The following is a 72,089-nucleotide window of genomic DNA, read 5'->3' as shown; positions in this document are numbered from 1 at the left end:
TTAAATTGGTATGAGAATGTACATGATGTATTGTTTTGCGAGTTTATTATAAATGTCCAATTATTTTGTACGTTTTTTTAATTATTTGATTATAATCTATATACCTATTTCTATGTTTATAATTGACATATGAGATATGAAAAAGCAAGAATGGACTTATTTCGTGGAAGTATAAACTGGCGACTTGTTCTTCCATCGCGTACCTCGGCTTCTATGATTATTTGTACGTTTACTTTCAGATACACGGACTTCATAAAGGAGTGTTGCGAGTGTTTGAAGCCATAGACGTTTTCGGAAAATCTATACACGGTCTGATAAGAGAGATGGGCGATACGTTATACGAAACAACAAAGAACATTGGTAATATGCGCTGAATTTATTTGAACGAATGTGTTATGTGTAACTGTAAACGGTAGGACAGTTGGTTCAGAAAAATAACATAAATACAACAAAGATCGTTAACTCACCAACTCATATAGTTATTTAGACACAACACAATACAATACAACACAACATTACACAACAAAATGGTACATATAATGAGGCATTGAAAAAACACACTTTCAATGGCATTCATGAAAATCATTGAATTTTGCTACACCTGAAAAGTATTTATCCTTACGATTGCATCTACCCTGTTGATATCAAAATTAAAAAAATGTTTATTATATTGACATAACCTTAAATTTTGTTTTCCTGGCAACCGATTATTGCTCTCTCCAATCGAGTCAGGGCACACAATATTATTTCAATATATCCAATTATGATATGTTTTGTTCAAGACATGACTACTGAGTTTATTGGTATATCTATGAATAATGACGTCATTGACAGCTCTTCTGTGGCTCTACCTCATTATATTACAAATGGGAATGAAACAGGTAAATATAGGTCACTTATTTTGAAGGTACCATGCATTAATGTAAATAAATGTTTACTTCTGGTAGTTTCTATCATAGAAAGAGAAATGACACCGGTTATACGGCTAGGTAAATAATATTTAAAATCAAAATAAATATGGGCTCGGTTAAATAATTTCCTGCCTAATAGATGATTTCAGTTTTCAGTGACAAGTATAACATTATCGTTACATTCTCTGCTTCAAATTTGCTGGGCAATTGTAAGAGTACACGCTAATCAATTTGTGTTAAGAGCAAGATAAACAATTAGTGAAAAACCTGCAATTGTATTTAATAGCATGCAATGATAGATTATTTAACAATTTAACATTGATCAGTTGCCAACCTCACCAATGTAATATTTTTGCTTCATTCAGATCGACTGATGTGTATTCAATTCATTTATCAAAATCCGGGAGATATTCTGCTACCACCGATACAGATTGGCAAAAAGTGAGTATATATATTTTTTTACATCTAGAATCGAAAACGTTTCCTTGTTTCACCACGCGTTTAGATTTTTCTTTAGTTTGAGTGAACTACGTAACATTGACGAGATCATGATTATTGACGTCACATCCGAAGGTTTTCTTTTATTGTATTGTTATTTCGCATCATATAATAATTACACACAGGAAGAGATTTATAATAAGTATCACTAATACCGCAATATATTGTAATACTGTAGATCCAAAAGAAGACAGTGGGTGACGTCTGTTACGAATACACGTAAAGTGGAGAACGTAAATTCCGAGGTCATATCAGTGAGATTGTTCAGACAAGATTGGATTGAAATAACAGAATTAGAAGAACCTGTGATTATAACATTTGTCCATCAAAAGGTACTGTAACAGTATACTCCTCTGATGGTATTCGCGATTGTTGTTCTCTGTAATTGTTGCAACATTCCAAATTTGCAGACATGTTATTCACGCGACTAACAGGGTTTGCACATTTGCGACAATCTGTCTAAAGTGAAAATGAGAATACGTGTTTGCGTACGTCCAATATTGAACTACAAGAGACATTTTCTTCAAACCTAGCCCCACCTGTACATTTTGAGAACAACAGGTCAAAGTTTAATCAAGGTCACAGTAAGGGTTTATGTATGTTTATATAGTTATATAACTGGAAAAAGAAAACAGAAATTTACACCCTAATTTCACATGGAAATTAAAAGATCTTGTTAGATTTCAAGATCAAAGAGCATCTAATACATTATACAAAATAGTGACTTTGATTGTTGTTATGGATATTGACCACCACTTTCCAAGGTTGGCTTCTCCGATGAGTGCGTGAATGTTTTTGCCAGTGGAGGAATTTCGTGCTGCAGATTGATAATTTGAGAAGCTTTTGCCCTTTGTCAACATTGTTCGCCCTTCTTCTCTCTTCACTTATGAACACCTTTTAAAATCGTTTCCTACCTACATGTTAATATTATGTAACTAGGTCGGGTATGATCCGAAGTGTGTATATATGGTATACGGCGACAGCACAGGGTGAGTTGAACACATTGAACTATCTATCAGCTGATTATGATACGTGAGATGCGACGATGACTTCGTCGTCATCTATTTCTAATGGTGTGAAGTGGAAATTTTGCGTACACAAATCGGTAATATTTGTCTATTATCTGCATTGTCTATAAGGGTTTGGAATACGAATGGGTGCTGGGTTGATCGTATCTTGAACGAGCATACCACTGTTTGTAAATGCCACCATCTTGGAACCTTTGCTGTAATAACAACGATGGGGAAACCACCAGTCGTAAGTATTTACGACGATAACAACTGTACAACTATATAACTAGCTGTCATTTATTTACGTGTTTTATTATAATGAAATATAATATGTTTAGATTCAATTACTAATTCGGTATGAAATATGACTAATGCCTGTTCTGTCGTTATATACAAAGTGACGTATGCTTTTGTTTATAGTCATTTCCAGAAGCTGCCCAAGACGTGGTCTTGCAAATGATGAGCTCTCTCGCTTTTATACTTATGGGTCTCTCGTTTTTGCTCATTTGTGTCTCACTGTAAGTATTCCACTTCACGTACGTAAATAATAATAGCAGTGATATTACACTACAATGTTATTTGACGTCATTTGTACCCAAACTGTCGCAAGATCACTCACCACCGTACCACCCACATTATATAACTCCAAGCTAAATAATTAGCGCACAACCCTAATCAAATGTGCGTATATCTCCATCAACTAATATTTACTAACTGTAATGTTGCCGCAAAACTATATCGCTCACTCAAATTTATACGTCTATCTTTAGTTTATCCAACGACCGATACATTGTTCTTGGAAATGTAATCGTGTCACTGATGATCTTACCAATGACTGTGATAGTGAATATGTGCCTGCAGCCGAGCAAGGTTTGTTTTCATGATACCGTATTATTCTACCATAAGTTGCGTATGAAAATTACTGATTATAACACTCCTCAACGATTGTGATACACTTACTAAAATGCTAACCATTTATAGTTCATTCATTTCACAGCATGGTTGCAAGGTATTGTCTGTTTTCTGGCATATGGCACTATTAACAAACGCATTATGGATATTAAATCATGCCGTACAAGAGTTGCTACGTGTGCGTTATTATATACTGAATAGCCGACTAGCAAGGTATGTATTCAATATACGCTATATGTGTATATATGTCAGTTTGCATAATCACGCCATCCTCGTTGTTTGGCATCGCAAATAGGAAACAATAATATACTTGAAACGCCACATATTGAGTTGATATTTTGAACATGTATAATTCTGATTAACCATATTATGTGCATATTTTTTCATTCAGTGTAAATCTTTCAAAGCTGAACTTGATTTATTACTCCTTGTTGTCACAATAGTTTATTACTGTTTATATTTTAATATTTTATCAATTAGGGCAATATATATGATTACTGGATGGGTTGTTCCTGTAATTATAATCGCTTTCTGGATCGGATTCACTGAGATTAACTGGCCAAACGAAAGTGCCGAATCAAGGTAAGTGCATTGACGACACTATAACGGTTCATTGACAGTGTAAAATCATAACTTTCATCATCATAATAATAATCATAAAAAAACATCTATATATATATATTTTAAATTTATCTGAACAATTCCAGCTGTGTTGATTCTCTTGCCGACACAGTTACTTACGCCACTTCGGCCGTTGCATTGGTCGTATACTTGGTAAGTGAATTCACTTTTTCACTTTAATCTAGATATGTGGATGCGTGTATTTCATATGATTATATAAGTGAATGTTCTATATGTGATTATGATCTTAACAATTCTATTAAATGAAAATTAATTATTTAATAATCACTATGATTATATAGTTTTCAAAGAATAATCTCTATCACGACTCCACTCATCACAGGTGTCTGTTATAATTATATGTAAACTATTCTCTGGATATGAACAATTGCTGATGAAATATGAACACGTGGAATTTCTGCAAATTTGGTAAGGCCAACATAACATGAAATATGACATTTTTTTTTAGAATAACATTATTATACTTTGAGTTGCTACATAAAGTATATAAGCCAATTAATGAGTAAAAGCCATACTTTCTCACACGACTATATTCTTGGTTTGCAGTGAGGAAGTGCAATCGTTGTTTCTACTGTTGCTGGCAGTTACAACCAGTTGGGTGTTACATATAGTAGCGATCACAATCAATTCACTAGTGGTTGGATATATGTTTGCGTTTGCAATATTTTGTGAAGTAAGTACAATGAAAAGTCGTTTGTTTACATGGTTTCCAAGAATAACAATTCATATAGCATTGTTGTGAATCTGGCTTGGCTGGACTGTCGGTTAAGTCAGTATTCACGCATTTTAAGTACAAATTATACTTCATTGTAATTAAAACCGTAATTTTATTACAGGGGTCTGTTGTATTTCTGGCATTATGTGCGACAAATGTGGAGGTAAGAAACGTCTGTTTTTGTCACGTGTTAGACAAGATCAACTTGTAAGTGTAAGCATGAATTTGATGGTTGTGTTGTTGCCGAAAGCCATATACATCTAATGTCGAATGTGAAGTCACTGCAATATAAATATTTTCTGCAAAGTGTCAAATAGGGGTCAGCAGCCATGCTAATTCCATCAACTTAATACATATATGAATCATATAGCAATAACTATGGTGTTGTCAATGCTCGCTAATACAAAATGTTCAATTATTTGAAGTTGTTGGTCGCTGTTAGAATACGTCTGTGTGGCGGAGAGCTGTACAATAATGCCTTGGAAGAAGTAAAACACGTGGATCAGATACGAGCCGATATGAGAAGACGTATACGTCAGGAAACTTCAGTCAAAATGTCAGAAGTAAGAAAACGAAAACAACTAAAAGCGCAGCAAAGAAATAGACGAGCAGAGGCCATATCACAAATATTTACCATGGTAAGGAAGTTATATCTGTTCAAGAAACATTATACTGCAGCGAACCGGTTTAGTGCAATCAAACGTTATGTATCACAATGTATTGTAAATTGGTGTAGTGCAGTTATACTTAAGTTAAAAAATAACCTGCATTTCTTACATTTGAATGTTTTGCAGGCCACAGAGAGGAAGTAATGGAGTGATATCGTCAACGCAATGTCTAGGAAAATTATTGTATAAATTATGGCGCTAAATGCCAATATACGTTTTAAAAAATTCATTTGTCACTAAGATTCATTCGCCACTGTGTGTCACAGTTAAAGTGAATATTTTAATAATTTTCATTACTCTAATATTGTAGTCACATTTGATTTATATTTATATAAATGCACGGTGATATATAATCTTTAGTTAAAACTCGATAACCCACATTTTGATGGGGGTCGAGTAAAGACTGACAAAAATACCCCAAAAAAGAAATAAATTGAATTGTATAGAATAAGTTCAGAAATAAACTGAGTGAAAAGAAAATTGGAAATAGAGCATGAAGGAATATTCCTGATATCATTGGGTACAAGTACAAAATGCACCATTGACATATTTATCGTATATATAGGTGTGTTTGGGACCCAGAATTATGTTATTGTTGGTCGGGTGAACGTAGATTTTTGGATGTATCACTTATTCAGAATAATCGATTACAATTTGCAACAGCTATTTGAAATCTCTCTAATTTAAATTTTAATGCTATGATTTCTTGTCCATGCAGATGATTCATCATCAAACGTCTATTTCATAAAGTGCCTCGTTTCTTTATTATCATTAAAGCTAGTATCACTCAACACTACATTCGAATGCTGTTTCTTTGAACAGTAATATGTTTTTTAATGTATTAAATTATTAATTAATTTTAAATTGTGAAATATATTTATTATAGTACGATATCTAGACATTTCATAATGATCTTGTGTGTTAGGTTACACCTCTCATATAAATAAAATACATCTTAAAGATAAAAGGCATATAAAAAATAGATAGAAGAATGTGACGTCGGGCACAGCGTTATAATTGTTTTTATCGATGCAATTTTCTAGAGACTTATTGTTTAGGTTACCATATTGAAATCTACGATAGATCGATTGACAAAGACATTGTTTTCACCCATCTACGTCATTCCGACATCATCGTAGTGTTCTGTTATTGTGTTTAATATTTGCGGAGTTTTCTAATTTTTAAATTCAAACTACTTGCACTGTGTTTTGCGAGTTTCTACAGTACCATTTAAAAAATGGCATTATTTGAGTGTGATACGAGTTGTGAGTTTTAATATGCAAATACTAAGAAGTTCTTTGTTTTATACATTACATTAGTAAATTATGTAGCATTTGTGTTGCTTAAAATATTGCGTATATTGAGGAGAAAGATAATTCTTTTGTATTGGGGTCCTTGGCATCTGATGTAATACATTAAGTATAGCTGTTTGGTGTTCCAAGGTATCATGTTATTACCTTTTTGTCATGGCCGACAAGGAACGAACATTTCCGAAGATAGATGTGCATCTTCTTTCATAGAGTTCTGTCGCCGCCATTTTCTGACCGATGGTTAGGATATGACCATATTATATACCAAATGCAAAGCATTTCGAATTCACATTGGTCTGTGGTGTACCCCATAGTTGTTATCTTTCTTTTAATTACACAACTCAATATAATTGATAGGTAATTGTGATGACATTAATAAAGCCGTTTGAAAACCGGCAGTAGGTGTGATCTGAACTGTGTGGCCATTTTTGTATATGCTACATGCCAAATATCCAGTTGAGAAACTGGTTACTGGTAGCATAGCGTTTTTGCTTCAGACTCGTAATCGGTAAACCCATATTCAAATCTTACCTTAGGGTGAACAGCAAGAAGGGTCGACCACTACTCTGGGTTAGTGTGCCACAGACTCAAAAGGAGAAATTCGCTCACTAACGAATGCGACTTTGGGGAACTATGGTTAAGGTCTGCAGGTGCTTGTGTTCGACTGGGCCTGGCATATGCCATGATACCGTATTCAATTGCCATTTCATATGGAGTTGGTCGCACAGCCCTGTCATGTAGTCCCAAACATGGAAATTGCGTCTGTGGTAAAATGTCAGCACTGTCACTTGCAATTTTCACATGAAAAGAAAAAAAACGGGAAAGACAACAGTGACATTCAATGTCCGGAAATGTCGCCTGGCACAAGAATACATTTTGAAAACAAATACACTTTTTGCGAAAAATCAAGGATGGCAGCAAAATCACATGAATGGCATTAAAGATGTAGCATGACACATTTTAAAATTAACGGATAAATCTGTAAACAAAATACTACCTGCCTAGAAGTAATCAAAAAATGCAGCAAAATCAGGATCAAGAGAAGATTAAAAATGTTCACATCCGCAGAACACATTTACACAATTGTTGTTTTTCAGCATTTAACTGTAATGCACATTAATTTCGAGAATTTTAAAATGTGTTTACATACGGTTTGGCAGCCATATTGGTTTTGTTTAAGCAGAAAGTATTTTTAAGTGGCGCCTCAGTTATACTATATAATTTGATAAAAATCAACAAAAACCCCAGCATTCCTTTCCGATGAATGTTTCAACTTGAACATTTGAAAAATGACAAATAATTATACATGGATCATGAGTGATATTTGTATAAAACATATAGTTTCAGAACGCCATCGTGGAATTATGACAGGAAAGACCACAAATCGGGGCAAAGTGTTATTTTGTGTGTAGCATGTACGACTTGAGCACTTAACATATTGTTTTTTGTATTTGCAATTGATTTCCCGGCTCTTCAAATGCACTTGCAAATGCAATTTCCTACAGTTGGAGTTTGATTTTACAAATCATCTTAACATTGCTAAATGTCACATTGTTTAATGTTTTGAAGTCACAATTCAGGAATAACATGTATATTCAGTAGTATAACATATAACGAGCTTTTGTAATATTTGAACACGATCAGTGAATGTATGTTTACAGGACGAACTCATGAAGATGAATTAACAGCACACTTTGCATGAATGGCCATTGTCACAAGGCTGAGTCAAGTGTGGCTACCAAACAAGACTGCCCTTGTGTTGTGGGTTCTTTCCCCACTGCTACTTTTTAGCATTAATTGTGACTTGTATATTTGAAAACAACCAACAAACGATAACTAGTGACCCTGGTGTAGTCAATGTGAACATATAACAGACGCAATCGTATATTAGAAGTTAACGGTTTATTATGTATAACTGGAACAGATTAAAGGTCAATATTAATTAAGTCACACCGCACAAGGTTCAAATCCCAGTAGGAATACAAGTCGGACTAGAACCCTGTGCGTGTTAACCAATTCTCAACGAGTTACAGCCCGTACAGTAACATGGAGCTTACATCCAAGTGTAAACAATGTACGAATGAATCGTTTAACTGATGCCGTTCCAATCATTAAATATTGCCAAATTTCCAGCGTCTGACCAGTCTACTTGGGCAAAACACGTCAATAGAATGACTGCAAAGCAGTACAAAATTACAGCAGTTATATAATAATGTGATGAATTAAATAAATGAAGTGCACTTCAAAATATACACAACAATAACCTCAAAATATGCATGAAATATGTAACCCTAACGTAGTGTTACTGACCAGTATCATACGACGAATGTCAATTTCTCGTGTTGACGTTATCTACGCGCAGACGACCCGCTGACTTCCTCGGAGATACACAGACAGTAAGTTCCGTCGATGTGTTGTCTCAATATTCGACGCTTTGCAGCCAGCAATGGTTAAAGTCAGTCCGCCGTAATGTCAGTTCTACGAGAAGTCCGTTGAGACTTGTAACTTCTCTGCATTAGTTGTGTTAAGACAATGATGCCCAACGTGGTTACGCTAGATGGAATAGCCTGAGTATGCGATGAAGGGGTAGTTTTATAGGTATCAATATCCAGGTGCACATACTCGATATTCAAATTCCCCGACAAGATGATCTGTTCTCTAAACCATACTATTCCATCAAAGGGTGTCTGGCCCATCATTTAAATAGACACTTAAATTAAACAAACATGAAATGTATCTAGGCGTCCGTACAGCATTTCTAGTCACCTGTGACAGTCATAAAAGATAGTTGAAATTTACAAGAAGATAAATAACGCAAGACTAAATTCAGTTACTTTTTCAGACAATTTTATCCCCTCCCGACATATTTATATCACCTGTATTTCTGACACTGAATACAAATACAACACATTAAATTGTGAACAAAGAAAGCGTCAACAGTAGGACGTAAAAACATATATACTGGTGTATACGTTGTCCACGTTGAGTACAAAACGATGCTGTCACGTGGTAGTCACAGTTACACAGAACATCATCGAGAAGTATATTGCGTATAGGTCCTTCGATCGCGTGTGATCATGCTTTTTTCACGTTTTGTATCAGGTTAATATTATTTTAGAAACTTAATAAAGGAATTTACGCAAACGTTCAAAACGTGATGTCATGTAATTTTCTCTAATTGAACTTTAATGAGCGATATAAGAGAGTATCATGAAAGCCTCGAAGTGCGTCCCGATGATTATTGAATACCACCTGTTATTTAATGATGAAAATTAGAATTTCGTAAAATGACCCGATCAAACTACTACTAATTCTGTTATCTTTTACAACCGAAAATTGCAATTACTTATAATTATACACGTGATACACAGATGTGTCCATGACCTAGATAAATAACCTATACAATTTCTGGAATGGGACAAGCTGGTTTATTTATATTGTAATTTAATTATTTATTTATTCGTAATGGTTTTGACAAACAAAGAACTCAATTAAGGCCTTTTTTTATTTATTTTTTTATTTTGTTTGAGGCCTTCAATATGTTGTTATGTTGCGCAACATCGTCGGTTGTTAAATTAAATAAAGATTATTTTTCTAATGGTAAGATCTGTTATTTCAAGAACTCAATTTCCTCTACTGTTCGTCTAAAAAAATTCACGCCACACAAAATGTAAACTTAGACAGCAGTCACTACTGAAATGTAACATCGAATATTTGTCCAAGAATAAAACTTAAAATGTATTACAATGTTCTGCGTTGGTTCATTCAAAAGAAATGTTCACGAAGGCTTGTATTAGTTACCATCAACGACGACGGATTATGTATACTCTAACGTACATACCAAATTGAACATGCAGTTCCCTACATTATATGCTCCGGCATGGAACTCAATAATCCTTGGCTAGACAGAATACTTGAAAACAAAGCTCACAAAATATTCATTAAACATTACTTGGACATCAAGTATTACAATTCACTAAATAGTATATTCTTTCTATCTAAACTTCAATCAATATAGAGCGACGCCTCTGCAAAACATAGTTTAGACAATCAACTATATTCTCACTTACATTCCGGATCTTAATATCATATATACTAGCGAGTTGCCATGGATATCGAACTGCATCTCTGTACAGCTAATTTAAACTCGCAGCCTACGTGATGGAACATGTTTTGTGGATCTAAATAGCATCTATAATCTCTGAAAAAAAGTTAAGATTTGCAACTATGTCATTCATTGAGGATTTAAGTAGTATATATACTCTAGACTTGCTATCGATATCCCTATGATAGGAATACACTTCATAAACCCATATCTACATATTGGATGTAATACGTTGCCTATATTCTACATTTAGTACATAGCATTATTGACAAACGCCATATTGGTATATAAACAATGCTGCACAAGCTATTATAAGCACGGATACGTCGTTTTTTTTCTCTCCGCTAAAGAAACATTGAATAACCTGAATCGGAAACACACAAATTGTACGCAGTGTTTGAAAATGTATGATGAGTTGGCAACCTATCCGGAGACGGAGAGCGGGTGAATTGGGTTACCTACTTACACCATTGCGGTTGGTAGGATATGAAATAAATGCTTGACTATCCCTGAGAAATTAACGTGTATTCATTTGGGTCTCTTCAGTGTGAGTGTTATCTTCCAAACAAAGCTTGCCTAGAGAGTTCAAGAATAAAAAAAAACTAGTACTAACTATATGTATTATTATATTAAATTATATTTCTGATTTTGAAGTAAAACATTGATACATGGGGTTACTGTAACTTAATAATATTTTACACATGCATTATCCTAGCTCAACAGGTGTTATCAGATAGAACCAAATAATGTCATTCGTCTGTGTTATAACAACTAACTTTAATACATGAAAACCAACACAGGATCAAAGTTTATTTAGGCGACTTCATGTTGTATTTTCCGTATCATTCGAGAGTACGTTTATAAGCATTCTTATGTCTTATCGCCATGCTCTTTAATTATGCGCTTAAATTCTTATAAAAAAACATAACATGCAATATTAATCGTGATGAGTCTGTCGATGCAATTAATATAATTACTCTCCTAGACGACTGCAGTTACTATGGTAACGATTAAACAATATAATATTGCGAAACGCGAGTGAACATTGGTGAAAATAATTATTTCGTTTTGTTACCGGATAAATTGTTTTTATATATGCCACACTCACGGGCGCACTGTTCTGTTCAACCGGCCACAAATAATTAAAATTCATCCACAAACATCCCAGTTGCAAAATAATTACAGATGTTACGTTTTGAATTTAATCAAGTAGAATTAGCAATTTCCTTCCACATTTTGTTTTATATGTTCATGAATATGCATTCTTGTCGCGGGCGAAATCAGCTTAACTAATGTAATATCTTTATTTTACGAGAGTACAATTCAAGCATAGTGTGTTTCCTCATACATTATCATCTTTTAAAATTTAGGCAGAGAAAAAAATAACTTCATTCGGCAAGGTTCGTTAATTCCCGTGTGAGCAAATGCGGTACTGTTTATTCTACACTCTCAGCAGGGTACAAAACCAGGCCTGTAAAATTAGTTATGCACTTTTGGACTTGCACAGATACAAAATTGCAACCATGAAATTGCAGAAAAACAGTATCTCTAAAACAATGTGTATTGCAAACATTGTACATATTTGTGAATTCACAAATCATTGCATAGTAGCAGGTTGTTACATATTTGAATTTGAATATACCATCGGTACTTAATTAGCATAATCATGACAACATATTGCGTAACTGATGGAAATAATGCTTTGAACGTAGTAGCAATGAAACCAGTTTTCTTTAAGCAACTTGATGTTTTTGGTAATTGAGTCTCAACGTTATAGAGACCTGATGTTTACGAGGCGATGTCGGAAATGAACTAGCTCAGTGGAATGGTATACAGTGAATACAAGGGCTGTGGCGATTGTATGTGGACTACCTTGCGAACAGAATCATTCATTCCAACAACTGCAACTCAGTTCATATATCAATTGTTGGATAAAACTAACAAGGAGAAACCGAACCAATATTCGTCAGCTGATTCTTTTCAGCATGATGTGGAATTTCACCACCATCGACCTTTTCACAGGGGTTACTCGGCAGATTTGCATTCGTACAACTCTCCGGGCCCTGTTCTGAAATGTCGACCATATTTGCCACCTGCCCTCTGCCAGGCTGACGTGAGATTTCACCACCAACAGTAGGCCCAGCTATCATGCGCGACTCGTGTTCGCCACTGGACTGACTGTCCCCTTGGGGTATATTATCTGTGACCTCCTTCAGGTCACCAGGAATTATACCTAAACCACCTGTATTAGAAACTTCGTGTCTGTCACGACTTTCAATCTTGCCGATTTCACATGTATGATTCACACAGAGCTCCTGGGGCCCCTTAACCTCAGGGATATTACCGATAACAAATCATACAGTAGATTACTCATACATTCTGCCTTTACAAGGCCAGTGTAATATGGTGTGGTGACGTGTACATTTGCCTTAGTTGCCATCATATATGAACCATCGATCATTACACATTTACGAGTTGAACCATTGAACTGTGAGCGCAGTACCAAACTCTTTCTGATAACTACACCCGAACAGCCAGTAACCCCGCAAATCCCTGATCTTATGGTCATTCACAACACCCTCAGTGACTGGCATATTAAAATCTGACACCTCAGCTCGCACATCCTCGCCTACTACCCCTGAACACAGGCTGCAACAGTCAAACCCTTTCCAGTTGCAGAATGAGTCGCAAAACACTTTCACGTTTATGACCAAAACGACCACAACGAAAACATTTCAATTAATTATAACCACTGCCCTCCCTTGTCTGTGTTTGAAATTTATCTATCGGACTACCGCCATGTAACTTTTCTGCATTAGTTGTGTACGAGCTTCAGACAATGATGTTCAACGTGGTTACGCCAGATGGAATCGCCCCGAGCATGCGATGAAGGCGTAGTTTTATAGGTATCAATGTCTAGGTGCACTTACTCGGTATTAAAATTCCCCGACAAGACGATATGTTCTCTGGACTATACCAATCCAACAATGGATGTCTGACCCATCATTTAAATAGACACTTAAATTACACAAACATGTATCTAGGCATCCGTACAGCATTTCTAGTCACCCCGTGGTAGTCATAAAAGATAGTTGAAATTGATAAATAACGCAAGACTAAATTCAGTCAGACAATTTTATCCCCTCCCAACATATTTATATTACCTATATTCTTGACACTGAATACAAATACAACACATTGAATTGTGAACGAAGAAAGCGTCAACAGTAGGACGTACAAACATATATACTGGTGTATACGTTGTCCACGTTGAGTACAGAACGATGCTGTTACGTGGTAGTCACAGTAACACAGCACATCATCGAGAAGTATATTGCGTATAGGTCCTTCGATCGCGTGTGATCATGCTTTTTTCACGTTTCGTATCAGGTTAATATTATTTTAGAAACTTAATAAAAAAATTAACGCAAACGCTCAAAACGTGATGTCATGTAATTTTCTCTAATTGCACTTTAATGAGCGATATAAGAGAGTAACATCAAAGCCTCGAAATCCGTCCCGATGATTATTGAATACCACCTGTTAACTAGTGATGAAAATTAGAATGTCGTAAAATGACTTGATCAAACTACTACTAATACTGTTATCATTTACAACGGAAAATTGCAATTACTTATAATTATGCACGTGATACACAGATGTGTCCATGACCTAGATAAATAACCTATACAATTTCTTGAATTGGATATGCTGGTTTATTTATATTGTAACTTAATTATGTATTTACTCGTAATGGTTTCGACAGACAAAGAACCCAATTAAGGTTTTTTTTTAAATTTTGTTTAAGGCCTTCACTATGTTGTTAAATTAAATAAAGATTATTTTTCTAATAGTAAGATCTGTTATTTCAAGAACCCAGTTTCTCTGCTGTCTAAAAAAATACACGTCAGACGAAATGTAAACTTAGACTACTGAAATGTAACATCGGATATTTGTCAAAGAATAAATCTTAAAATGTATTACAATGTTCTGCGTTGGTTCATTCAAAAGAACATTTTCACGAAGGCTTGTATTAGTTACCTTCAACGACGATGGATTATGTATACTCTAACGTACATACCAAATTAAACATGCAGTTCTCTACGTTATATGCTCCGGCACAGAACTCAATAATCCTTGGCTAGACAGAATGCTTGAAAACAAAGCTCACAAAATATTCCTTGAACATTACTTGGACGACAAGTATTACAATTCACTACATAGTATACTCTTTCTATCTATACTTCAATCAATCAATCAATATAGACCCACGCCTCTGCAAAAAATAGTTTAGACAATCAACTATATTCTCACGTGTATTCCGGATCTTAATATCATATATACTACCGAGTTGCCATGGATATCGAACTGCATCTCTGTACAGCTAATTTAGCCTCGCAGCTTACGTGATGGAACATGTTTTGTGGATCTAAATAGCATGTATAATCTCTGAAAAAAAGATTTGCAACTATGTCATTCATTGAGGATCTAAGTAGTATCTATACTCTAGACTTGCTATCGATATCCCTATGATAGGAATACACTTCATAAACCCATATCAACAAATTGGATGTAATACTTTGCCTATATTCTACATTTAGTACATAACATTATTGACAAACGCCATATTGGTATACAAACAATGTTGCACAAGATTTTCTACGTATGGGCTTTTATAGGCACGGATACGTCGTTTTTTCTTTCTCTCCGCTAGATAAACATTGTATAACCTGAATCGGAATCACGCAAATTTTACGCAGTGTTTGAAAATGTATGATGAGTTGGCAACCTATCCGGGGACGGAGAGCTGGTGAATTGTGTTGCCTGCTTACACCATTGCGGTTGGTGGGATATGAAATAAATGCTTGACTATCCCTGATAAATTAACGTGTATTCCTATGGGTCTATTCAGTGTGAGTGTTTTCTTGCCTAGAGAGTTCAAGAGCATTCCGCTTTCTGCATTCGTATCAACTGCGCAATCATCATTTCAAGAATAAAAACTAGTACTAACTAAATGGAGTATTATATTAAATTATATTTCTGATTTTGAAATAAAACATTCATACATGGAGTTACTGTATCTTAATGATATTATACATATGCATTATCCTAGATCAACAGGTGTTATCAGATAAATCCAAATAATGTCATTCGTCTGTGTTATAACAGCTAACTTTAGTACATGAAAACCAACACAGGATCAAAGTTTATTTAGGCGACTTCACATTTTATTTCCGGTATCATTCGAGAGCACTTTTATAAGAATGTTTATGTGTTATCGTCATGGTCTTTAATTATGCGCTTAAATGCTTATAAAAAAACATAAAGTGCAATATTAATCGTGATGAGTCTGTCGGTGCAATTACGATAATTACTCTCCTAGACGACTGCAGTTTCTATGGTAATGATTAAACAATATAATATTGCGAAACGCGAGTGAACATTGGTGAAAATAATTATTTCGTTTTGTGACCGGATAAATTGATTTTATATATGCCACACTCACGGGCGCACTGTTCTGTTCAACCGGCCACAAATAATTATAATTCATCCACAAACATCACAGTTGCAAAATAATTACAGATGTTACGTTTTGAAAATTAATCAAGTAGAATTAGTAATTTCCTTCCACATTTTGTTTTATATGTTCATGAAATTGCATTATTGTTTAGGGCGAAATCAGCTCAACTAATGTAATATCTTTATTTTACGAGAGTACAATTCAATCATAGAGTGTTTCCAATTACATTATCACATTTTAAAATTTAGGCCTAGAAAAAAAATTTCTTCATTCGGCAAGGTTCGTTAATTTCCATGTGAGCAAATGTGGCACTGTTTATTCTACAATCTCAGCAGGGTGCAAAGCCAGGCCTACAAAGATACACAATTACAACCATGGAATTGCAGACAAACGGTATTTCTGATACAGTGTGTCTTGCAAATATTGCACATGTTTGTGAATTCACAAATCATTGCATAGTAGCAAGTTTATTATTATGTCACAGAGCGTTGAGGGATTATTGTTGTTCTTTGAATTTCCGCAATTTATAGGTAAGCAATTATTACAAGGGGGTACTATAAACAAGTTTTCACTGCAAGCATATTATATTTGGGTACAAGCTTAGGGAGACATTCATTGAGGTCTTTATTTATTAATTACACATATTACTATCAGCAGTGGCCCACTGCTGGTACTCGAATTATTCATGGTATATTTCATAATGAAGTTATATTCTTATATTTTACTAACATTAATGAACATTAAAAAATATTGTTTTTATTTGCTTCCTCCAATAAATATATTCAGTATTTAACCTGCTGGAATTTCAATGTTTAGATCATCAGCGGTGAAGTTATCAAAAGCGAAAAACTGTCCATCTTCTAACACTGGCGGCGATCTTGTATGTGCGTTTATCAGACTACGCCCGACCATGCTTATGAGTGCAAAGTCCTATACTTTTTATTTTATACTTTTGTTTATACTTAATATTTAATGAAGTCAAAATATTTACATTGGTTTCGGATAAAAGGTTACGTTTAATTTGGTACGTTTTTTGGCACGCACACTGATGCAAAATACTATAATACATATAATTCAAATAATATCATAAACAAATTCATATACATGAAGCACTCATTGTTCACAATAACAAAAACATGCAACTCGTGGGTGGTACAGCTAGTTAATTTGTTAAACCTATGAGAATACCTGGGTTGATGATTATAGTTTCGTATGAAACTTACGTAACTACATAATTTCACCGTGACCAGTCCTCATTCTGAAAAATAAACCCAGCTCCGCAAGTAGAAACAAGTTGCTCGTTTCGTAACCGCAATGTCCCGATGTCAAACAGTTTTTGATGTGACATTTTTGTGTACTGAATTGTTCAGTTAACAATCTTTCCGCACATCGCCACGTTTAAAGAACTGTGTAATCTACGACTACGTATTACCCATTTGTAATTCATTGGCAGAATAATGAAAACATAATTAAGTAACTGGTGGAAATGATGCTTTGAACGTAGTAGCAATGAAATTGATCAAGTGAAACAAGTTTTCTTTAAGCATTTTGATATTTTTGGAAATTGAGTCCCAACGTTATAGGGACCTGATATTTACAAGGCGATGTCAGAAATAAACTAGCCCCGTGAAATAACAGGTATTCAATGAATACTAAGGCTATGACGAGTGTATGTGGACTACCTTGCGGAGAGAATCATTCGTTCCAACAACTGCAACTCAGTTCGTATATCAAATGTTGGATGAAACTAACAAGGAGAAACGAACTTTGCGAGTTTTTTTTGTAGGTAACATCTGAGTGGAGTAAATCCACAAATTTGGGATAATATTGCCAGAGGCCTGTCGATTTATTCGTGTGGTTGGTTGACGAAGACAATACTAGGACCTCTAGGCCCATGGGGCCGAATACTGGTCTATCCGTAATAAATCAACAGGCGTATGACAGTGTCGGTTAATTCATAGGGGCGAATGAATAAAACTTTCGTTCTGGGCGTTGTAAATTGTGTGGTTGTTGTGTGAATAGACGTTTTTGCGCAAGCTCAATATGAACATTACACGTGACAGTATACTGATGAATAACAGTTTATGCATATGCACGTCGAATTGTATGCATCGATTTGCATTGGTTGTGTTAGTTGACAATATTTACATATGCAATCTTCACATATAACGCAACTGAACAAACTGAGTATGATATTTCACGGGTGTGTAGTTAGTGTCTCGTTTTTTATGAGAATGAATAAAACATTTTTTTTGCCTGGGAACAAGTATTGTGACAAAAAAGAAAACCATCAGGTCACCTAAAGAATATAACCACGAGGAAATTAAAGAATTCGCAAATTTCCAGATGCCAAACATTCCCCTCGATAAATAAATTCAATGAATATAACAACATGACACAAATATAAGTCTGTTTAATTTTTTTTATTTACTATACATTTGCTAAATTATACTTTTCGAATATTTTTTTTTCGATATTATCCTTCTATATTAATATGTATTTGTCTCTGATATGGTATTTACGGTATCAATTATATTTACGTTTACTAAATTATGCAGTAATGATCATATTCTTGAAATAAATCTCAGCACTTGAACATTATAAAGTTCATGCAAGTCAAAACAAATAAATATCCCGCGGTACATTTGAACAAAGATATTATACTGAAGAACAAATAGTAATTGTAATCAAACAATCATAATTAAATATAGCTATAAAGTAATATACATTTTCTTTAAAAACTATTATACATAACAAATCATACATCTCCAATTACATAAATCAATGTTTTACGACTTAAATGAACGTGATATTCAACGACAATTGATTGAAATTACGGAGTTTAAATAATATTTAAATAAAAGAAAACAGGAAATGTTAATAACGTTAGCTATCGCACTAACAATCACGGATGTTGTTATGAACAATTGAACAATAAAATTAGTCATACTGCAACTATATCACGAACCCTTTGAGTAAAATTACGATGTACTGTATCATTCATGTTCCACTTAATACGTGTTCATAACAATTAGAAAAGAGTATAGAGAAGAGAATCGTAAGGTTTCTGTAAATGGGATGTAAGGTATGATGCTTAGCAGTTTTAGAGTTATAAAATAAAATAATAATGAATGCTAAATACCCATTCGATTCTAGTGTTGCAACTAATATCTATATCTAATAGTAACTGACAATATACATTCATTGATATTCTTTGACACGTATGCTTACTGAGTCAGTTTAAATTATTCCCCGTATGTGAAACATGAAATTAGCTTTTTCACATGCGCCACATTAAGGTATAATGGGAATTTTCTACCATTTGATATGCACGTAACTATGACATTATGTATATTTATATATAGGCAAGATATAGGTGAATACGATCGTGTACTTGTGATCGTGTAAACATTCGCTTAGTTCATTTGTTTACAAATGTTCCTGTGAATTTCTAGATTTTGTTTCCGGGATTCAGTGTTTTCCGCTGTTTATTCTATGCTTTCTTCTTTTCTCTGTTATCTGAAAAGATGGATCAACGAATTTGTATGTATGGCCTAGTTCTGTAACTGTAGTCCGTCTAACTGTTGAGACGCACATTAATAAACAAATTATACGCTTAAAAGGAACATATACAATTTTGCTTTGAATAGATATAATAGGGTTTTGTTTGTGCATTAGTATGGTGGAGGAAAATCTTGGTGAGCTGACATTTTCAGTATTAACGATTGTCACACAGTTTGGCTATGTATAAGGTGCCGCAGAATGTTTTTTTTTAATAAATTGAAATTACTCAGTGCGCACAGTTAATTTGAATCAATGATGAATAAAAATGAAATATATATAATGTAACATATTATGATTAATATATAATTAAGACATATGTAATATATACATTTATAACTCATTGTAACATATACTGAAATTAGCTTTACGTATGATAGTTAATATGCACGTAATGCCTAGCGTGCGAGCGCAGCCGAGTAGTTTAGTGATTTACTAAAAATATAATTGACTGAACACGTCGAAGCGGGTGAACTGCGGGAGTCGAGTTATTATTTCTTGCGCGAGTTGAGTGGAATTCAAGATGGCACCATGCACAATTCGGGTGTCAGTGCTGATCTAAAATGACACGAAACACTTTTCAAATATTTTTCCGTCTGTTATCTTATCATCGAACAATATTCTGAAGATGCTTTATCGTCAATGAGATGTCTCGTTTCGCATAATTTGTGAAACAAACAAACAAACAAAAATAGCGCCACCCATTGACCGTCGTTTTCAAATCATAGGGTATATAGATTTCTTCCATACTTCTTTATATATACACATCTATGGAGCCTTAGGCCGCTTTCGCTACGCTCGCTATTGACATGCACGTGAAATAACAACAACATTTTTTATTTGTTTCGTAGAAGGTTACTAACTATACAACAGTGTTAACATAAATCCAAAAACTAGTCATTGTCATTAATAAAATGAATTGCGTTTAACATTCATATGTGTCATCGTTATGTTTATGTTCATCTTCTTAAAGTTCAAGAACTTTGATAACACAACCAACTAAATGTAAACTTCCGGTGACAAGAACCTGTACATGGTCTGCTTCCACGATACTTTGTAATGGTGTTGGATCTTCGGATCTTGGTTTCGACATACGAGAATCTTTGCCACATGATATCCACTGTAGAACATGCTTAACACAGTCAAATCTTGGGGCAGTATCTAATTCAATTCTCGGAGGACGCGCAGGTAATGGCGAGAGTGAATCGGGTTCTACTTTCTCGTCTAAAATTTTCCACACTTGTCTGTTTTTCTCACACACATCATTAGCATACTCTAATGATATTTTCCATTCTGTATCTAGAATATAAAATGGTGAAACATAGTCTAGACACACATATATATATAGAAATGCGGTCTATACGGAAGTACATTTAATCTCAGAGATAGATTTTCTGTAGCAGCCGACCAGATCCAAGGTAGTGTAGATATTTTTTTATGAACATAAAAAGAACTAAAATTAGTTTATGGCATATGCACCCTAATAATGATAACCTGCAGGTCCTGGGTAACAATCGATGTCACTCAATATATGATTAACAAACACTATATGCAAATAACCATGCATTTGAACTGACTCATATAGCGAGGTCGTGTGTTATGTCATTATTATAGCAGGAATGCTGATATGGCAAGACAAAACAGATTGAACTTGTTCAATACTTTTTCTTATTGAAGATGTAGTTATCCAATTACCACATCCATGAATTTTGACTTCTTTGTATATTTTGTACTGATATTTCGAAAAACAAATAGCCACAGGTAAATTCAAATTTTGTATTTTGGTTTGTATCAATCACCTCCTCACTATAATCTACCACTTCAAAGGTAGCTTTCGTTTTTCGAAATAAGTAATACTATTGTTACATTTACTCGTATTTTTGAAACATATTGGTCCAAGATCCGTGTAAAGAGAACAATTTAGTGATCGCTCACCCAATAATGGTTGTTTTGAGTTGATATCAACGATATTTGGACAGAAGGTAGCACAAGAGAAGTTACAATGATGTAGCATTTCTATTAATCCTCTTGGGTCACGATCTCCGGTAACATTGAACAGCATCACTTTAACACAACGACTTCTTTAAAGACAAATTGTAGAACACAGTGTGGTTGAAACATCATAGTTATGAAATGACACCTGAAATCATGTCCATCGTCAATATGTATTATTAAAAACTTTCTAAGAACCATTGAGTGAACGGAAAAAATGTAGCTGTAGCTGATATTTACTCTACTTACCCTAGCAACGTTTCTTCTTCTGTTGCTGCTTGTTTAAACCATTCAGCACAAGCCTTGATACTAATAGGTGTATGAGCACCATCTAAATAGTACGTCACGTTTTCACGTTTTATAATCTGTGTACGTCCTGGCCACTGACAGTTTCGAAGACCTGTTCAGCGAAAAGTTGACATTTATAGTGAATTGTTTAGATTACACATTAATTCAAGGTTTGATTTCTAAGAACATATATGGATGACTAAATCACTCTTGTATGATACGATATGAAATATTAAGTACTGAATTGCAACACGACCAGTAACTTAGTCTGACCATCAAATTGTGTTGTTGTTTTTTATTTCATCAGATCCCCCAAATTTGGTGTTAATCAAAAAGCATTTGACATCGGGACTGTACATATGGAAACGACGTGCTTTCACTATAACAAAATTCCCATGGCATTTTTGGAAAACTCTTTACAGGCAAAATTGATATCGAATCACGTATATAATACAAGATACATTGTTGATTATAAGGCTTGTCGTTTGTACATTCACATATTGGAAATATTTTTATTTTAGTATAAACATATATGTAATGTAATTATATGTAATTCTGTATTATGTATCACAGTGGTAGAGCAATGTCTCCACATTGACAACTGACTCAAACAAATAAATAACAGCTAAACTTACAAAGTACTGTATGGATAACTTGACATCACCAAATTAACATATTCCAATATTAGCCCAAAACATTATAAAATGGGACCTAACTGAAAATTGTAAATACAAGTACCGGTCTGCATGCATGCATGAAAACAAGCATGGCTTGAATATATCGACAATTAATTATTGGGAAAAACAATACAACTCTCACATAGTAGGCGACTATGTTTTGAAGCACGTTTTATCTTCCAAAATGTACCTATCCGCCAAGAACCATAACAAGGTAATAACAAGCTTTCATCTCTTGCTTGGTATTGCAAAGAACCATCGCAGTATATCCAGGCATTATAGAGCGAACCAATGGCCTCAGATATAATAAGACATTATCATTTGAACAAACGGAATCATTTTTGATTTGGTTCCAATAATTCATAAGCGTTACCAGCAAAATGAGAACGAAAGTACACGCCATGGCCACTGATAAAACATAGGGGACATCATGCAACCAATTTGTGATTATTTAATAAAAAAAGGAGCAGTTGTAGCTCCAAACAGTCCATATTGAAATGGCACCATATGATATCTGCTAAACTGTAATAAGTATAAAGTGATATTTGGGAGGTTATATTTACGTGTAGATACAGGACCCAATCAATAATACAATGGGAACCACATCTAAAACAACTCCCATACAAGAAATCTTTATCCTGAAACCATTAAGTCATTACATAGATATGTGAGATAGTTTGAATTGTCATATAGGGCAGGAATTAACTTAGTTTGTTCACTGAGTGTTGTTTACAAGTCATTCACGTCCATTTGCAACATTTGCAGTCATAACGAGTGATTTGCAGTAAGCTACATTTCTGGGTAAAGTCGTATCATTGTACGTAGTTTAATAAAATTCGTAACAATGCAGAGTGTACACACATATTATAGGCCAATGCAATATGGTGGAGATACATTTTAAATTTAAAGCACTGATATCAGTTTCACGTTTTTTAATACATTATGCAAGTAAAGTAATATATATTCGCTGAAATAAAAAAAAATCATTTGCTCACCGACTATAAATGCATCTGATAACTTGAATGCTGGAGCTGTTGGGTAACTGTGTTTCAAAGTGTCATTGGTCTTTATATTTTCAAAACTGGTGTTGCCTAACAAAGATAATGTTATGGTTATGACATTAATAGTGTAGCATTATATTGCATTTTACATAGAATATATACGTCCAATTGAGACCTATGCCTGTCCTTTGTTTAAAGGTTATTCAGCGTGTGACTATGCAACATAGGAGTTGAAGGCTACAATGGTTTCAGTTTATGTGTATGTATGAAACAACATAATCAAAAGACAAGTTGGTAAAGTAAAAATAACATACTCTTCCATATTAATCATTAAAAGTCATATATTGAAATACACTCACAAGTCGAACACACGAAAAATCTAATATGATCTATAAAACAAGTGCATCAAGCAACATAGTTTAAACCAGGAAGAGAAAGATACAAGGTAACATATAAGACCAGCATAGGACGACCGTATGGCATTATTGTTATGATCAAGTTTGTATTTTGTGTATTTTAATTAGTTACATAGATGATTGACTGGGCAACTTAAAAACACGGTGAGTGATTTTGCACATATTCCTTGTGCTTTTTATTTTTAGTGTCATCATTGCATACAACAAAGTATACAATTCTTACCGGATCGGATTTGTTTCAGAAAAGTCATTGTTTAGATGGCATATATTGTCTGCAGCGTTTTAAATATTATTACTTTTGTGTATGTATGCATATGGATAATATGTTTCATCGAAGAGTTACTAAACTCAGATTACAAGCATACATTGTATATAGTAATCCAGCCACGCAATATTAAATATGTTATATAGTTCAATTATATATGTCTTTGTATCTATTTTAAATACTAGAACGCCGTGTGTATGCTACATCAGTTGACATGTACGTATTTTATTTTATCGTTGTATTTATGATTTTGTTTATGTTAAATATTATTTAATCGTCTCATTGCATTCTTGATATATGAGATAAACTTTCTGATAATTTAATCGTCAAAAACTTGTTTCGTTATACAGCTAACTGACACTCTGTAAAACAGATAGACAGAAAAAAAAAACGTATAAACAAACCATAATCCTCTTTGATCGAGATTAAATATGACGTTCAATGGTCAGGCACTGTATAACACATGACAATATTAACATAATGGTATTATGCATTTTCATAATAATTGTATGTATCGGTAATGCTGTTGTGTGTATACCAGTTTATAAATAACCATTATAGGTAAAAGTTATGTGTAAATAACGCCTGAAGAATCATACGAACTTAGATCGCTATGATTATGATTATGGCAATCGAGGATAACTTTTATTAGTTTCTTTCTTGAAACAATTACTCAAAACACCATTCTAAAAAAATAAATAAATAAATAAAAAACAGTACTTACTTAATGTATGCTCTTCCATCCACGCTCTACATAACTGTATTGCTAAAGATGCATTGCGTTTCTGATGATCTCCTGCTATACCAAGCTTCATTGGATGCCCTTGCCAGTCGTATTCATCCAATTCAGGTACAAGCTGGATCGGTGCCTGTAAAGATACGTGTGTACATTTCTACTGGTTCACTACAATTGAAAAACTCAAGTGGTCCATTGACACTTACACGCCTTTTAAGATGTCTACGTTCAGCAATACTAGATCGTTTGGGGACTAACTGAATATTGAACAACAATAGTACTGGTAGAAATATTGTGCAGAACTGTAACCTCGCTTATTTATTCGTATAATACGACTTACTTTTAGCTCTTTGGCTCTAGAGAGTATGGTGTCCATGGCCTCCTTAGATTGTGTTATTGTGAACGCTGGTCTACCAGGCTGAATTAAAACATTTAACGGAATAAACGAGTTAAAATGTATTCATCCACTTTATACATTATATATTCTCAATACTCTGACATATTTGTAAACACAAATTTTGAGAAATATTGTATTGCATACTAATTTTGTGCTCCATATTCATTGTTGTCGTCACGAATACGTGTTATTTATATTATGAAAAAAAGCAGTCAGAAAATATTTGTACAATTTCGTACCTTGCATATACCTGCTTTATGCCAAGCTATTTTATCTAGAGTGTCCCCCAAGTACTTTGTGTGATCGAAATCAATGAGGTTTATGCCAGTTACTACAGGACGTCGAATGACGTTAGTGTAGTCATATGTCCCACCAATACCAACTTCCATAATAACAACATCAACCTGCACATAAAATTACAAAAAACGAAAATGTAATAAAATAACTTAAATTACGTAAAAACCTATGATTTTTAATAAACTACAAAAAGTTAAGCGTCTTTAAATGTGAGATCTGTGACCACCCAGTGTATAAACTTACCGCAGATGTCGTGTGGATCGTTAGTAAGGAGTAGACTGTTAGAACAAATAACGAGTACATTTCTAGTAAATGCCAACGACGAAAACGAATGGAAAACGAAAACTGTCTGCTATCGAAAGTTAAAATCGTACCTACAATAAGTAGAGTAGTATAACTATATATTTAATTGTGAAACTAATCTCACATATACAGGTCGTCTAAAAGCAATAACTTTGAACATTACCCTTTTTTGTATAAACGCATGAAATGCAGTCATCGCTATGAGTCTTTGCCCATTTAAAATCTGCGGATTGTCTACTTTTTTGTACACATGGAAGAAATATTCAATGAACTCTTCCCTTGTCAAAGGTAAACCATTGATACGTATTCTCTCACGGTGTTCTATCAAAGCCGGGGAGCTGGAATGTAAACAAAATAACATATATTAACAGAACTTTGAAGATGAAACAAAACATATCTACAATAGGTTCAGTAGCATTCAGATGTACATGTTAAAAAGTTGCTGCTCACCTTAAAAATCCAGTTTTTAAATCATTTGCTCGTAATATACTTTCACAGAAAGCAGACACGGACCCTTTGCCTTTTGTGCCGCTTACGTGAATGATATTCAAACCATCTAAATCATCAAGCTGACAACAAAATAACAATAACATGTTACAAATTAGAATAATATTAGATTGGGAAACGATTTAGAACTGACCCACAATTCTTGTTTTTTGTCTACCAAGAACTGCATTAAATATTGATTCTCCCACTTAGCATACACAATTATGGTTTGCTATCAAACTAATATTAATAATGATGAAATGAAATGTTTTTTTATTTTCTCTTTAGGGACTGGACAGAACGTACAGGAAGGGTAGATCTGTGTTTTGGGAGAGTGGTCACTGATTTTCGTGCAAGTGTTGCGGGAAGGCTACGGTAATCTGTGCATTTTAAGGGAGGGTCGCAATTGTTTATGCAATGCAAACCTCATGGCACCACAGTAAAAGATTGTATGCACAGTCAAGTTGATTGTGTTGCCTCAACATTCAGCATTCGTATTTGCATTGAATGAAATGTTATAAACCTAACTTATGTATAGTTATGTATGTTATATAGTCTTGCAGTCGGATTTATAACCATTATGTGTATTTCGTATTTACACGGTACATATATAGTATCATACATTCATACATTCTTCTCAATTCTCATTGAGAAGAATGTGTGAATGATGGGCTAACTGATTGTGTAGAAAAGTTCTAAGCTGTGTAGTAGAGCATCAATTAGTATGTATATACAGTTGTAATACTTTTTGTACTTTTTTACACTTAGAAGGGGAGGGTCACAGTTTTTCATGCACTATTCGAAAGAGAGGTCAGCAAATTTCATGCAAATGTTTGTGAAGGGTCATATATTTTATACACACGACTCTCACAAATCACCGGCCTACCCTGTGTACTTTATGTTCAGTCCCTTAGTATATTTAAAAAATATTCATGTCTCTTAACTGATTGATGAAACATCCGGCCAATGTAATTTTTGGTTACATAAAGCCAAAAGTTGTTGAATGCTATATGTAATAGCCTGCCTAAATTTAATACCGAGACGCACAGCCATGCTTACTATTATTGATGGTGCTTTAAGTTTTGTTGCATCGTATATTAACAACAGATATCTCTGTAGTTAGCATTAGTACCCTGTTTTAATTTTTTTAATTTAAATACCGACCGGAACAGAAAGTCAGTAGAAAACACACGATTATATGTGATTATACGGTGCACGAAAGCATATATGTTAGACAGAAAATCCTATACATGTTCTTGTTTGTGATTGGTCCTTGCGACGTTTGGTGAATCGTGATTTATATATTCGTGTATATTTATCTTGAAGTGCAAACAATGCCGAAAATGTACAATAGTCCGATGCACCAAACATAGATATTCTTTTGACAAGAAAAAGGCGTTTTAAGTTTTTTTTCTACCATAAGACACATAGATAATACTGCCTTTTTTGAGCATTATGACACCGGTAATCGTCTTATAAATATGTAGCCTTAAAACTATAATAATACATGTTTCACAGTGTTTCTTTCTTTAAATTGAAAATAAAATGGTGAAATGATCAGAAATGTAGTGTACACTTCTCAGTATTTTGTACGACATATTAAACATATATTTCACATAATCAAAACCTCTTCTGTCTCTTTCCCTAACACCAAGTTAAAATTCTCTATCCTCTTAAGAACAGTCGTCAACAATTTACACGCTTCCACCCTTGTTGATGAGCATTGTACAAGACAAATAAACTGTTTCCAAATACATTATTTCCTAGCATGCACATTGCCTTTTTAAGGGCCAACAGAGAACAAAATATTAAAAAGTGTGCGTCTGATTTTATATCCTATCGAAGACACCAAACTAATGTCAGCACAATGCTAATCGCTATTCATCACACTTCAAGTATTTTCTTAAATATCCATTCACCCCACAAATGCGAAATCGCCACACTTAACCAATTCCGGCGTACCAAATGGGTCCTACCTATTTTACTATGTCGCACTGTTTGAAATTTCATAGGTCAACACCCATCGTAAAACTTGTAATCTCACAAGGATATATAACATGTTTTATAAACACCAATATTTTGCATTAGCTAAACAATGCACCTATTTCTCGTTTGCATAATTTCGGCCCAAAATGTATCACGTGTATTCACCATATGTATCAAGTTTCAGTTCTACTATAGGTTGGTAAGTCCATATAGGCACGCATACAATTAATTCTTCCACAACTTGATGCTTGACATAAAACTATTTTCTGTAGGTAATGTCATGACCGTTTCAATGTGCGTTGAAGTACATCACCTTCACCTAGTTGGTATATATACCATATTGTTCCCTGGAATTTTCATTCAAATTTGTTAATACTGTTTGCATTAAATTGGATGCATTAGACCATAAGTTTCCTACCATTAAAACACATTCAATCACACATTTATTTACCCCCAGTTTTGTTTATTTTCAAAAGTGTATTTTTGTGTGTTTAAAATGTCTTTTAATTTTATCAAAAAGTGTTTCAATAACTCCCAAAAAACACTTTTCTATAAATCCTAAAACATTACTGTTTTGCGAGAAATATAGGTGTTTATAATATAATTCAGATGTTGTTAATTGCAACAGTGGGCTTTGTATTTAAAACTGTGTGTTTTAATAAAAACATGAAAGTGCTTTTTACGATTTACAGTGTAGTAGGATACAATGATACTTCTACTGAATCAGTAATACTCACTGATATATCAATACTTTTAAGACTGTCTCTAAACTGTCCAATATTGTCATTCACATACCAGTCGTAATCTACTGTTTTTGGCAATGGCAGGTTACACAACCTCACGGCTTCCTATCAATTAATATATGATAGAGTATTATGTTTAATTGCATGAACCAAATTTGCCTGAATTGTCGATGAATGCATTTCAAAGAAACGAATATACATTTGCAAGATATTTGGAAAAGCATTCTTACCATATAATTTTCTTCCAACATTGCTCACCGTTTATATGATCCACACCGTATTGTTTTTTTTTTCTTTTTAGAATTCTTTGAAGAAAAGCATATTAGTATAATGTTATAGTCAACTGTCCAATAACGGTGAATACTTACAGCGTACACTGATTAATATATATTTCCGATAAGTTATCGAGTATATCTTACTATAATTTCTTGTCAAGTGGAAGCACACAGCCTTGCTGCGCTATGTGTTTTGGATCACAATAGATGGGTGTTGCATTTCAGTGTTTATTGAGGCCAGTTATTAGGCATATTTTTGTGGATTTCTGGTGGTAAAATGATAGGCGCACCAAGAATCATACATTTTTGGAATTTTATTCATTCATAACTGAAAACACTATGTATGAAAATTTCAAGAAAAATTCAAGGATCAGGCAATTGCATGTTCGTATAGATGTGGATTGGATTTCTATAGCAACGAGAAAGTGTTGAATGCCTGTAATTTCGAAGGTGGCATCGTTGACCTGTTTGTTTATCAATATTAACTTGTACAGTCGATGTATTCTTGAAGTATAATCATTAATGATTGCTAAACCCCAAAATAATGTGAACAACAGAAATAGATCGAGGAGCTAAAAATTGAAAATGCCTTTTGATTTATGCATACCAAATAAAAAGACAAATGTTTACAATTGTGTAATTTGACCACAGTGCAGGTAGTGCTAAGGATTATTAATTAGGGACACATAGATGGCAACACAATTACAACTTTTTAACTAAGAACTACACATCAACATTATATTGAAGGCAATGATGCAACTGCATTGAATGATTAGTAAATTAATTTAAATTGTGAGTAATTGGACAACAAATACATCCCTAAAGTCACATCATTCACGAGTTATGCTGATCGAAACCTGGCATATCGCGCCGTACCGATATAAGCAAGTTATTATTTATTTCTGTTCGAGTACTCCTATCATGTTTGGCGTTCACTTGACCAAAGGGGCAACATAATTAAAATACTTACAAATTTAAAAAGCTGAGATCAATTTGCTATACAGAGAACAACTCGAGATCATGTGTGCATATCATAATTTTGACGTTAATGTTCGATTTAATGACTTGATGATACCCCAAGATGCTGAAAACTCATTCACAATTTAATTTTAAGTGATGTTCGGCTATTGGCAATGCAGACATTTTACAACTAATTATTTACTTAACATATCGAGGAAGCAATAGCATATATTTTGGACCGGAAAACACATCTGAATCTTATTTATCACATAAATACAACCACTTCAAGCTGGCTGACCATATTTATAGATGGTTCCAAAAATTGGCACCTAAAGGATTGTAAATTTATTATTTTGCATTTATATTTTACAATGACAGGTCAGATACACATTCATTATTAGACTGATAATACAGCCTGATATAGCTAGATAGGGAGGAGCTGGATGGAATCGCATGTCATTGTGGTAAGATATCATTGGATCACTACTTTTTTTTTGTGTTTATTCAGTAGCGACTATACTTTTTGCAAGATTAAATTCATACGAAACAGCAAACTGGTCTATGTGTAATCCTATGTAATTGTGTTTCCCAAAAACATAAAAAGACAATTATGGGTCATCAAAATTATTGGCTAGGTGCATTTATTATTTTTTCACAAATTCAAGACAGTTTCCAGACAGGTTTCTAGAGTTCTACGGAACTAATATTTCATTGGATTGCGACACTAATAAAAGCAAAAGCGTTCGTAAAGATTGGGTTAAATCAAACAATGAATATTTCATAGAAACATTACTCATTTTGGGATATTAAAATAATTGATTAAACTATCAGATCGTTCACAAATATAATGCATGCTGTAAACAAATACTCTCCCTATATTTAAAAAAAAAATACAAATTGTTTTTTCCTGCATATATCACTATCGTTTGACCAATATGGCTTCAGTTTTAGAATATGACAGTCACTCTAATAAACGTCGACATTAGTATCACCGTAAAAAAAAAATATGGATGAAATTATTCACCGTCAAATTAATACAACGATACAAAGTACCAGCATTTCAAATATGGAATATTGATCTTTCAAGCATAAGCTTCAATCCATGAAAAGACAAACCCCATGTGCTGGTTTAAAACAATTATCTACCCCAATTTCCGTCTGTTTTTGCATTTTATTATAGTATTTGTTATATTGTATGGATCCAATATTTCTGTTAAACTTTACTTGCAATTTGACAATAGATTTGTTCATCATACCCAATTTCAATTTATAGATTTACAATTTGTATAAATCCGACGCTTCTGGTATTTCCAATATTAAAAGCTAGTGTCCTCTCTTTTACATTAATTTACTTCGATTTCAATATATTTCAACTTAGTCAGAATAATTAACATTCGACATTGACATGTACATACAGTAATACTTAAAAACACATAGTATTACAATGAGCGTAAATTCGTATAATTTTACTGTAACTACTATTACATATTTCCCACAATTGCACCATTGAAAATATACTAGATATTTCCATATTCGACATGCCAATGACATTAATGCACAGTGCATACTCACAGTTCAGGCTGCAACAGGTTATAAAACGGTGAAACCAAACACCAGCACCGTTTCGAATATGGAATATTTTTAAGTTCCAAGCTGATGCTTAACCCCATGAAAGGATTAACCTCATGTGTTTGACGACCCCTAAGGCTGCACACAGTTCAAAATGCGGCGATACAAAGAACCAGCATTACAAATATTATCTACTATTAAATATGTCCAACCATTTATTTCGTTACACCTTTGACAATATACTCAGTATATATTTCCATCTGTACAGTTGGTTGAATCAATTTCAGATAACAAGTGACCGTGACACTATGAATAACTCTCACCAATAACTCTTGATGGCGCTAATCACCACATGTCTTGATCAATATTATATAGCATAGCATGCAGTAAATACAGAAAATAAAAAGGTTATTAATTTCCCAAAATGTTAATTTGTCCATAATATTGCAATATGCAAAAATGAGTATACATTTTCTACTACTATTACATATGTCCCGCCGTTTACTTTGTTGTACCTTTAAAAATATACACAGTAATTCCATTTTCGACATGCAAATGAGTAAAAAAAGTAAATGAACCCAAACGCGAATAATGTTCATCAATCACTTTCAATACACACGGCGTTATAAATAGTTCAACAACGAAGTTTAGTATCAGTGTATCAGTAACTCTTCTAGTAAAAGCAGATGTATAATGTAACATTCATTTTCCCGCCTTGTACAATTTCAATTAAGGGTTGAATCGTGCTATTTCTAATTTCTAATTGGGTTGCGAAGGTGGTACCTAACCATTATAGAATAGCCATCCAACATTCAGTCTGTTTAATAAATAATAAATAGGTTTTTCTCTATTTATACTCAGCAAATCTAAATTATCGATTTCAGTTTTCAATCTTAGCAGTAAATTCATGAGACAGATCTCCCTAATAAAAACTACATTACACTATAACACAGAAATGCCGAAAGATAAAGTGATTTGTATTCATCGGAAATACTAGTTAGATAGAATACATGACAATATGATTAAGATAATAACCTGGTTGGCCTAACTTTTTCAATTTATTTAAAAACAAAATTATTATTATTGTTTTTATTAGTATTATTTCATTCATAATTATTTATTTCTTTATTCGCCCTTTACAATAAATTTGCTGCAGCGGGATCTGAACAACTCGCATAGGAACTCTCGTTATAGTTTATACATGTGTAATATAGGAGGAAAAAACAACAGCCAGTTAAAGTGTCTGTAACATGTGCAAGATTACGCGACTGCAATATTTGTACTTTCGGTGGCCATTTTGTTTTTTAGTCAGCGAGAAGATTTCGGAGATGTTATTGGTAAATATATGAATGTATAGATTTTTTACTTGGTAAAAAAAATTGCCAACGTACAACTTTAATTAACCCGAAGTGCATGTATGATATGATAATGTGAAAAATTTAAAACAATTTTGTTTGTATTAATTAGTATTGATGGGTCTCAATCAATCATCTTTTGTAATTTTGCGTCGAAGTTACTATACTATACTGTACTATATTTACGAGGTTATAATTATATAAATTTATTTTATTTCGTTTATTACATTTATTTACCCTAGATTATTTACGCCATACTTTCTGTCCCGGAATTAATAGGTGATTGAGTGTATAATCTAATCGTTTATTTGTATAAAGCATTGTAGAACTGTGCTTTATAAACACTTTTTGGAGGAATTAGGCATTTGTTACAGTGTAAGGGATTTATTTGATGATGAGGGGCAGCACGATAAATCAGCAACAAAGGTTAAGCGATGCAAAAGAGTAAACTACTGCACGATATTATATCTTTATCCTAGAGGGAGGGAGGGGTAGTCGCACAGAAAAGGTGTACAGAGTATACAATTTCAAGATTTTGTTTGCGAACTTCTGAAATTGATTTTATTCGTCCTAAAAATTGGATTCATTCTCATAAGTTACAGCGTGCTGTGATTTTGTGGAAAGGGATTAAAATATGTTCGTTTTGTTTCGTTAAGCGATATGCGGTTGATTAAAATGAAATATAAGCGGGACATTGGGCGAAATTAGTAATAACTGTTGGGTGGAAAAGATGGCCGACTTCCGCCCGTGGCCAGTGCCCCCAGTCAAATAAGCATCACAGTATGTGTCATAGAGAATGCATTGCATCAACATATATTAAAACAAAATTTAATTTTGAGTTTATATTTTTAATTTTTCTACTTCTGTGCTTCGCGAAATTCCACGATTTCGATATGTTATAGATGTTTACATTAAAACTTCACCATTAATTGCCCAACTTGTCGTAAACCCAGATTATAAATCATACACTGGCCCAGTGCATTACCAATGGGCCATGTGTATTTTTGTGCCAGACTCTATTTTTAAAAATAGGAAAACGACGGGAGGGAGTCCAGAGAGGGAACAGCCAGCATCTCTTTTACGGGGAAAACGAGAAATCTCGACGGACTTTTTTCTCACGTGTAATATTAGGTTTTGAGGGCTTCAGAGTTTTATTCTTATAGTTTTATTATTTAGTCCAAAAAAGATGACTGAATTAAACCCAAAAGCATGCGTTTAGAGACAAACCTATGCAGAAGTTGGTTTGCCCGTACTTAATCTATTTTTAATACCTAGGCTACTCTATTGACATTGACTGTTTATTTCATGGACTTGGCACTTGAGATGACTGATAGGCCGTGTCAAAAACGTGCACAGAATAACCATTTTCTACACGTTTTTGACACGGATTAAAAAACAGTTGTAAGCAGATATTTTCATATGAAGAAGTTCGCTGATTTGCTGATTCGCTGACTCAGTTATTACGCCGTCGCATCGACCTCCGCTGCTCGTCGGTCTGTCTTCGTTCATACTTTGAGGTATCCTCGTATAACCTCATATGATGAATTTCAGATATGCCTACAGGTATAGATGTCATAACTGTAAGATGATATATAAACATTTTAACGGTATTATTGCCAATCAGATAACTGGCCATACCATAATATCAAAGCCTATGCAGAACATGTACAAGGAAATACGAAGAAGAGGACTTATTTGATTCAGATTAATCAGTTGAAATGTTTTCAATTGAACCTGCTGCACCGCAAAATCAAGTACCTTACAGTTTGTGTACATTTACATATTTGCTTAAGTGCTAATGAAGCACACCACCTTACTTGTAAGAAAACTGTAAGTGTTAGGGTGGGCATCACAATGAAGCCATGGACGGTTATGTGGAGATAGGCAACAGAGAAGTTAAGCGCATGTGTGAAGGCAATCAAACAAAACACTTCTATATCAGGCATTTTTGTATAGAGTCCAAATTAATGTGACTAAACATATTGATTCCTGCATAACCTTCGTAGGAGAAACGAAATACATAACGTATCCAACCGTGATCAAGACCTGAGGAAAATTGTGTAAGATTAAGTCAAGAATAAAGTTCATGTCTCAGGGAGGAAACATAAATGTAAACAATTTTTGAAGAAGCATTAGGGGACTCAACAATGAGCATAGGGGCTTACCTGATATGATATCACGGCATAAGCAACATACAAGCATTGTGATACACTGGTAACATGCATACTGCGTGCCACAGAAATGTAATACATGAGGTTTGCAACATGCAAAATTACACTGCAATTGTTGTCTAAGAACATTATTATTTCCATACGACGTTATAAATAGTTCAACAGTGGATTTCGCAACGTTGTATCACTAACTCTAACGACATTAGAGCAGTTGCCTGATATATATCATTCAGTTTCCTTTCTTGTACAATTTGAATCAAGGGTTGAATCGTGCTATTTCTAAAATTGGGATGAAGAAGATGGTGCCTAACGATTGTAGAGCTATAAAATGCGTGAATGTTGAATACCAATCCAACGTTCAGTCTTTGTAGACCAAATAATAAATAAGCTTTGTTCTCTTTTTAACCAAAAATTAAAGTTATCGATTTCAGGGTTCAATTCTAGTTTAGGCACTACATCTCCACTCATCAGACAATCTATGTAAATTGATATCTCGTAAATATTTCTTGCTTTGATCTCTTCGCCTTCTGTTTGGTTATGTAAATGAGCCATGGAATACTAATCCATACTGTTTTAATAATCTAAAATCACGCACACAGTACTTTTATGACCATGATAAATAACATTGCAATATAATGTATAAAAAATCATTTCCCGTTTTAAATCGTTTCTATCTCAAATATATAAAATCGGTTTGATATATTGATTAATAATAAAAGAATGTAATTGTATAAGAGAAAGAACTTTACCATGTACATTTGTTATACAAAATAAAAATAACTTTGGAATCTATGACTCATGATCTACATAATAATTGGTAGTATAGCGACTAATTACAATTTTAATTGAATGATGAATTTGACAAATGCCACACATTGGTGGATATTATTTCAAACGCAGTCTATCTATTTATTTATTTATGTGTATGTGTATATATATATTTATGATTATTGAACATATTTTTGGGGCTGCAATAATAATAACCAATAATAATACATGTTTTACAAAAAAACGACTTTGGCATTGCCATGAATGAGACTTTTACTGGCATTTGTCTGAAAAAAAATGTTGATCTGATACAGTTTTAGTGAATGGAATCGATTAATAAAACTACACAAACATTTCAGGAGAACATTTCCAATTTATAGAGAATGAAATAATTAAAAGAATAATGTTTACTTTTCAAAATTGTGTTTCATGCTGTGACATGCTCTACCGTTTCCTGTGCGTATATTGACTTTCATGACGGTGACGTTATTCACACATGTTTCTGGGATTGATAAAATATTGCAAGAGAAAGATACATACATGTGGTTTCAAAAATATGGATGGCTAATGACAGAGAGCGTCACACACATGTTATATATCAATACAATTTCAAACGATAAGTAGATAAGTCAGAAAAACTTCGACATAAGTATCATCGTAAAAAGGAACAAAAATATTATTACAATTTTTATGGATGAAATAGCCATAATTAATAAGTTGGTACGGTGGCCATACCATGATACATTATTCACAGTGAAATTAACACAATAACACTTAAGGCTGCACAAATGTCTAAATACAGCGATGCCAAGTACCAGCGTTTCAAATATGAAATATTTATGTTTCAAGCTGAAGCTTATCTCTATGAAAAGATTACCCTGTGTGTATGTGTCGACCTCTATTTTTTCTCTGTTAGCATTTTCTCAAAATATTGGCTAAATTGTATAGATCTAATATGTCTACTAAAATATTCTTGCAATTTGACAAATAGATTTGTTCATGGATTTGATGACGTATTCTCTGTTATTTGTCTCACTTGGAACCGTAATATAGCGTATATGATTCAAAATTATTATTTATATAATTACCACCTGACAACAAAAATGATGAGCCTTGTAAAAATTACTCGATCCGCGAATGAGAACACACTGCAAATTTTACGCTTGAAATATGCGCCATGCATTGTCCGTAATAAAGTCCATAGAAATGATTCCCCGATCAAAATCAAAATGTCGATTTTCCGATTTCTTATCAGAGACACCTGAAAGATTAGCTTGTTTGTAAAAAGTCGGCATGTACACTTAGACAGTATACAAATGTTCACCACAATAGAGGTGAACATACAGTTTTAGCGACCCGATGAGATTATTGTCAATCGAGGCGAAGCCGTGGTTGATAGTGGGCTCAGAGGGTCTATACAACTGTATGTTCACCTCTGTCGGGGTGTTTATTTGTATTATTATACCGAATAAATCCTAAAACGGAAATTGTGGCACTTAATCATGGAAATCTTCCAAGTCATCCTCATAGTGCTGAAGACATGAACACAATTGTACAATTTGAATGGTTACAATGACTGTCCAGTTTGTGCCAACTTGTTCCTCTATACCTTTGAATCATATAAGCTATATTAGGCTTCTCATTGAGACAGAATACATCTGTATCAACTTCGTAAAGCTATGTGAATGGAATAAAAACACTGCCGAGGATAGACAATTAAAAATGCAGTGTCAACTGTGGCTTTGTTTATTTCGCTGATATCGACGAGTAGCAGAATTCTTGTACTCGCTTCCTCGTCTGATGCATCGGTGTCGTCATCGTTTAAGTAATCTAAGTAATGAAAATCTTTCGCGTGGATCTACTCTTTCCATTAGTAATAGCCGTATTTTCTGTTTTTTTCACTTTTTACTTTAATTTACTTAGGTTTTGACGTGGTATGTTGGTTAAAATACGTTAAAGTGTAGACTACATTATGACTAAGTAAAATACTATTTACAGAAATGGCCATATACTTGAATAAAACTGAAACCGGAATATTGTAAAGTCCGTGTATGTCATTGTTAGGACTGTCGTATTACATCTTAGTCAGAATAATTAGCAGCCTACATTGACATGTACATCTTGTAATACATATGTAAATGAATATGTATAGTCAAATTTAATTCAATCTATACTGAGGTCTTTGTTTTAGTAAAATTATTTTCACATAAATTCAGTGTAATGGCACAGTAAACAGTGTACGCTATATCCACACCTTAATGACCCTAAAATTAAACTGAAAAGAACACGTGTGAAATCACTAAACACTCACCGTGTTTGTAAACCTTTATGACAATCAATTCTCAGTGAAACAGGATGCAATAGTAAAAAATCGGATCTCCAAGGCGTACATCTGTATTGTACATTTGGTTGAATCGATTTCAGATAAGAACTGACACTGAATCCCTTTCACCAATAACTCTTGGTGGCGCTATTCATCACATGTCTTTATCCAAGGGTACAGTGAATATTATATAGCATAGCATGCAGTAACCACTTCGTTGCACCTTTGAAAATATACACAGTAATAAATATTGTTCATCAATCACTCAAAACACACACGACGTTATAAATAGTTCAACAATGGATTTGGTAACATTGTATCACTAACTCTCTCAGTGAGAACAGTAGTATAATATAACATTCATTCTTCTGCCTTGTACACCATCGTAGAGCTATAAAATGTGTGAATATTGAATAGCCATCCAACATACAGTTTGTGTATACCAAATAATAAATAGGTTGTGTTCTATTTGAAACCAGAAAATTTGAATTATCGATTCTTTTTCAATTATAGTAAAAACAATTATTTTCTCGTTTTACATCACTGTAATTAGTATTATACAATTCGATATATTGGTTAATAATTTTAACAGTGTAACTGTTGGAATAGAGAAAACTATACCTATAATTTAGAACTGAAAATGGATAGTAAATGTACGGTCTAATTAAGAAATATGTGATGGGCAGTTTACATATATTCGTCTCCCAGTCTGTATATTGAAATCTGTAATATATACCAAAATTAATATAAGATTATCAATCAATAACTCTATATGCACATAACCACAGTGGAATAAAAGCAACTTGTTGAAAATTTACATTCGTAGTATGTTGATTGCTATGAAAATGTTAACAAGTTTGTGTTTGAAAATTGCAATCTTCTTACTTTTATTTTATTCGTATTATCTATTTACGTTCTGATGCGTTATTATGACACCATCCACACATAACGTGAGTAATTATTGTTCTTCGATTCACTGCTATATTTGTTGTTGAATACGATTTAAACTATCACGAGTAATGAAACTCCACAACTGTTAATAATGTGTATTTGATCTGCAACATTTTTATTAGGCATTTACATTTCTCACAACAATTTATCTCCTCTGAACACATCTTCATAGTGATTGCAAAAGTATCTACTAAAAGCATACTGTCACTGGCGCAATTCAAAATTAGGTAAATTTATTGAATTCAACTACAATACAAGTTATTTCATTTTGGTCGCAACATTGTAGCCTATTGGCATCTCTTCTGTGTATGTTGGCATTCCAATTAAGCTGTAATAAGTAGTTGGCAGTTAGAGAATGATTGAACTGAGAGCAAACTGTCACAGTTAAAACTTTGAAATGATGCATTTATTTTGGAATAGCATTGATACGATCTTTTTGACCAGCTGTAATCAGGTGATCACAAAACTTCCCAAACACATTCAACGTCACTGCAAATATTTGATGGTTTAGATGACATGGATAGAGAAATTAGATGTACATGGAATTATATCTGATAAATCTCTACCACTACCATCTCTACCTCTCGGCGTTTTCATAACATCCAGAAACAATGCATGTAACAAAAACCTTAAATATTGTAATTTGCTCATTATTACTAAAGACTTTAATCCGACGACAAATACACACATATTTCAGAATTAAAAACAGAGGATCATTATGATATAATATCAGATTTGTGTCATTAATCAAAAATCGCCTTCACGATATCATTGTGTAAAATCTAAAATTCTGCGATCCCAAGAAAAGAATTGGTAATAATACAAATCTTACTTTTGTATTACAATCTATGGATAATGATAATTGTATGCGGTATCATCATGTTGTCCAACCTAAACTAAAAGAGATTATATTCTATGACCGAACTATGGGGTTTTATTCAGGGAAGTGATGATCTCGATAATCGCCAAAATTATCGTCATCACACAGATATAGTACCTTATATAGAGCTACCGAATATTACAGTTATTGCAGTTGTGTGACGACATGGGTGTAGAAAACATGACTCGTTTATTGTGGTATGTCGGAAGTAGAAATTGTAATTTCCGTTATATTTAGAAAGCATCAGAGCGACGTTACAATAGTATAAACAAGAGAAATGCTTTTATACCTTTTAGAGGGGGTAATATCAAACAGTCATTTAGAATTAATAATATTAAGAGAAGATTTACAAAGCTGGCACTGGTCAACAGTGAACAATTTAGCTGAACAAATATTTGCTAACCTGTTCTACCTTCAACGTCTTCAATATTACAATATTACATTACAGATAATTAGGTTTTTGGTTCTTGAAAAGGCACTATGACACAAGCGCCATCGTATTAAAATGCAATACCCTACCTTTGACCTGTTTTTTTAGTAATTCGGAAAATTATCACCACAACGCAGATACAATCGTGAATATAAAACTCAAAACTGTTCGTTCACTCAACATAGTTGTTTTATGCGTGTAATTGTTAATCTCTCTTGCCAATTCCAACCTAATTAGATAACCAATCTTTTAACTTTGATAAAAGGTCACTGCGACTAACGGTCAGACTATTAATGCACACCTTTCGATATGTCAAGTAACAAAGTCAGAGTGCAAACCTGCTCAACGGTGGTTATTATGGGAAACACACACGTGCCATTAGGTATACAATATTCATGAGATGACGACATCCTGAATATCGTGAAATTTTGCAATGTACATATTGTCACAATACGCAGAATCAAGGATATTTATTATGCATTCTAAAAATATCTTATAAAATACAACAAGAGTTACAAATATATTTCACGCTAAAATTCTATGACCTGAAAGATTCAAATGACATAACTGTCCATTGATATATGAAACCCCATGGAAAGGAGAAACACAAATTTTGGTTTACCAAGAAATAACAGCTGAATTACTTTGAATACAACGTATTTTGTTGCCGATGAGGGACCTCATTTAACAATTCACTATATAATTAGCATTCCAATAACTGATATGGTACTGGCCACAGTGTTCAGTATAGCAATAATACTCGAATATGTACACTACACAAAATAAAAACAGTAATAAATTACCCAGAGTACAGACGAAAAACTTATATTTACCTTTACAGACTGTTTAACATCAAGACAGCATTACAATAGAATATACCAAGATACGGAAGCGATTTCACCTACAATTTACTGTAATGATCTGTTAAAGTACATTATCATTGCATCCCTCCGAATGATGAATTAGTGTTAAATAACATACACTATTTTGATATTTGGTGTATGTGCTATACAGCTATTACATCCATGGCCAATATCTCACAGTCAGATATTATTCTCCAAAATGAATTCTGGATAATAGATACATTTAGAAATTTCTCGCAAATATATTACGCATTGAGTCAGAGGTGTGTAGACTATATAATAATCTAAACGTAAATACAAAATATTATTCAATAATGAAACAGCTTACACGTACATTGTTTTTTCATATAATTTCATATGTGGTATTGGGCGCGCGTGAAACAAGCAACTATCAGCTTGATCATAGATTGTTTTCAAATCACATAAATTTGTACACTTATGTTTTTCTAGTGACAGATATGTCATGGTTATTTGTTATTGTTCGTTTATTTATATTTTGGTATGTATATATTATGCATATATTGTAGCCAGCATAATGAGATTCAAGGGTTGCTACTGGGCTAATATACACATTTATTAACGCAATAATTAGCCAGTCATAATCAGTTGCAAAAGTTAGTTGTTTAGTTAATTCGGCGCCGAACTTTTATTATCGACTACGAGTACACAGGTGAACAATCATCATTGCTATTCAAAAACGGGTTAGTCTCTTTGGCCCTGCAACATGTGAATCGTTGAATTTCGTTCTATATATTGCTTATCACTTGTCAGAGATGTTTCACCAGTCAGGTGCATTTATGGTAACTATTGTGAACGCTTGTACATACGCTTACCTGCCATGATATACAGTAATTCTTTATAAATATTGCTTATCTGGCTATTCGTAACAATACATTCGGTTATACCCCATTACCTAGTTTGCATTACATTTTACTAGTTTTGAAAATAGTTTAGTGGAAATAATGGTAAAAAATAAAAAAAACATGAAAATAAAGGTTGTTTTACCAACAGTTTATTCCTACTTTTTTAACCTACGTACATTTCATATTGTGCAATACATTTAATAACAATTATTTATTGATTTATTATATATTATGTCATGCAATTGGTAACTATTATGATATACGTTTTTAAATATGATGTCATACATTTATTAAACATTCTGTAATAGAAATGCTGACTGTTATTACATAAGTTCAGTAACTATTTTGACATATATCTATATATCATATCATAAACACATTGTAACTATTATGATATACGTATAGTAACTATTATGACATGCAATTGATTATATTGTTATGCCTTTAAATTAGCAACTATTATGGATTAGAATTATGTAAATCAGTGTTAGACCAACTCAAATATAATTAACAATACAACCATAAAATAACAACCCATAAAATAACACCGGACAAACTAGTAAAAATTTGTATATATTTTATATGTAATTTCCTGCAGTTAGTGAGAATTTTTGAATATAATATCAGTGTATAACTACACAAGAAATGGACTATCAATATATTCGACTGCATTGTCAACACTAGCACCTCCTTCTTTATAAGATTTTGTCTTTGTTTTCAGGATATGACCACATGTACTGTTAATGAGCAGATTTTCACCTTGACTGAAATATAATGAATAATTAAGGAAAATTAAGTATGTACAGGATGTGTTGAATAATATGTTTCGGTCTCAGTGATAATAAATTTAATACATTTTAAAACATAATTTGGACAAAACATGTTAAAACGTTGACTTAATAATAAATGTATAACTTATTAAACACGCATTTCCTACCTTATAATTGCAGCAAATATTCCAATTTCACTGACCGTTTCTCGATTTTCAACGTCTTTCCCACTTTGCACTATATAGTTCTTTACCACAGGCGGTTTTATTCTGTCTATCAAGACGTACTCGGCTCTTCTTTTGTCTTCACCCAGTTCATTCAGCTTGGATACTAAATCCTCATCATATAAGGTATCTCCTATTGTATGAAATATTAGAGCTCCTCATATAATTACAACTGTCGAACAATATTTATTTATTTATTTATTTATTTATTTATTTATTTATTTATTTATTTATTTATTTATTTATTTATTTATTTATTTATTTATTTATTTATTTATTTATTTATTTATTCAATACACAGTTCAACGGGCAAACACATTACATAACAAAAAAAAAACAATACAACTTAAAAGTGATAAATGCTTCCTGCAATTGACTGATCCACAGTCAGGTTTAAAAAATGGTTTGTGTCTCAGACACCTATTTAGAATATAACAATAAATATTGGCAAGAATATCAGGGCAGTCATAAAAAGAATTAATAATTTTATATAAAAAGGGAAGATCAAGAATAGTTCTTCTGTTAGATAAAAGGGGAATGTTAATAAGTTTGCAATAAATGGGATAACATGAAATACTACAATGCACACGTAGCTTTCTACATAAATATTTAACAAATTTAAATTGCACATTTTCAATTTTGTTAGATAGCTCTTTTTGATGAGAGGACCACACCACAGAGCCATATTGAAGAATAGATCTGACATAAACAAGATACAAAGAAATAATTGCAGAAATATCATTAAAGCTATAACAAAAACGTTTAATAAAACGTTTAAGGCCCTAGAAACGATAGAATTGATATGATGATTGTATGACAGTTTAGAAGTTAAATGGATACCCAAGTCTTTAATGATTGAAACTTTCTGCAAGAGTATACCTTCCATAGAGTATTTATAGCTTGAAATAGTTTTTGTCTTAAGAGTGAAGGTAATAAATTTACACTTCTCTGAACTGAGTAATAATTTCCAAAGGTTGCACCACTCTACAAACTTATTAAAATCAGTTTGCAAAGTGTGACCGTCAGTTGGAGATGTAATAGACCTATAAAGTTTGGTATCGTCAGCGTAAAGACTAAGATTGGCAGAGATATAAAGGTGGGTGATGTCATTAATATAGTTGACATCTTTTTATTTGGCACAAGTATCACACGATGTACCGCCCTTGCCCGAGTTGACCTTGTTTCTGATATCACTGCCAACATGGACAACGGTTTTGTTACATTTGGGGTATTCATTGACTTAAAAAAAACATTCGATAATATTGGCCACAATATTCTCCTTAAAAACCTGGCTTATTATGGGATAAGGGGTCTCCCGCTTTCGTGGTTCCAAAGCTACCTAACTAATAGACACCAAACAGTAAACATTGGAACTGCATCCACATCCAGACAGATTCAATACGGGGTGCCCCAGGGATCAATATTAGGGCCTTTACTTTTTCTTCTCTACAAAAATGATATTAACCACTCTACTGATGCTTTTAATTTCCGCCTCTTTGCGGATGACACAAATTTATTTAAATTCCTACAAACTAACTCTATTGATCTTTCTAATATTAATAATGATTTTGAAAATGTTGGACAGTGGTGCAATGCTAATAAATTAACAATTAATGTAGAAAACACAAACTATATGATCCTGAAAACCCCGCAAAGAAAAGTAAAAGCGGAGGGACTGCTCGCTATCAATGATACGTTGGTAGAGGGCGTGTCTGAAGCCACTTATCTGGGAGTAACCATTGACCCAATGCTAAATTGGAATTCTCATATTGAAAAAAATGTGAAAACCATTAGTCCCAAAGTGGGCATTATATCTCGCATTCGTCACTATGTTCCCAGATCGATTCTCATCCTACTTTACAACACACTTATTCTCCCACACTTAATGTACTGTATTGAAATCTGGGGAAACACATACCCAACACTTCTTGAACAAGTTCTGCTCTTACAAAAAAAGTTGTGCCCCTTATCACCTTCTCGCACTTTAATGCACATTCTGCTTCTTTTTTTATCCAATTACGCATACTTGATATTCACAAACTTTGTAAATTACAAACCTGCCTATTTATCTTCGACCTTAAACACAACAAATATGCACATAGCCTCAATAAGTATGTTAATGATTACTCACATTGCTATCACACAAGTTCAGTGTCTAGCGGTAATTTGTCAATTCCTGCTGCTCAACTTACAGTTTCACAACATAATTTCAAATTTGCTGCAGTAAAACACTGGAATTCACTTCCAGACTCCCTCAAAAACATCAACAACAGAAACATGTTTAAATATGAAATGAAACATTATTTGCTTTGTTAAATTCCTCGATTACCTCCCATTTCTCTGCATTTTTTATTCTTTTCTTCTGCATATAAATTCGTTGTACCAGTAGTTCGTTTATATTATTATTACACATAATATTTTAGTCATATTTATATCTAAATCATAAAGATTACATTTTAATTTTCGTTATGTAAATAGTAATTTTCCTTTCCTTTACTAGTAAATTGTAAATTTCAACTTGACAGTCTGGGCCATGGACTGGACTAGTCCATGAGGACTATTTCCATGGTCCACGCCGGAATTACTACTATTGTATTTTGTTTATAAGTTCTGTTATAATGGTCATTCTGGTGAAATAAATAAATAAATGTACCAACTATAATTGGTGGAATAATGTCACATGGTTTTGTCCATGTAACGTCACATAACCCTAAATATAAATAATTATATTAAAGTAAATTATTTTTAGAGTTACCTTCAAGTTTTCTTGATTTTAACACGTATTTGTTCGGGTTTTGCAGAGCTTTTTGAACATTTTTAGACCCCTCACTATCCTGTAATAAAATCAAATTAAATAACCACAGTTCAGGACAATTTCACAAAATATCAAGAAAATATACATAATGTGTCATATTAATTAATATTCATTATTTTTGTGTTCACATGTTATGTGTATTTTAGTTATACATTTGGCATCTGATAGTATTTATATTGTCACAGGGAAATAAGAGGCGCTATTCCTTTCCTTTTATCATATCAAGTGTAAAAAGTCTAGTAAATGGTTTTATAATTTATTCATTGTATGGAAATAGAGGATAGCGTTGTAGCGTTTCATTTCCATCGTTTTATAAAGTAAATATCGTGAAGAATATGGTTCGATAAATGCATTCGTTGGGTGGAATAGCTGACACAGTAATACTGGTATTTTTCTGGCCATATCTTGTGTCTTAGGTGATAGAAGTGAACTTTATTCATCGGGAGGGGCAGATAATATTGTGACAACGATTTAGTCTAATTTTGCTTGTCGTTGATTGGTATATAGATTAACACGAATAGTTTTACCAAAGAGTTGATTCACTTGATGAGAATAGATGTTTTGGTAATAATGTTATGTTGGTCTTACCATATCAAGTGTATAAAGTCCGGGAAATAGGTCTCGAATTCGATTTATTGCATCTTCTCCATCTGGGAAATATTTTTGCAACCTTTCAATTGAACCACTTCTGAAGATTTCTTGTTTTAGCACAGTGATACACGCCAAGCGATAACCGATAGATGGGCATTTGATAGCAAGAGATTTCTCAATCATAAGACGTGCTTCCCATTCCTAGAATACAAAAAGTCATGTCACTATTAAATTTTCTAATACTTTATTAGCATCGAATGTTTTGCCTTCAGCAGCATAGCAACGTTTATTTAAATTAATCATCCGTCAATATTTGAATACGCTAATGTAATAATCAACACATCTATCGCACACAATAAAACATGTGACGGATATGAAATATGAACATTAATACATTTGAAATATAATACGTGCTACCAAGATACACAAATTGCAATCTAAATTCTGAAATAAAAGCTCGGGAAAAAATTAAATGTACAAGTTTATCACCACCCACCTTATCTGTTGGGTAATGTTCAATTAAATACCCAGTCCTATAATACACAATTCCTATTTCATAATCGTCTCTGTTGAATTAAAACAATCAAACAAATAACATAATTAATAATGTTTTCAAAATTTTGTAAATTCAATATTAACATTTTTGAACGTTACGAGTTATGGTGTGGTCATTATATTCATTTTCACTGGATAAATACTTAATGTGAACATATTTTGTCAACATCATGTAGACACTGAAACACCCAGATGTATATAATAACATTCACATGATAAGTTTATTGTCCACTAGTTTGGCTCTTTCAATGATGTCTTTAAATCCTCTTCTTATAATCGGGATAGATTTATCAAGATGTCTTATTTCATATTCCAACCATCTTTGATCGGTGACAGTAGTAGAATTGTGTCTAATGATTAACATAATGGCAGCCCTGCAGGAAATTAATACAAATACATAAATGATAACTTGCACAAAACGCTACACTTACACAATACACAAACAAACTATACACAAAGAGCACGACTGAAAACAATCTGTGGACTGACCAACAACAAGGGGTCAATGAAAGAAAGTCAAACACATTGATCGAAAAGACATTGGGGAAAAAGGTCTACACAACCTTGCTATGACAGTATTAGGCACGACACAATACAAGTATAAACAAATGACACCAAAACTTTCCTGACATTTTCAACATAATTTGAGTATATGATCAGCAAAACGTACACAGTATTAACCAATACATGTATTCATTCCCCCAGGCATGGAAGAATGCTATGTAAAAGGTAGAGATGCAGGTTCGTTTTTTTTTTTTTTTTTTTTTGCTTTTTATTATCCAAACAGTCTTGGCTATAGACTGTTAACATTTTGTAGAATTTTGAATAGTAGAACATACTCAAAAGACGATTTAATAATATAGATAACAGGTGCAAACATTCTCTCTTTTGAATGCTTAGCAAGCTCCTAGACGCTTTGACCTTTTGTTTAGAAATTTTCACAAAAAATTGACATTGTGTTTATCTTCAAAACGCCGTCGGGGCATTGTTTCTGGTTGAATAGTGTTACAACAATCGTACAAACAACTAGCCTAGATGTTAATTTATTCACAAACTTGAAGTAGTGAAATTTGAGCTGCTGCCCTGCAAAATTGACAAGTGGTAGACAGTTCAATACGGCACTTTCTTCATAGTAAAAATATGTACCCGTAAACCAATTTTGGCAGGAAACAGAAGCATGGTTTAGAAGCTAATTTTTTTAAATCACTTTTGACCAAAATATCACATTTTTGTGCATATTTCAAACTACAGTGTTCAAAAAAAATACTTTAAAAAAATGTTAAAATTCATACAATGAGCTTTCCGAAAATATATAGTTTTGTGGACAAGGGAGGTCATCTTGGTTTCCTCATTAACTAATTAAAATACCTGTCAGGTAAACTGCATATTTACCTTAAGTGTTAGATTATTCAATTATAGAATTCAATTCGAGACAAAAACAGTACAGACCCAGTTAAAGTAGCATAATATTTCCTAATGATACCTCAATTTGCACATCATAACGGAGAACCATGTCTAATTTAAATGTATTTGAGCCACAACTTACTTTTTATTGCCATACATTCTCCAAGCTTCAGCAAATACTTTGGCCATATTTTCCACCGCTTTACATTCTGGCAAATTGGCTGCAATATCTTGTTTTCCGAGATTTTCTAGATTAAACCTGCAAATAATTTAATCTGTAAAATAGTTCAACTGATTATTCTATTTAGAAGAGTTTTTTAAATGGTATTGGAAATATACTAACCGGTGAAGACGAGTACATTGGGTTCCGAGTCCAGCCATAGAAGCGGACGTGACGAACAGTTTGACTTGTTTTATTTTAATGTTATTGTTTGAGATATTCTCCAGATCATCACAGTCCAGCACATAGTCACTTCGTAACATACCTAATATTATTGGCTGTAAAAGAAAGGGGATAATATCAATGTTTGGGTGTTATTCGTGTAGCATTGGTACTTATTTGACTGTACGCTGAAACTGTCTGTTATAAGCGACGGCTTTATTTAGAGATTTATCCTATGTTCGATGTGCATAAACCTTTGCATGTCTTGGTAAAAATAAAATAGTATCGGGAACACGCACGTGTACTCTGTACAGTAATATTCTCATACCTGACATGGTGTGTTGTGTATGTACACCTCTTCATAAATGTCAAAGTGTCTTTTCACGAACTCCTCTTGTTGAATTGAACTATAATTTGATAAAAAAACGAAGTAATCAACAATACGTACTTCGGGCAACTGGTATGTATCGATTTATATTTAATTAATGTTTGTTTCTGACGGTCAACCCAGTGGAATTACTATACCTCATCCGCCCAATAAATCCGACATCCCACCCATGGGAGGTCCTCTATATATTGAATGAAGTGGTTGGTGAAGGTGGATTGCGTATATATTGTGATTCGTGTATGTATAAACAATTACAAAATAAAATATTTGCTGATTATAATATATTTCATTGTCAATTCATTTTATATCAAGTATACTGAGATGTGGATAAATGTTGGTAGTTGGCCTTAAATGTAATTGTATTCATGCCAGTTATGTAAAACATTTATTATACTATATGTGTATTTAGAAATAAATCTGGAGTATAACAAAACTTTAATTTGGTAGTCAAAAAAATAAAACTATTTCAGGTTCCATATTTTGTCTTTCTTATTGACTAGTTACGCGAAATAACCTAGCAATATTTCAAACTCTTCCTGCATCCAACATTAATCCTTAACTACGTTTAACAATAATTTACCTTTTTAATACAGACTTTAGAAATTCATAATCATGACTCATAGCATGAATCAACAGATTGAAGTCATTCTGAATAGCCAAGGATTGATAAAACAATTTCTTTGGCACAGGAGATGGCACTAACGTATGAGGTGTGAAACATACAACATCTGATGAGGTAGGTGTCTCTGGTCTTCTCATTACTATCCCATGCATATTAGCAAAGTCTTTACTCCGAACCACTATTTCATCTAGAAGTGGTTTTTCCAATGGCAGTGAGATACATGCCTCCATTGTCTAACTTTGTTATCTGTAATGTGAGTGAAATTATGTAGGATTCCCTTACAATACTAATTTAAAATGAAATAAAAATGTGATTTTCAATAAATACAGTTTTTGCCGAGTTGTGGCGAATATCCATTTTTCGTACCAAACCAGGTCATATGATCTGTCTTGCATGCAAACATACGAACGGTTTAACAAATTGCTTTGATTGTTAGCCAAATAAATCACGAACAAGAAATTGGTTTGATATCTGAATTAACACGAGAAAACCTAGTTGTACCAATCACTATGGTCTTTTATTGTATAACAAAATACAAGACAAAAAGTCATACAAATACTATAAACAATGGTGATATAATCAAATTGATAAAGGTATTTAACAAATCAAACCAGAACACAGACAAGGACAACAAAGTTTTATTCATCAAATAAATTAGTGATTACAATGCCAAACAAATTATTAATTTTATGTTGAATCTTCATTTTCGTTAAAAGTATTGTTATGTGAGTGTAATAATTTCTAAACGGATGGGCTGTTTTATAGCATTTTAAATTACCTCATTGAAATGTTTTTGATTTGCTTAAGAGACTGGCATATTCTTTGATCTACTGTTGAATATCAATGGCACACACAAACACGTGCATACGTGTGTAATAACTAATAAGTAAAAGAATGTCAACATTAAAACTTAACCACCAACTTCACAATCGTGTTATGAACACTGGCATTGTGTTCGATAATCGGGGAACTTCGTCTCGCTTGGCTGGTGTCGCTTACACGTAGAGATTCGACCCAAATGAATACACATAAGTTCATTACATGTAGTCCAGCATTATTTACACAAGCATTCAGCTGAGGTAATCGTCTCTTACAAAATGTTATATTAACACTTATATTTAAAGTGAAAGGCGTGGCAGAGTAACCATTTGACCAGCCAATCGCTGCAGTCGTTGGCACGAACACGTGATTACCAGGAATGTGTTTCACGGTTAAAGCCTTGCAAAGTTACCACTACTAAATACAATAAGTAAACAATATATTGATAACATTCCTGTAATATATGTTTATAATCTCCACCCTAAACATGCAAGTTATTGATTCTAAACAATAGAGTGACGACGTGTGAACCAAATGTGCGATCGTTGAGTCGCTATCACACCAATGTACTACATTAAATTATTTATTATCCAGGTCCTCATTCAAACAGTGGATTACAACTTGTTTTAAATTAACTTCATACTGCTTTCCTTGGTTGACAATGAGCTCTTCGGTACTCTAAAATTTGCAAGTCAGCCGCTGATGGGATCAAAATTTGTATAGTGTCGACCTGTTGCCATATTCGTATGCCTACTTTCATACGGGCACTTCCTGAATTTACCTTGTTCATGCCTTGCTTGTTTCAATTCCACATCAAATAAATATACTGTAAAAATGTAAACTAATGTTTCGACGCGAGGTCATATGTCACGTGGTATGCAGTGGATTTAATATATTAAATTAATACATTTAAATTTTGGAAAAATTTCATTACATAACTCGTATTACTACTATGTATTGTATATATTCGAAAATCGGAAACACTTACTTTATCAAATCAGGGAATCGCTGACAGACTTCTTTTTCGCTCAAATATGTATTTTGTATAGTGAGTTACGGTGTATTGAAAGTAAGGTTAGAACATTCATATTTATACAGATGGCCATGGACATATGGTATAACGGTGCAAAATGAAATTGTCGATATGATATACGTTATGTGTGAATAGTTCATTTTTGCAGTGATAAGCCAGTACAAAAAATACAATAACTTGACTGGCAGCGTACCTCTATAAAAATACTAATACTGCATAAAAGCAAAATGTACATGTAGGAAATCGACAGATATTAACAGGTGAATGTATAAATATAAATACAACAGATGGCTATCAAAATAATAGATTTGTTTGTAGTAAGGGAGTCACGTGAGTACTGGGCAGGATGTCAGCGCTGACTGAAACTGGGTAAACAGGTTAAATATACAATGATAATTACAGCCTGTCGTTTTTAATGTTTCTGGCAATTTGATGCATTGGTGCACGAATTATTGTAACACGGGGTATTGAATGATACCGGGTGAGCGTGATGTGTGTATGTTATATTGTTAAGACAAAACAACAACAGAGAGCTTGAGTGACATGTTACCCCTATAGAAATCCTAATTCTACATCAATGCAAATTGTGTGGATAGGAAATGGGCAAACATTAATGGTAAAACCTGTCAAGTATGTACAAACAAATATAAATGTATATAAATATAACAAGGTGATTGAAATAATACGATAGGTAAGATATGAAATATGGAAGCAAAATGCGTACTAGAGAAAATGTAAGCGCTGGAACATCGTATTTTGGAGTGGCGGGGACGTATTAAATTGCCGATGCGTCTTGGCGTTTATATTGATTGGGTAGCTGAGACGTTTGTCACAATGAATTCATGGAGTTAATTGAAAGGGAAATACATTTTATATTGTTATTCAATGTGACCCACATGATAGTTTCATGCCTGCTGTTGATTTGGTTAATTGTAATGTTTCTTTACTCTGCGCTATCACTTGATGATCTCTAGTTGTAAAATATTATGTAGTGTAGTATGGTTTAATGTTATGTATTGTAGCGTAGTCCTGTGGAGTATGATAGTGTCAACATCTATTGTTAGCTTTATCACTGCGATATATTGTGAGGCATAATTTAATGTTTCAGGGAATTCATGTTATTATTATTTAAAGGCTAGATGTGAATTACAAGCTGAAAATTGTATTTAAAGAAGATTGTGTGAGGGGTTGAAGATACAAGTGCATCACATTCAATTCTAGGTATGTCAATTGTAATGTTTCATTACTCTATAGTATAACTTTTTGTTCAATTCTGATCTGTTTCTGTTCTAACCACCCACCTATAATACAGCAATTATACAATAACAGAAGCATCGCAGCTATACTGTGAGCATATAAGTTCTGGTAGACAGGGAAAATGGCGTTCATTGCAGTGTAATTTGTATTTTGTAAAGCTAACCAGTGATAGCATATGGTACATAGGCTGAAAACGAAGGATAATTCTAAATTATAGTCTCCAGTTGCGCTGTTAAGTGGTGAGAATGAACATCCACAGAAAGCCACTGTAAACACGTTTACTGCCACGACCGCCATTTTAAAGTTATGTTATGTTGATGAGGTATGTTTGCCAATTAACTACGGGAATGCCAAATTCCCGTTAAATGCGAGAAATAATTTTAGAACCTACATATTGGTGACAATATATTTGACCAGTGTACATTCGAACTACAGTAACATACAAACACAATTTTTTTCTATGTTGGGAAAGTAAAATAATAAAATTATGTTTATTGTTCACTGACTTACAACTGTGATGTTCGCATCACGTGTGCCATTTTGCAGTAAATAAACAAATTATCCTAAACTTCGAATACGGTAAAATTTCAAGAGCTGTTGGATTGGATCGGATTTAAATTTGGCATTTTCCTCCGATTTGTGATAAACTTTAAAACTCGTTTCTCATATTGTCTATCTTTATTTTCAAAATGGCTGCCCCATTCAATAATTATCGGTACATTTATCGCATTTATTTAGGCATCACTGGTATGTGGGTGGGGATCCGTTTTATTATGACGGAAAAATGCAATATATGATTTAGAACAAATTGTCGATATTGAAGATTGTTTCACGTATGTTTAGTGCTTAGATGAATTATAGAGAAATAACTGGGGAAAAAAACTCATTACAATTGCAAAACATTAGTTTCAAGCACACGCTTATAAAAGAAAGACCAGCTTTGTTCTAAGTTCTCAGCATATAAAAATGCAAGTGTCAATTAAAAACAATTGTTTTTGTTATATTTAAAAATAATTACCATTCCGGTCTTCGGGCTTCGTAATTGTTCGTAATTTGCATATCCGTAACATTTTTAGTTTTAGAGCTAGCATCTATGACAAAAAGTCATCGGGTTACCGGCAACACGCATTGACTTGTTTTATTTTTTGAGTATCGTTCAATAAAATTACAGAGATATTACACAAGAACTTTACCACGTTGATATTTAGAAATAATTGATTAAATAATATATATCTGTGACATTTTTCATTTAATTGGGAAACAATACTCGAAATATCATCATAGATGAAACCATCAATTTAGAACTATGGTTGTTTCAAGCACAATGGTAATTCAAACTGATAAAATAACATCAATTATGTCATTCCTTCAGTCAATAATTATATGTTAAATTCTGAAACAACGTACGTACTTAGGTTCTGACTTAAATTTTCAAATCGCAGTAACATATCATCAAGAACTAGCTATAGCTATAATGCTTAATTACTATTCAGTATGTACCAAGTTTCTCACAGGTCAGTTTTAGGCTGACTATAGACCATTTCATTATGGTTTGGGTCAATTGTATGTGTTCAATATGCCTATAATTTGACCATATTCGTCACTTTTTGTCTCGCTAATAATTTGTTTTTCACCCATACTGACGGTTTACCATAATTTCTTTATTTTAGAATAATCAAATATATTCGAAAGTTCGACTGGCATTGATAAATTTCCCATATTACAGATGTCTATCCCATACAGTAAATATCGGTAAATTTGTTGCATTTATTTTGTTATCACTTGTACAGCAGCTCAATATTTCTGACTTGGTTCACACAGGCGGAGGGGATTGGTTTTGTTATAAAGGAAAGACGCAATCAATTGAGTGTTAACGTAAAGTAACTGATACAATTTTAGTAGTTCCAACTGTGAATAATTTTAAAACGCAGCATATACTTTCGGTTTGTGCTCCTTGTCGTAAATGCAGTGACAACAAGTACCAGCGTTTCAAGTATAGAAGATATTTACACCAGCTTCAGCTCAAATGTATATTCCCACGTGTCAATTCTCAACATAGTTTGTATTAGTTTCTTTATCAATTCAAAGTTAACAGCTTCACGTTAGTAAACCTTGTGGGAATCATATGCTTTTACGGGATTATTTGAATATCCGGAATTTTTTTTAGACTTTTCACCTTTTCACCCAAAGACTTCGTGTTACCGGAAACACGCATTTTTTTCAGGATTTGTGACGTAACAGTTGAAATATTGTTCAATATATTACTACGGAGATAATAACACAAGAACTTTGCCACTTTGTCTATTTAGTATTATCGATTAAATAATATAGTGTGACAGTAAATAGCTTTTGCTTTATTGGGAAACTATCACTCCATATAGTACCATAACTTCAACCCATCAATTTAGAACTACGCGAATAAATTTAAACTGATAAAATAACATCAATTAAGTAGTTCCCACTGTCAATAATTAAATGTTATATCTTGAAACTAAGTACATACTTAAGGTTCTGGCATCATCCATTTCCAAATGCAGTAACATATCAAGGACATTTCATTTCAAATATATTTCCAGTTGTAGCTCAAGACCTTAATCTCACATGTCAGTTTAAGGCTATTATAGATCTAAAAACTCAGTATATACTTATGTTATTTTGTTTATTCACATATCATCGACAGTTTACCATCATGAATCATCAAATATATTTGCGTTTTAGACAAGCATTCATATATTGTACATATACCAAACACATGACCACTAGTCTGCAATAAATTTTCGGGGTTAATGATTTATCAATGAAGCAACTACGATTCCTAAAAATCATGTCAGTACGGAATGTAATCAGTGTCACGTGATCGTATTGGTTGCCATATCATCGAACTTAGGTAATTCGTATATATTCGTATTTTAAATACACACAATGTTGCATTTTATTCTTAGGAAAATGTACTTTTGATATTGTCGTTAGTATCGATTAATATCCTATCCCTTATGCTTTCCATGCAATAATTAAAAATATAAAAATGCAATAATAAAAACATCAGATCTGCCCATTTGTCTAGAACTGTTCTTCAAGTGTCACTAATGTCTGTGTTTTTTTTTTGTGTGTGTTTATTTACTAGTGCAAAAGCTTTGAATTGTTATTCAGTGTGTACAAAGTACAAATGCGATATGTTGAGATGTTGTTAGCAGAATCACTGAAAAATCAATTATTATTTTGCAGCTTATGCAATTAATAATGAAACTGAAATGTTTGCTGATATAGGTAATGAAAGGTTGAAATTTCAGGCCACAATGTTTTCGGAAAGTAGTATTTTTGAACACAACAAACATATCATTGAAGTTAGTATGTTTTCTAAATTATTTTATTTAAAATAGTTAAATAACACATGTTGTAAGTGTCGATATTACTGACAATATTGAACTATCATTGTTCTGGTAGCCTTTTCATCTCCATGCAATAACCTTTACTTTGCAGGATGATGCCAAGAGGTACGTCGATATCTCCAGGTCAGGCGCTAGAACTGTTGACATTACGCGGGTAGTTATTCTAGTTTTTGACAGTAACAAAACGCTTTTAGTGCAGGAGCACTCCAATACAGTAGGAACTCAAAATATCAATGCTGTTAATTTTAGATAATTTCTAATTCAGCATCGTATCGAATCTACTCATACACAACATTAAACGGGAATGTACATGGAATGCATTGTAAAAGTTGTAATTTATACATAAGATTTGGATTCTTAGGGTATGTGGCTGCTGCCAGGCTACTGCAGACAATGGCCGAATGGTGGCCAGTCGCCGCCACGGGCACTCGAAATATTACTAGATTGTCGAATTTTGACCATATGCAATCACGTATTTTGGTGATTCATTCAAGTGTATACAAGAATAAATAATTAGATATTTTGTATTAAATAGATACTGTTCTTTTTGTATCGTTTGTGCACCTACATAGACATCCATTTCTCGAGTAGAACGATAGTCAATGGATTATGCAGTTGCCTGTGTTGACAGTTTTCTGAATAATTCTTTCCAAATATTTCAATAATTTGAAGTCGTGACATATGCAATTCAAAATGGCTTCGACCCATATGAAATCTCTCGGCGGGACATATTCATAATCAAAATCATAAAGTTATTATTGCAATTATTATTTATCAGATAAATTTGAATTTGTCTAATTATATTGTATTTTAGCGAAATGTTTTTATAGTGAAACAAAGAGATTGTCATTGTTCACCAATGCAATATGGAGACAACATTTCTTAAAATATGCAGACTAATGTTTTTTTCCTATTTTTATAATAAAATTGAATATAAAAAGAATCTGAAATGTGGATGCTGCTAAATTTGTCTTGTTTTATTTTAGTTTTGTTTTTTCATTGCTGTTCAAGTTCAAATTTGATTGTATTTTTTAATTTTGATGCGAAACTGACCCACACCGATATAAAGGCCCAATTCACTGACCCGGGCAAGTGTGAATTGGAAGTGTGGCTATGCTAATGAGTGTTGTTAATCACTTGCATAGCCTATGTTTACAGAAACCCGTAGTTTATTTACAAGCTGATAACACTAATCTCCGTGAACATCGATGCGTGTAACGGTCCAATCAGGTTTGCCTCTATAGAGCATGGACCTAAGCTACATAGGCATCTCGTAACGACAAAACTAATAACGCAGTTAATAAGTGACGTGTTACGAAGTGATGCGGCATTGATTCATGCTTATATCATTTTACCTCCATGCTTATAGCAGCAATAGCCTTCGTGTGAACTGCGGATTTATCGTATCATGTCATTTGCCATTCACGTACCGTTGAATTACGACGCCACGGCGATGACCGCGATGTCACACTGCGGTCAACGATAATAAAATACATTTGCTGTACGGCGCTAACTCTTTCACACTCATAAATGCTGCTACTGATGTGGTAATAGCAAAAATAACAAATTTGAGACGATGCCTCATTCCTTGAAATTCTCCTTTTTCAGAGTGCGTACAAATTGTGCCAGCCATATTCAAGATGGCTGCATTATAGTGAATTTTGGTGATTTTTTTGCATTTATTTTGTTATCACTGGTACACCAGCTGGCTATGGCTCTTTTGTGGTTCACACAGTTTGGTAGAGATCGGTTTTATTATGAGGGAAAGATGCAATTCATGATTTAGAACAAATTGTCGATATTGAAGTTTGCTTAACGTATAGTTAGTGTTTAGATGATTTAGAGAGAAATATTTGGGAAAAACACTCGACATATCATCATAATTTCAAAAAAATAAATTAAAACATGGCTGGCATATAGCACACGCTTATACATAAACATCTTTGACAAGTCATTGATAACAGGTTCACTTCGCGATTCGTATTTTTACGGGATAGTTAGAATATTTTTGAAATTTTTAGATCTAGCACCTATGACCCAGGGTCGTAGGGTTACAGGAATTACGAATTTTGTCATGATTCATGACGTTACAGGTATTACACAAATGACTTTATTTAGCTTGTGTTCGGTAATATGATGAGAGAAAAATGCAGTACATGGTTTTGAACAAATTACCAGTATTGACGATTGCTTTATGTGTGTTCAGATTTTTAAATGATTAATGGTTTGGAAAGAAAGCGAAAATGTAATTGAAAAAACAACAATGATATATTACCATAAATGCAAACCAACAATTAAAACATAGGTCATTTTAAGCTACATGGGTAAGACGAGATTAAATTTAGTTAAATTAAATTTAGTTCATACTGTCAATAATTAAATGTTATATCTAAAAACTCAGTATATACTAATGGCTCACCCATTTCAAATTAAAGTACCAGCAATTCAATAATATTTTGTACATTTCCAGCTTTAGCTCACATTCTTAATCTCACAGTTCAGTTTGAGGCAGCTATCGATTTCCATTTGTTGGAATTTCAATATAGTATCGGTCAAATTGTATGAATTCAATATGCTTAGTGGTTTCACGGTTACCTTCAAGTTGACAGTAAATTATTCTCGCTAGACATGCAGGCGAGTCTTCTTTTACAATCAATGAAGTTATAGAACATGTTTACTGCCACAACTACCATTTACAATTTTCTACGGGATAGTCTAATTCCCGTTGATTGCTAGAAAAATAAATTACAGCCTGAACCTTTCCCCCAAAGTCGGATTACCGGCGACTTTGTTGTTTTACCTTTCTAGTTTGATGACATTGCATTGTTAAATAGAACTACATGATCACAAAAATTGAATAATTATGATATGTGTATCGTTCACAAATGTGATGTTTGCTGTTACATTTTTCAGAATGCAAGCAAGCCGTATTCAAGATGGCTGCATTATAGTGAATTTTGGTGATTTTTGCGCATTTATTTTGTTATCACTGGTACACCAGCTGGCTATGGCGCTGTTGTGGTTCACACAGGTGGATAGAGATCGGTTTTATTATGAAGTAAAGACGCAATTTATGATTTAGAACAAATTGTCGATATTGAAGTTTGCTTAACGTATATTTAGTGTTTAGATGATTCAGAGAGAAATATTTGGGAAAAAACACTCGAAATATCATCATAATTGCAAAAAAAATAAATTAAAACATGGCTGGCATATAGCACAAGCTTACAAAATGACGATTAAATCGGGGGTCAAAATAAACAAATTATAAAATAACCACAAGTACATTTTAAAATCTAGTATATACTTACGGTTTATGCTCCGTGGTTTCAACAACTACGAATTGCAGTGTTCGAATACCAGCTTTTTGCATTGTATGAAAACCAGCGTTTCATATATAGAAACTGTCGCACCAGCTTTAGCTCAAATGCTTAATTCCACTTGTCAGGTCTAAACATTGTTTTTATTATTATTTTCAACGAACCGTCCGATTATATAATGGAAAACATAAACATCTTTGACAAGTCATTGATAACAGGTTCACTTCGCGATTCGTATTTTTACGGGATAGTTAGAATATTTTTGAAATTTTTAGATCTAGCACCTATGACCCAGGGTCGTAGGGTTACAGGAATTACGCATTTTGTCATGATTGATGACGTTACAGGTATTACACAAATGACGTTATTTAGCGTGTGTTCGGTAATATGGTGAGAGCAAAATGCAGTACATGGTTTTGAACAAATTACCAGTATTGACGATTGCTTTATGTATGTTCAGATTTTTAAATGATTAATGGTTGGGAAAGAAAGCGAAAATGTAATTGAAAAAACAACAATGATATATTATCATAAATGCAAACCAACAATTAAAACATAGATCATTTTAAGCTACATGGGTAAGACGAGATTAAATTTAGTTAAATTAAAATTAGTTCATACTGTCAATAATTAAATGTTATATCTAAAAACTGAGTATATTCTAATAATTCACTCATTTCCAATTATAGTACCAGCGTGTCACGTACAAGCAATTCAATAATATTTTTGTACATTTCCAGCTTTAGCTCACATTCTTAATCTTACAGTTCAGTTTGAGGCATCTATCGATTTCCATTTTTGGAATTTCAATATAGTATCGGTCAAATTCTATGAATTCAATATGCTTAGTGATTTCACGGTTACCTTCCAGTTGGCTGTAAATGGATTCACATTTTGTTTATAATTGTTAATTTCCATTCATCGATGAACATTCGGCACTTTTTGTCACACTGTTATTTTTTTTTCATCTATTACCGACAGTTTACCTTTATGAATTATTTTAGAATCATCGAAATTAACCACTAATCTGTAATTAAATTTATAGAAAAAAATATGCCAGGAATGAGCAACAAATTAACAGCAACAGAAAAAAATACGTCATCCAAAAAGCTGACTTTCTCCAACAACATTTGATAGATCATTCCCAAATTAGCTTTTAAATGAATGGAATATAATGTAAATAACTTTCTAAGAAAAACAAGTGAAGCTGAACAATACATTTACTGACGATATTATTATTATTATTATTATTATTATTATTATTATTATTATTATTATTATTATTATTATTATTATTATTATTATAGATATAGATGTCATGAATGTGCTATTAAGTTAATATAATGAACTACTGAATTATCCAGTCATTAAAAGACAATTTATACCTCATCATCAATGGAAAGTCTTAAATATTGTAGGATATCTAAAGACTGAGTCACAATTTACACAAGATATGTGCTGTACAATTATAGAATGATAATACAGTATAGTAAAATTGATAATCCTCTTAATTATATTAGTAACATCGTAGTTGGCGAACGCCAAAACACGCATATTCAGGTTGTCGCGAAGAGTAATAAGAAACTGGTTGCTTTTGTAATATGCGAAAAAGTTATGCTTTTTATAACCATACAATCATTAAGATTAAAATATTATTATATAATTAAGTATTTCAATACTTGTTAACTTATGAAACACATATAGTATATTACAAACAATTAATTGCATATTATTATTTTCAAAAATGATTTTCAATGAACCGACCGATTATATAATGGAAAACATGAACACCTTTGACAAGTCATTGATAACAGGTTCACTTCGCGATTCGTATTTTTACGGGATAGTTAGAATATTTTTGAAATTTTTAGATCTAGCACCTATGACCCAGGGTCGTAGGGTTACAGGAATTACGCATTTTGTCATGATTGATGACGTTACAGGTATTACACAAATGACGTTATTTAGCGTGTGTTCGGTAATATGGTGAGAGCAAAATGCAGTACATGGTTTTGAACAAATTACCAGTATTGACGATTGCTTTATGTATGTTCAGATTTTTAAATGATTAATGGTTTGGAAAGAAAACGAAAATGTAATTGAAAAAACAACAATGATATATTATCATAAATGCAAACCAACAATTAAAACATAGATCATTTTAAGCTACATGGGTAAGACGAGATTAAATTTAGTTAAATTAAATTTAGTTCATACTGTCAATAATTAAATGTTATATCTAAAAACTGAGTATATTCTAATAATTCACTCATTTCAAAGTATAGTACCAGCGTGTCACGTACAAGCAATTCAATAATATTTTTGTACATTTCCAGCTTTAGCTCACATTCTTAATCTTACAGTTCAGTTTGAGGCATCTATCGATTTCCATTTTTGGAATTTCAATATAGTATCGGTCAAATTCTATGAATTCAATATGCTTAGTGATTTCACGGTTACCTTCCAGTTGGCTGTAAATGGATTCACATTTTGTTTATAATTGTTAATTTCCATTCATCGATGAACATTCGGCACTTTTTGTCACACTGTTCTTTTTTTTTTCATCTATTACCGACAGTTTACCTTTATGAATTATTTTAGAATCATCGAAATTAACCACTAATCTGTAATTAAATTTATAGAAAAAAATATGCCAGGAATGAGCAACAAATTAACAGCAACAGAAAAAAATACGTCATCGAAAAAGCTGACTTTCTCCAACAACATTTGATAGATCATTCCCAAATTAGCTTTTAAATGAATGGAATATAATGTAAATAACTTTCTAAGAAAAACAAGTGAAGCTGAACAATACATTTACTGACGATATTATTATTATATTATTATTATTATTATTATTATTATTATTATAGATATAGATGTCATGAATGTGCTATTAAGCTAATATAATGAACTACTGAATTATCCAGTCATTAAAAGACAATTTATACCTCATCATCAATGGAAAGTCTTAAATATTGTAGGATATCTAAAGACTGAGTCACAATTTACACAAGATATGTGCTGTACAATTATAGAATGATAATACAGTATAGTAAAATTGATAATCCTCTTAATTATATTAGTAACATCGTAGTTGGCGAACGCCAAAACACGCATATTCAGGTTGTCGCGAAGAGTAATAAGAAACTGGTTGCTTTTGTAATATGCGAAAAAGTTATGCTTTTTATAACCATACAATCATTAAGATTAAAATATTATTATATAATTAAGTATTTCAATACTTGTTAACTTATGAAACACATATAGTATATTACAAACAATTAATTGCATATTATTATTTTCAAAAATGATTTTCAATGAACCGTCCGATTATATAATGGAAAACATGAACACCTTTGACAAGTCATTGATAACAGGTTCCCTTCGCGATTCGTATTTTTACGGGATAGTTAGAATATTTTTGAAATTTTTAGATCTAGCACCTATGACCCAGGGTCGTAGGGTTACAGGAATTACGCATTTTGTCATGATTGATGACGTTACAGGTATTACACAAATGACGTTATTTAGCGTGTGTTCGGTAATATGGTGAGAGCAAAATGCAGTACATGGTTTTGAACAAATTACCAGTATTGACGATTGCTTTATGTATGTTCAGATTTTTAAATGATTAATGGTTTGGAAAGAAAGCGAAAATGTAATTGAAAAAACAACAATGATATATTATCATAAATGCAAACCAACAATTAAAACATAGGTCATTTTAAGCTACATGGGTAAGACGAGATTAAAATTACTTAAATTAAATTTAGTTCATACTGTCAATAATTAAATGTATATCTAAAAACTCAGTATATACTAATGGTTCACCCATTTCAAATTATAGTACCAGCAATTCAATAATATTTTGTACATTTCCAGCTTTAGCTCACATTGTTAATCTCACAGTTCAGTTTGAGGCAACTATCGATTTCCATTTTTGGAATTTCAATATAGTATCGGTCAAATTGTATGAATTCAATATGCTTAGTGGTTTCACGGTTACCTTCAAGTTGGCAGTAAATTATTCTCGCTAGACATGCAGGCGAGTCTTCTTTTACAATCAATGAAGTTATAGAACATGTTTACTGCCACAACTACCATTTACAATTTTCTACGGGATAGTCTAATTCCCGTTGATTGCCAGAAAAATAAATTACAGCCTGAACCTTTCCCCCAAAGTCGGATTACCGGCGACTTTGTTGTTTTACCTTTCTAGTTTGATGACATTGCATTGTTAAATAGAACTACATGATCACACAAATTGAATAATTAAGATATGTGTATCGTTCACAAATGTGATGTTTGCTGTTACATTTTTCATAATGCAAGCAAGCCGTATTCAAGATGGCTGCATTATAGTGAATTTTGGTGATTTTTTCGCATTTATTTTGTTATCACTGGTACACCAGCTGGCTATGGCGCTGTTATGGTTCACACAGGTGGATAGAGATCGGTTTTATTATGAGCGAAAGATGCAATTTATGATTTAGAACAAATTTTCGATATTGAAGTTTGCTTAACGTATATTTGGTGTTTAGATGATTTAGAGAGAAATATTTGGTAAAAAACACTCGAAATATCATCATAATTGCAAAAAAATAAATTAAAACATGGTTGGCATATAGCACAAGCTTACAAAATGACGATTAAATCGGTGGGGGGGGGTCAAAATAAACAAATTATAAAATAACCACAAGTACATTTTAAAACCTAGTATATACTTACGGTTTATGCTCCGTGGTTTCAACAACTACGAATTGCAGTGTTCGAATACCAGCGTTTTGCATTGTATGAAAACGAGCGTTTCATATATAGAAACTGTCGCACCAGCTTTAGCTCAAATGCTTAATCCCACTTGTCAGGTCTAAACATTGTTTTTATTATTATTTTCAAAAATGATTTTCAACGAACCGTCCGATTATATAATGGAAAACATAAACATCTTTGACAAGTCATTGATAACAGGTTCACTTCGCGATTCGTATTTTTACGGGATAGTTAGAATATTTTTGAAATTTTTAGATCTAGCACCTATGACCCAGGGTCGTAGGGTTACAGGAATTACGCGTTTTGTCATGATTGATGAACAGGTATTACACAAATGACGTTATTTAGCGTGTGTTCGGTAATATGGTGAGAGCAAAATGCAGTACATGGTTTTGAACAAATTACCAGTATTGACGATTGCTTTATGTATGTTCAGATTTTTAAATGATTAATGCTTTGGAAAGAAAGCGAAAATGTAATTGAAAAAACAACAATGATATATTATCATAAATGCAAACCAACAATTAAAACATAGATCATTTTAAGCTACATGTGTAAGACGAAATTAAATTTAGTTAAATTAAATTTAGTTCATACTGTCAATAATTAAATGTTATATGTAAAAACTCAGTATATACTAATGGTTCACCCATTTCAAATTATAGTACCAGTGTGTCACGTACCAGCAATTCAATAATATTTTGTACATTTCCAGCTTTAGCTCACATTCTTAATCTCACAATTCAGTTTGAGGCAACTATCGATTTCTATTTTTGGAATTTCAATATAGTATCGGTCAAATTGTATGAATTCAATATGCTTTGTGATTTCACGGTTACCTTCAAGTTGGCTGTAAATTGATTCACATTTTGTTTATAATTGTTAATTTCCATTCATCGATGAACATTCGGCACTTTTTGTCACACTGTTATTTTTTTTAATCTATTACCGTCAGTTTACCATTATTAATTATTTTAGAATCATCGAAATTAACCACTAATCTGTAATTAAATTTAGAGAAAAAAAATGCCAGGAATGAGCAACAAATTAACAGCAACAGAAAATATTACGTCATACAAAAAGCTGACTTTCTCCAACAACATTTGATAGATCATCTCCAAATTAGCTTTTAAATGAATGGAATATAATGTAAATAACTTTCTAAGAAAAACAAGTGAAGCTGAACAATACATTTACTGACGATATTATTATTATTATTATTATTATTATTATTATTATTATTATTATTATTATTATTATTATTATTATTATTATTATTATTATTATTATTATTATTATTATAGATATAGATGTCATGAATGTGCTATTAGGTTAATATAATGAACTACTGAATTATCCAGTCAATAAAAAACAATTTTTACCACATCATCAATGGAAAGTCTTAAATAGTGTAGGATATCTAAAGACTGGGTTACAATATGTATGTATGTGCTGTACAATTATAGAATGATTATAGAATATAGCACAATAGATAATCATATTAATTATATTAGGAACATCGTAGTTGGCGAACGCCAAACACGCATACGAACACATTTACGAATAGGAAACAATGGCGAACGGCATTTTATGAAATCAAACCTCTTCAGTATTTCTGTGCAATGCACATGGCATCACTAATGATCCAGATTCACTACATACCTTGCTAACTTTCTCCTCAGTATATAATTTCGCATACGGAGCAACTCTTGTACGGCAAGGTTTAATATTCATGTGGCGCTCGCCAATAGTGCAATATACCAGGATATAGACAATATCTTGCACCTATGCTGTTAGACATGTACATTTTATGTTAGGTAATGTGTTTGTTGTAATGTATGTTATTTAGAATAATAATAATAATAATAATAATAATAATAATAATAATAATAATAATAATAATAATAATAATAATAATAATAATAATAATAATAATAATAATAATAATAATATCAATGTTCACTAGGACAGTCACTGGTATTATCGCCAGTGATACGATTACATTTCCCAGAATAAAGTATCGATCTGTTGATAAACTTAAAATAGACATATCACTTTTAATAACTTTTCCATCCAATGTAGCAACAGTTAATTAAATATCATTTACACACCATAAATTCATATCTGATTGAGTTTTTAAAGATCCATGTTTGTTCTGTGTTATAAAAAAACAATATCAGCGAGAGGTGGTCTTACAAGAGATACTGAGACATAAAGCATTGTTCGTGCATATTAAACACAGCTGTAGTAGAATACTTACCGTGAAATGCAAACAAAGAAAAACGAAATCACCATAAGTAGAATAGAATGGAAGGACACAATTTTCATAATAACGTCGCGCCCGGCTTCTATAAATGGCTATTAAAAATAGAAAACTTTATTTAGAATACATATTTATTCTCATGATACGATGTTTGTCAGGTATTGTCTGGTACAATTGTTTCTATCCTAAAAAATGAGACGAATACTTACAACTGGTGGTTTTCCCAGTTATTACAGCCAGGTTACCAAGGTGCTGGCATTTACAAACAGCAATGTCATCGTGCATGATACTTACTTACTTACGTGACCAAATTCGCATTTCCATAAACCTAACCAACTTGAACAACGAAATATGGGTACCATTTATACAGGTTTAAGGACATGAATGTCGACAAGGTGATGTCCAAAGTGGAGAGGATTCTACAATCTTAGCAAGATATATTCCTCGAGGAAAACATCATCATCAGGACGGTATCTGTTGAAATGCCCCTTGGTGCAGGCAAGGAAGCGACAGTTTGATACGAAGATTGCAGACAGGTTGAAAAATTCCAAATCTGTCATTGAAATCGTTTCCAATGACCAGATGTGTTGCGCTAGAGCGACCGTGGTCGCCATGGCACACGCAACAAAAGACGAAAATCCACCATCGATGTGGAGTACTATGAAGAGGAAAAAACGGCGAACTACTCTATGCAAGCCGTTCGAGCTAGAGAACTTTTACGGAAAGCCAGAGTCGAACAGGGACCATGTGGCATCGAAGAGATTAAACAATTCCAGGGCGTGTTGACTCCATCATCTTTGTGGGCGATGCCGCAGAAGGTTCAAAAGACATATATCTGTTTCTAAAAGATAAACACTACAACGTCATCACAAAAATGACAGGTTTTCTGGGAAAGAAGTACTGTTGCACTAGGTGTGACAAGTCTTAGTCTCACCGTAATGATCACATGTGTCCGACTGGGTGTTTGAGTTGTGGAAATCAAAGGGACTGCGTGATTACACGATGGCAAAAATGCGGAAATTGTCACAGATTTTTCAAGAATGAAAAATGTTTCGAACGGCATCAAAAGTCGGTTAATGGGATAAAAACTTAGTTCAGTCAGTTAAACGTTGCGAAAAATTTCACAAACTCCTCAAATATCGTGATGGGTCTCACAAATGTAACGAAGTTTACTGCAAAACTTGCAAGTCTTTTCAGACATACGACCATCTGTGTTACATTCAACCACTCACAGGTAGAAAAAAGAACAAAGAATCTGACGAATCGATGGAATAATTTGAGGAGGAGGATGACTCTGACAGCCATGGTAACTACGTCTTTTACGATTTTGAATGCACGACCGACGAACATTGCACTCATATTCCAAATCTGTTCGTAGTGAGAATGCCACCGAATACGGAGAAAGTGTTCAATGGTCCACGTACCTTGGAAGATTTCTGTGAGTGAGCGTTAGAAAAAGAGCATAATGCAATGATTTCCATCGCACATAATTCAAAGAGGTATACAATGGAATTATGATTCTGAAATGCTGTCACGATCACAATATACTACCCGAAGTCATCATGAATGGTTCAAAAGTCATACAATTATACATCCGTCGTGCAGATATCAAATTCATCAATAGCTTGAATTTCCTGCCCATGGCTCTGTCAAAACTTCCTAAGACCTTCGGCATAGACGAGTTACCCAAGGGCTTTTTTCTCCACCTGTTTCCGAGAACCGCTGGAGACAATTACAGAGGATCGATACCCGGGGGTCGTTATTTTGACCCAGATGGTATGAAGGAGGAGGCTAGAAAGACATTCTACACATGGTACAATGGAGAAGTAGAAAATAACTTTGTTTATGATTTACGTAAAGAACTGCTCAAGTACTGTAGGAGCGACGTTCGCATATTCGAGGAGTGTTGTTTGGCATTTAGATCGATGATGATGGATCTCACCGAAGTTGACCCTTTCAGCCGTTGCATCACGATTGCCTCCGTGTGCAACATCATATTTCGAAAGAATTTCCTGACTCCTGATACAATCGTGTTAAAGTTATCTCAGTGCCCAAGATCAATCCGCAGATGCTATAAGATGGATGGAATACGAGGCACACGTCAATAACACGCGTATTCAACATTTTCGTAAATCCAGAAGAAAGATGAAACCTTATCTTAGGACCTTATCACATAGACGGATATGATGCTTCTACCGAAACCTTGTTTGAGTACTACGGCTGTTACTTCAATGGTTGCCCAAATTGTTTTCCTAGAAGGAATGAAACGAATCGCAAGAATGAACTCTATGAAAGACTACTGGCAAGGGAAGAGTGGTTGAAATCGAAAGGATACTCGCTAGTCACCATGTGGGAATGCGATTTCAAAAACCTGATGAAGAGCAATCACAAAGTCGGAAACTTAGACATCTCAAATCCTATCACAGGCAGGGAGGCTTTTCTTGGCGGTCGTACTAATGCCCTGCGTCTGTATTACGAGATTAAGGAAGGCGAAAAGATAGAATATGTTGATTTTTGCAGCTTCTACACGTCAATAAGACCTCGTGATATCCAGCTTGCCACCTGACAGTCGTAACTAAAGACTTTATCATCAAACCCACGGACTATTTCGGTATTATCAAGTGCGATGTTTTACCTCCGAGGAGACTGTATATACCAGTTCTACATTTCAGGGTGAACAACAAACTGATGTTCCCACTCTGTTCCAAATGCGCGGAAACAATGAATCAAGACAAATGTCACCACAGTGTCAATGAACGTCAACTGATGGGTGTTTGATGCACTCCGGAATTGGAAAAGGCTAAAGAAGTAGGGTATCGCATCACCAAGGTATATGAAGTTTGGCATTACGATGAGTCGGCAACCTACCACCTCGAGACTGGAGAAGGAGTGTTGTTCACTGAGTACAAGAGTCTTCCGGTTATCCTGAGTGGTGTCACACCGAGGAAGACCGAACCATGTACATCCAAATATACCACGAAAGAGAAGGTATCATCTTGTACAGAGGCAAGGTAACCCCAAATCCAGGCCTCAGAGCTCTCGCCAAGCTAAACCTTAACTGATTCTGAGGAAAGCTGGGACAGAGATCAAACTTTGGACAGAGCACATATGTAGAAATGGCTGTCAAACTGTTGGAAATGTTGATGGATAGTACAAAGAATGTCACAGATCTTTCTTTTGTCTCTGACGAAATGGTTCTTGTCCAGCACTGCGATAAAGAAGACTACATTACCGAAGCACCCAATATGAACGTTGTACTGGCTGCCATGACGATGAGCTATGCCCGACTTAAACTCTACAGTGTTCTAGAGAAATTAGGTAGTAGAGTCTTGTACTTTGACACAGATTCTATCATTTTCATCCAGCGAGCTGGAGAATGGGATCCACCAACGGGTGATTATCTCGGAGATTTGTTGAGAGAAATACCTCCAGTGGATAATTACATCACACATTTCGTATCGGGAGGACCAAAGAATTACGCATACCGACTACACAAACCGGACAAAAGTGGGAACCAAACGGTGTGTAAAATGAGAGGGTTTACCCTCAATTACAGAAATCAACTGGAAATTAATTTTGACTCCATGAATCGACTCGTTCGTAGAACAAGCGGCCCTCTACATGTCAAAGACCCCCGAAAAAATAACGCACAAGCGAGATAGAATATTCAATGGAGAAGAAGTTAAAATATACAGTTTAGTGTATGACAAACGGGTGATACAAGATGATTACTGTACCCTCCCATACGGCTTCTAAAACAAAACAAAAAAATATATAAATAAAAGCGAGATCGTCGTTTACCTTCATTCATCCATTTGATCCTTGAACAATCACATTGACATGGATTCTACCAAATCGGACATGGTTCTATCACTCGTCTATTCTGGCTTATGCACACTGCCTTATTTTGTTTTAAACTGGATGTTGAAAAAGTACATTGAAGAACGTAAAAAGAGACGCGATAACGATGGAGGTCCTATTATATCGTCATGGATGCAAGAGTGAATCACCCATTTACCTCTCTCGTGTGCGGTCCCACGCAGTCTGGGAAGACGTTTTTAGTCAAACAGATATTAGAACAATGTGACAGCGTCATATCTCCACCACCAGACGTTAACTATTGGTGCTACGGCGAGTTTCAGCCAGCCTATTTGGAAATGATGAAGACAGTGCCTCGAATTCGTTTTATCGAAGGGATACCTCCAGTTATTGGTAGAATAATTGACCCGTCTAAAAGAAACTAGAAACTAGTGATAGATGATCTGATGACAGAAACGGGTAAAGATAAACAAATCGTTCAGTTCTTCGCAAAAGGATCTCACCATCAAAATTTATCCGTGATACTGATTTTGCAAAATCTCGTTCATCAGGGCAAGCAATCGAGAACAATTAGTCTCAACACGCACTACATTTTTCTGTTTAAAAATCCAAGGGACGCATCACAAGTCAACGTTCTGGCTAGGCAAATGTACCCCGGAAACATTAAGTTTCTGCAGGAGGCATTCACCGATGCCACCCAAGAACTTCACGGTTACCTCTTCGTGGATCTGATGCCAGACACCCCTGAGGAAATACGCATTCGAACGAACATACTTTCATCTCAAGTACCGATAGTGCACGTGAGAAAAGTATAAAA

At 33.4% G+C, this 72,089-nt stretch overlaps 2 protein-coding genes across 2 annotated transcripts; both read right to left on the bottom strand.

Annotated features, from left to right (window-relative positions):
* Positions 1-18,700: 18,700 nt before the first annotated feature.
* On the bottom strand, positions 18,701-38,982 carry LOC100367922 (folylpolyglutamate synthase, mitochondrial-like). The gene is made up of 13 exons (XM_085495612.1): positions 38,850-38,982; positions 32,248-35,156; positions 29,671-29,745; positions 29,435-29,545; positions 26,676-26,794; positions 26,389-26,563; positions 25,865-26,029; positions 25,569-25,646; positions 25,217-25,361; positions 23,806-23,901; positions 22,095-22,245; positions 21,789-21,934; positions 18,701-21,152 (listed from the first exon to the last, which is right to left on the bottom strand). Exons 3-13 carry the CDS (start codon positions 29,689-29,691, stop codon positions 20,821-20,823), a joined length of 1,539 nt encoding a protein of 512 aa, XP_085351738.1. The 5' UTR covers positions 29,692-29,745; positions 32,248-35,156; positions 38,850-38,982; the 3' UTR covers positions 18,701-20,820.
* Positions 38,983-42,981: 3,999 nt separating this feature from the next.
* LOC102808263 (glutathione synthetase-like) lies at positions 42,982-60,509 on the bottom strand. Its single transcript, XM_085495631.1, has 11 exons — positions 60,409-60,509; positions 50,558-50,845; positions 49,918-49,996; positions 49,551-49,705; positions 49,350-49,466; positions 48,016-48,177; positions 47,745-47,814; positions 47,246-47,449; positions 46,598-46,676; positions 43,786-43,975; positions 42,982-43,612 (listed from the first exon to the last, which is right to left on the bottom strand). The coding sequence occupies exons 2-11, from the start codon at positions 50,827-50,829 to the stop codon at positions 43,483-43,485; spliced, it is 1,458 nt and encodes a 485-aa protein (XP_085351757.1). The 5' UTR covers positions 50,830-50,845; positions 60,409-60,509; the 3' UTR covers positions 42,982-43,482.
* Positions 60,510-72,089: the final 11,580 nt, after the last annotated feature.

The sequence above is a fragment of the Saccoglossus kowalevskii genome, chromosome 22 (genome assembly GCF_978046115.1).
Source record: "Saccoglossus kowalevskii chromosome 22, keSacKowa6.1, whole genome shotgun sequence".
Lineage (NCBI taxonomy): Eukaryota > Metazoa > Hemichordata > Enteropneusta > Harrimaniidae > Saccoglossus > Saccoglossus kowalevskii.
Note: the sequence above shows the minus strand (reverse complement) of the source record. Positions and strands in the feature narration are given on the sequence as shown.

What these genes read in the sequence shown, in the direction of transcription:
- LOC102808263 (XM_085495631.1), bottom strand. Translation starts at nt 50,829, where the DNA reads ATGGAGGCATGTATCTCACTGCCATTGGAAAAACCACTTCTAGATGAA. An exon ending in AACATTACCCAACAGATAAG is followed by an intron (nt 47,450 to 47,744) that starts GTGGGTGGTGAT and finishes TTTGTATTCTAG; the next exon opens with GAATGGGAAGCACGTCTTAT. An exon ending in AAAATCAAGAAAACTTGAAG is followed by an intron (nt 43,976 to 46,597) that starts GTAACTCTAAAA and finishes TTCATACAATAG; the next exon opens with GAGATACCTTATATGATGAG.
- LOC100367922 (XM_085495612.1), bottom strand. Translation starts at nt 29,691, where the DNA reads ATGTTGGAAGAAAATTATATG. An exon ending in TTAAAAGTATTGATATATCA is followed by an intron (nt 26,795 to 29,434) that starts GTGAGTATTACT and finishes TTTTGTTGTCAG; the next exon opens with CTTGATGATTTAGATGGTTT. An exon ending in ATCAGATGCATTTATAGTCG is followed by an intron (nt 22,246 to 23,805) that starts GTGAGCAAATGA and finishes TTCGCTGAACAG; the next exon opens with GTCTTCGAAACTGTCAGTGG.